General features: G+C 34.2%; 3 protein-coding genes and 1 non-coding gene across 4 annotated transcripts; all 4 read left to right on the top strand.

Annotated features, from left to right (window-relative positions):
• Nucleotides 1–385: 385 nt before the first annotated feature.
• Nucleotides 386–466, top strand: TRNAL-AAG (transfer RNA leucine (anticodon AAG)). Its single transcript has one exon. It is a non-coding gene; the product is annotated as a tRNA-Leu (tRNA).
• Nucleotides 467–39,180: 38,714 nt separating this feature from the next.
• LOC142613080 (hydroxymethylglutaryl-CoA synthase) lies at nucleotides 39,181–45,870 on the top strand. The gene is made up of 12 exons (XM_075785271.1): nucleotides 39,181–39,498; nucleotides 41,475–41,581; nucleotides 42,214–42,346; nucleotides 43,026–43,169; nucleotides 43,444–43,602; nucleotides 43,839–43,912; nucleotides 44,050–44,125; nucleotides 44,251–44,306; nucleotides 44,418–44,505; nucleotides 44,635–44,775; nucleotides 44,878–45,027; nucleotides 45,345–45,870. The coding sequence occupies exons 1-12, from the start codon at nucleotides 39,436–39,438 to the stop codon at nucleotides 45,558–45,560; spliced, it is 1,407 nt and encodes a 468-aa protein (XP_075641386.1). The 5' UTR covers nucleotides 39,181–39,435; the 3' UTR covers nucleotides 45,561–45,870.
• Nucleotides 45,871–50,634: 4,764 nt separating this feature from the next.
• LOC142612751 (transcription factor TCP19-like) lies at nucleotides 50,635–52,178 on the top strand. The gene has a single exon (XM_075784903.1). It carries the CDS (start codon nucleotides 50,790–50,792, stop codon nucleotides 51,963–51,965), a length of 1,176 nt encoding a protein of 391 aa, XP_075641018.1. The 5' UTR covers nucleotides 50,635–50,789; the 3' UTR covers nucleotides 51,966–52,178.
• Nucleotides 52,179–64,538: 12,360 nt separating this feature from the next.
• LOC142611541 (glutelin type-D 1-like) lies at nucleotides 64,539–67,601 on the top strand. The gene is made up of 3 exons (XM_075783603.1): nucleotides 64,539–64,734; nucleotides 65,817–66,537; nucleotides 67,448–67,601. Exons 1-3 carry the CDS (start codon nucleotides 64,539–64,541, stop codon nucleotides 67,599–67,601), a joined length of 1,071 nt encoding a protein of 356 aa, XP_075639718.1.
• Nucleotides 67,602–72,089: the final 4,488 nt, after the last annotated feature.

Below are 72,089 nucleotides of genomic sequence, written 5' to 3'. Positions count from 1 at the left end.
ATATTTTTAGCTGATTAAGCTCGGACTTTTAGATGATAGTTCTAACGTTCTTGTGACCACAGGAAAAGTTAAAAAATAAAAATTATAATTTCCAAATATAATGTTCATCTTCCATAGCTAGCTCGAAACACTTTTTTGCATGCATGCATGTACTTCAGAGTAGATTTGAATTAATTGGTAAAGCAGTTGGGCCACCATATATTCCTGCTTTTCATTGTTCTCTTAACATATTCTCTTTCGATAGAAACAGGTCCGACACGCTTGGATGTGTCCGAGTTCAAGCTCACACAATAGTCGATAGGCACAGCGGAAATGTTGAATATCATGACAGCAACAGAACACAGGAGAATAGATAGTACCAAAATGTGAAATAATATACAACGTGGTTGAGATGGCCGAGTTGGTCTAAGGCGCCAGATTAAGGTTCTGGTCCGAAAGGGCGTGGGTTCAAATCCCACTCTCAACACAATCCTTTTTCATTTTTTGTTTTTAATTTATATTCCTTCCTTCAATGTACTGTTGTATAGCTTTGTTCCCCACTCCCTCTTGTCTAATGTGAAATACAAACAAACGGTTATTGCAATGTCTGATTATAGTGGTTTTAATCTAGAAGATTAAACACCTTGAGTGGCCTTAATATATTCTAAGAAAAAAAAAATACACTTTTACAATTTACTGCTTATAACTTTGATCAATTATCTTTTTAGTTCATTATTAAGTTTTTTTGAGAAAAAGTTCATTATTAAGTTAATTGATCAATTTTTGTTTTATTCCACAATATTTAAAAAATTATCATTTTAGTTTATTAACTTTGACCAATTCTCATTTCAATCCTCTAAGTTTATAAATTTTAATTCTTTTTGGTATGCATAAATTAATAAAATAATCTCTAAAATTTTTTTTAATGTAAAAAAAAAAAAAAAAAGACACCATTTGAGAGAGTTTATGGAAACTTTTGTCTAAAATATTCATGTTATTAAGTTAATGGACTAAAATGAAAATTTTAAACTTAGTGGACTATAATAATAACCAATCAAAGTTTAAGGAGTAAATTAAAGAGTATTTTTGCCAATATTAATTTAACATAAGAATCATAACAATTGGAGCAAAAACAAAAGGAATATAATAAGTGCACAACCCCTCATTGTTATTGTGGGGAGTAAAAGAACCCAAGAGGGCATTTGGGCTCTAGCGAGGAGGGCCGATCTGTTCTTAAGCTAAGAATTTGTTAGTACTGCGAATCGGCCCATACGCCGAGGGTCCGAGAATACAGCCGAGGGTGAGTTCTCCTCAGACGGATCCAAGAGAACTCGGAGAGTCACTACGAAGGTCAAGGCAGAATTCTGGAAAGACTGTTGGTTAAAAGGGGGAAACCCTGAACCTTCTAGATGCACCAGTGTTAGAAAAATATCAATAGCAAAGGCTGCCACCTCCACATTAAAGACTCTGCACCTACCTCCTTGGCCGCATTAATGGGGAAGTACCGGCCTTGTCCGCTGCATTAATGGGGAAGTGACCCCTGAACAGTAGAACTGAAACTTCTAGTCACTATTCAAAAGCATCAGGAAAAGAAGTATTTAAAGGGGGTGAAGGCCGAAGAAAAGGGAGGCCATTCTGTAACTAAGAAAGAAATTAAGAATTGTAATCTTTAAGAAAGAAAGAAAAATAATATAGCAGTAGTCCTCGGCTCACGTCCGAGGAGGTCCATCTGCAATTATCATTCATTATTTACAAGTGTTTGCACACCAAAGCCTGTTATCAAGTTCTCAGTACCTTTAATCTAGATTTCAAGCCCACGCTCTACAAATTTTATTGTTTAAGGCTCATTGGGCCTGAGCCCATAATTTTCTTTGGGTCCAGGTGCAATTGTGCACTTACAATTGGCGCCGTCTGTGGGAATTTAGTCTAAAAGGAGCTGGGATACTATGGCAGGCCTAGGCTCACACCATGCAGAGTCTCAAGGATCACAACCGGAGGATCTTTTCGAGCGTCTTGAGCGTCGAAGGGATCGTGAGGGAAGTGTCCATACAAAATGCCCTAGGGCTAGCCATACTCATGGCGGGGGCAGTGCCACCCACGAGGATGGTGCTAAAGCCATGCAGAAGAAGACTAATCGTTTGAAAAGAAAACTGCGCCGCGCCAAACGTAAGCCTTCACCGTCCTCATCTAATCCTTCTTCAGTGGAGGTCCAGGGAGGTAGTTACAGCTCGAGGTCATGCTCACCCCCCAGCGCAATGTCCTTTTGTGAGGAGGACGACTCACCAGCTCGCAGCCACAAGAAACTTCCTTCTAGGGGCTTAGGGAACGATGCTATGAGTCGGGCGTTGCACCAACTCTCCAAATCTCCATTCTCACGGAGGATTGAGAAGGGGAGGCTCCCCAGGAGGTTCACCCAGCCCACCTTTACCATCTATAATGGCCGGACTGATCCGGTGGAGCATGTGAGTCACTTTAACCAGAGGATGGCGGTGCACTCTCATAACGAGACCCTGATGTGTAAAGTTTTTCCCTCTAGCTTAGGACCTGTTGCTATGAGGTGGTTCAACGGCCTTAAATCGGGGTCTGTAGGTTCGTTTGGGGAGCTTACTAGAGCATTCGCTTCGCAGTTTATTACATGTACCAGAGTGCCTCGGCCATTGGACTCGCTGTTATCCATAACCGTGAGGGAAGGGGAGACGTTGAAAGCATACTCCGACCGTTACTGGGAGATGTTTAACGAGATAGATGGTGATTTTGATGAGGTGGCGCTCAATACCTTTAAGGTAGATCTTCCTACTGATCACGATTTGAGGAAGTCCTTGACCAAAAAGTCTGTCCGCAACGTACGTCGCCTTATGGATCGTATTGATGAATACAAAAGGGTAGAGGAAGACCAGCAGCAAGGAAAGGGTAAGGAGAAGGTTATCCCGCAGGAGAGAAGGGATTTCAAGTCGGACAGATACCACAACAACAAGCCGAGGAGAGATTACATTGGGCAGTCCGGCTCGGCAGCACCTCAGGCCGTGAACACTATGTTCCGAGAATCAGTACACCAGTTGCTGGAGAAAGTTCGTAAGGGGCCCTTCTTCAGGTGGCCTAGTAAGATGGTAGGAGACCCCGCGAAGAGGAATCAGAACCTCTTTTGTCAGTACCATCAGGACGTGGGCCACACTACCGAGAATTGTCGGACCCTTTGGAACCACTTGGAGCAGCTTGTCAGTGAAAGAAAACTGAAGCAGCACTTGTGTCAACCTAGTGGGCAGGTCAGTCAATCCGGCTCAAACAATTAGAGGAATAATCCATCTCGGCCGGCATTGGGAACAATTAACGTTATCTTTGCTGCACCTGGCAGGACGAGCTCAGGTCCAACTAGGGTGATGGCAGTCTCCCATTCTCAGGCCGAAGAGGCAGGCTGCAGGCCGAAGAGGCAGGCTGCAGGCCGAAAAGGTTGAAGGTGACTTTACCCGTCTTGGGATTTTCAGAGGAGGATAAGGTTGGTACCATTCAACCCCATGACGATGCTCTTGTGGTCACTCTCAGGATAGGGAATTATGACGTGAAGAGGGTGATGATTGATCAGGGCAGTGGTGCAGATATCATGTACCCTGATTTATTCAAGGGGCTAAGATTGAAGCTGGAAGATCTTACTCCTTATAACTCGCCACTCATAAGCTTTGAAGGAAGGGTCGTTGTGCCGAGAGGACAGATTCATCTGCCCGTTCAATCCGGCTCAGAAACGGTTGAGGTGGATTTCATTGTGGTTGACGCGTACTCCCCATATACAGCCATCCTCGCCAGGCCATGGTTGCACGCTCTGGGAGCCGTCTCCTCTACCTTGCATGTTAAGGTTAAGTTCCCCTCTGGGGAATATGTTGAAGAGATCCTCGGCAGCCAGTCGGTGGCCAGGCAATGCATATCGACCGCAGTGCTTCATCAGACGGAGGCTGGGTCATCGGCTTTGCTCATCAAAGACTTATAGCAATTAACAGCTTCGGATGCGCCCGATGCGGTGACAGGAGAGGAGGCTCTTTGCGAGGAGTTAGAGAAGTTTTTGATAGCGGATGACCCAGAGAGGTTCTTCCAACTCGGCATACGTTTGCCACACCAGGAGAAGATGGAGTTGTTGGAATTTCTGAAAAGCAATATTGATGTTTTTGCGTGGGACCCTTATGAGGCTCCCGGCGTAGACCCGAGCTTCATTTGTCATCATTTAAACGTCAACCCTGCCATTGTTCTGAGAAGGCAGCCACCTCGGCGTTCTTCCAAAGAACATTCCGAGGCTGTGAAGGAAGAGGTACTCAAACTCAAGAGGGCTGGGGCTATTAAAGAAGTTTTATACTCCGAATGGTTAGCGCATACGGTTGTGGTTAAAAAGAAGAATGGAACATGGAGAGTATGTGTGGACTTCACAGATTTGAACAAGGCCTGCCCCAAGGATTCGTTCCCAATGCCGCGTATTGATCAACTTGTGGATGCCACTGTCGGACATCCTCGTATGAGTTTTTTGGATGCCTTCCAGGGTTACCATCAGATTCCATTGGCATTGGAGGATCAAGAGAAGACTGCTTTCATTACTCCAACAGGGAACTACCACTATAAGGTCATACCGTTTGGGTTGAAGAATGCTGGGGCTACCTACCAAAGAATGATGACTAGAATGTTCGAACAGCAACTAGGGAAGACCATTGAGGTATATGTGGATGATATGGTGGTAAAGAGTAAAACAATACCTTCACACGTCAAAGATCTGGCCGACACCTTCCAGGTACTAAGAAAGTACAAGTTGCGCCTTAACGCCTCAAAGTGCTCTTTTGGCATGGGATCTGAAAAGTTCTTGGGATATATGATTACTCATAGAGGCATAGAGGTAAACCCAGCGCAGGTCAAGGCTATTCAGAATTTGCAGCCGCCTCGGAACCCAAAAGAAATCCAGAAATTGACCGGAATGATTGCCGCACTGAGCAGATTTATCTCTCGGTCAGCTGACCGGTGCCATCCTTTCTTCCAGTTGTTGAATAAATGGAAGGGGTTTCAATGAACTGAGGACTGCGTGTTAGCCTTCCAACAGCTTAAGCAATATCTTTCTCTGCCACCCATTTTGTCTCGCCCCGAGGCGGACGAGGTTTTGTTTGCTTATCTAGCAGTGGTCGTCCATGCGGTCAGCCTGGTCCTTATAAAGGATGAAAGCGGGGTGCAAAGACCGGTCTACTACGTTAGTAAGTCTTTGAATGAGGCCAAGGTGCGCTATCTACTCTTGGAGAAAGCACTTCTGGCCATAGTTCACGCCACGCGTAAGCTTCCTCATTATTTCCAGTCTCATACTGTGGTGGTTCTGACCCAATTGCCTCTCAAGGCGGTGTTATGCGGCGGCGCCGATTACTCTGGTAGGGTGGCAAAATGGGGAACCATTTTGGGAGCCTTTGACGTTAAATACAGGCCTCGCACCTCCGTGAAGGGCCAGGTCCTTGCTGACTTGGTGGCAGAGTTTACCGAACCATTGCTAGAAGAAACTCTGAAAGAAGTACACATGGATAGAAAATCAGTTGGTTTGGTCACAGCCGCAGCACCTCTGACTTGGAAAGTGTATGTGGATGGGGCAGCTAATTAGAGAGGGTCTGGTGTTGGACTTATCCTGATGTCCCCTGAGGGAATTGTCTTCGAAAAATCTTTGAGATTGACGTTCTCGGCTACTAATAATGAGGCCGAGTACGAAGCAGTCTTGGTGGGCATGAAGATGGTACGTAGCATGGGTGGAAAGGAAGTCCATATGTTCTCAGACTCTCAGTTAGTGGTCGGCCAGGTCATGGGGACCATGGAGGCTAGGAACCCAAGAATGCAAGAATATTTGGCCCAAGTCAAGCGTCAGCAAGCTAAATTTGACTCCTTCATCTTAACTCACATTTCTAGGAATGGAAACACCCATGCAGACTCCTTGGCCACATTGGCAACGTCTTCGGCTCAGGGTTTGCCCAGGATTATCCTCGTGGAGGATTTGCTGGAACCCACTCTTACCGTTGTCAACGCAGCTCGCATTCATCTGATAAGGCCTGGACCTAGTTGGATTGACCCAGTTATATCTTTTCTTAAGAACGACATCCTTCCTGAGGACAAGTCTGAAGCAGATAAGATACGTCGAAAGGCGCCACGTTTCTGGTTGTCCGAGGACCAGAAACTGTATAAACGATCCTTCTCAGGACCGTACTTGTTGTGTGTGCACCCTGAATCAACGGAAGCACTTCTGGAGGAACTGCATGAAGGGATTTGTGGGAGCCACACCGGGGGAAGGTCCTTAGCCCACAGAGCTCTGACTCAGGGTTATTGGTAGCCCAATATGCAGAGGGAGGCTCAGGATTATGCTCGAAAATGTGATCAATGCCAGAGGTTTGCCCCTAATATTCATCAACCTGGTGGGGTTCTCAACCCTCTCTCCAGTCCTTGGCCTTTTGCACAATGGGGATTGGACATAGTGGGGCCATTTCCGAGGGCTGCAGGAAACAAAAGATGGCTACTCGTGGGGACAGACTATTTCACTAAATGGGTTGAGGCCGAGCCCTTAGCAAATATCAGAGACGTTGATTCCAAGAAGTTTGTCTGGAAAAACATCGTCACTAGATTCGGTATACCACACACACTTATCTCAGACAATGGCGTTCAATTCGACAGCAAGGCTTTTAGGAAATATTGTGGTGACATGGGCATCATAAATAGATACTCCACCCCAGCTTATCCTCAGGGAAATGGGCAAGCCGAGGCCGTTAACAAGGTCATAGTCAGTGGACTCAAGAAAAGGTTGGACGATGCGAAAGGCAGATGGGTAGAAGAGCTCCCACATGTTTTGTGGACGTATCAGACTACACCACGCAGGTCCACGGGAGAAACGCCATTCTCTATGACTTATGGAGCCGAGGCGGTGATACCTCTGGAATCTGGTTTTCCCACTCTGAAGACGAGTTCTTTTAGCCTAGAGAATAACGATGGCCTCCTGAAGAAAGGTCTTGATTTAGTTGAGGAACGGCGCGAGGCAGCTATGGTCCAAATGGCTTATTATCAACAGAAGCTTAAACGGGGGTATGATGCCCACGTGAAGCTAAGGCCACTCACGCCTGGGGATTTTGTACTAAGAAAAGTTGTGGGCACTTCTAAGAACCCAGCTTGGGGTAAGCTAGGACCAAACTGGGAAGGCCCCTATCGCATTGTTTCTGTAGCAGGCATAGGGTCCTATCAGCTAGCTGACCTAGATGAAAGAATTGTACCACGCCCATGGAATGTAAATAACCTTCGAAGGTATTACTATTAATAAAGCGTGTTTTTCTTGGTTAACAGTTCAAAGTTATAAATATCTCAGGGGTTTGCAGTTACTATTCATAAGTGTCAAACAGAAACTTGGTTAAGTATGGTCCTCGGACCACAAATCTTGTGGAAATTGATATCTTGTCATTTGTTAAACAGAACCTTAGTTATGCCGGGTCCTCGGACCTTCTACTTTGGGGAAATTAACATTTGAAGTTACTATTCTTAAGTGTCAAACAGAAACTTGGTTAAGTATGGTCCTCGGACCACAAACCTTGTGGAAATTGATATCTTGTCATTTTTTAAACAAAACCTTAGTTATGCCAGGTCCTCAAACCTTCTACTTTGGGGAAATTAACATTTGAAGTTACTATTCTTAAGTGTCAAACAGAAACTCGGTTAAGTATGGTCCTCGGACCACAAACCTTGTGAAAATTGATATCTTGTCATTTGTTAAACAGAACCTTAGTTATGTCGAGTCCTCGGACCTTCTACTTTGGGGAAATTAACATTTGAAGTTACTATTCTTAAGTGTCAAACAGAAACTTGGTTAAGTATGGTCCTCGGACCACAAACCTTGTGGAAATTGATATCTTGTCATTTGTTAAACAGAACCTTAGTTATGCCGGGTCCTCGGACTCTCTACTTTGGGGAAATTAACATTTGAAGTTACTATTCTTAAGTGTCAAACAGAAACTTGGTTAAGTATGGTCCTCGAACCACAAACCTTGTGGAAATTGATATCTTGTCATTTGTTAAACAGAACCTTAGTTATGTCGGGTCCTCGGACTTTCTACTTTGGGGAAATTAACATTTGAAGTTACTATTCTTAAGTGTCAAACAGAATTTTGGTTAAGTATGGTCCTCGGACCACAAACCTTGTGGAAATTAATATCTTCTCATTTGTTAAACAGCACCTTAGTCACTATTCTTATTCTTATCACACGCTTTGTGGAAATCAGTATCTTACCATTCATTGACTTAGACCTTAAGTTCTAAATCTTTAAGTGTTAAACAAATTTTTGTAAGGAATGGCCCTCGGACCTTACATCCTACTGAAAGTAATACCTCAGATTACAAAAGTTTAACCATCATATGAGTTTTTTTTAACTAAGGCATTGTTTAATATCCAAACTAAGTTAATCTCTGTCAGGTTCTTAAATATTCTACTTTGCAAGGCAAATATGTGCATGGTTGTTTGGAGGTTATAATTGTGCAACTCCTGGAGTTAGATTTGTTTATTCTGTTCTTCCTTTAATAATGTATTAGTGAGAACTTTCATGACAAGCACAAAAAGAATAGAGTAAAGCAAATACAACATGAGTGAAAGATGAATAAAATTGTTCTTCATTAATTATATACATCATAAAAAAAAAAGGGAGTACATGAAAGTCCTATGCTAGGCCCTAAGCTTGGGAAGGGGGGTCTTGGAGGGAGCTGCTGCCAGCCTCAGTGCTCTTCAATTCCAGCTCAAAGGAAGACAAAACTTGCTTCCCTTTGTCTGTTGAAGGAACGAGGGTCTCCACGTTTTGAAGTTGCTCCTTCTCGGCACCGCCATGCTCGTCCTTCTCTTTATGGGAACCTTCAGGTTCTGTAGGATCAGGAACGAGTTCTTGCACCACAGGAGGAACGGCAGGGGAAGCAGCAACAAGAGGGTCTTCTATTTCGGGCTTCCTCAGCTCGGAAGCTTGAGGAACCCCTGCTGCATTCATGGCCTCTCTCCATACCTGTTGATAGTACTCTCGGCACAAGGCCGCAAAGGCTTCTGTCAACTGTTCCTGCGTTGCATTTTCTCCCTCTTGATAGCTGGCCTTCTTCGCGGCCTCCAGTGCGTGCTTGTGGGCGCGAGCCTCCTCCTTCGCCAGCGTAAGCTCCTTCTCCAAGTCAGAGCATGCCCGTTGGGCTTGAGAGAGCTCGTCGTCCTTTTGGCGAAGAAGCTTACGTTGCCCCTCTACTTGGTTTTCCATCGTCTTTAAGCTGGCCTCGGCACCATCCTTCTCTCTTTTTAAATCTGCCAGCCGCGATGTGATCTTCCCATTCTCTGCTAGGACCTGGCTTAGAGACCTTTATGCCTCTTGCCTTAGCTCTTGCTCCATCCCAGCACGCTTTCGAGAATCCTCCACGAACTTCTCGGTCGTGAAAACTTCTTGGATGGCCTGCAAAAAATGTCAGGAGGTTAAATACTGTAAAGTGTTTACAAATGAATCTAGAGTACGAGTGTGGGGTGGAACTTACCAAAGCTAAATCCCTTTTTAATGAAGGAACAACTGAGGCTGGCCTATCTTCTCCAAGGTTTCCATGTCCTTGGGCAGCAGAAGAGGACGCTCCAACGCCTCGGCCAAGTGGCGGGCGTGGCCTTGTTGGATTGCCCTAATACTAGAGTGGCAGGGAATTGGTGTGCCGTCCAGTCTCAAGTCAGGAGACTAGGTAGCCGGTGCTCGGTGCACTTCGGCCACATCTCTGATCTCCCCACTCTCGACTAAGCGAGCCCGGCCTTTGCCCTTATCCAGCTTCTGCTGCTGGGCCGGCGCTGGCTGTTGTTTCAATTTCTTTTGCTTCTCACCACTAGCCCCCTCGGCTTCCACTTTCCTTTTCTTCTTTGGATCTTCGGCCGGAGGCTTGGGGTCGACTGGAGGAGGGGGTGGTGGCAAGGCTGGGGGAGCTTGGGACCCCCTCGTTTCCTTTTTGGCCACTCTCGCGCCTCTCGCGGTCATAAGGCCCTTAAGCTCGTCCATGTTTTCCTCAATGGAGCTATCTTCTGGACGCGCTATCACTAAGCCCGCGATCCCAGAGGTCTCGGTTGCTTCTTCTTCCTCGCCGGAAAGAACAACGAACGGGCTTCCACGAGGTCGTGGGGCGTCCTCGAGTTGAAACTGTTCTATCTCTTCGTCCAACGTGTTCGAAGAGGACACCTGCTCCTCTGGGACAACAGTTGCCTGAGAGTGCGTAGCAAGAGGGATCGCAGCAATTGGTTGTGAGTACAGTATGGTGTGGGGGTCGTCAGGAAGGTCGTGGTCAGCCAGGAAATGTGGTCTGGCTACGTGAATCCTCCTACGCCGCCGGTCACCGGCAATAATGGCGTTATCAATCTCCTGGAAGTCCGAGGAGATAGGGTCGTACCCTAGTATCAAATGAGCCGCCCTAAGTTGTAAGTCTGCACTTACGAACACTTCTGAGCGAAGCACTCTGTTCAAATCTGCAACATTGCAGTGATTCAAGCGGGGGCGCACGAGTTGTTTATCTGCAAAGAAAGACACTAAGGACAGACGAACATGATCAGACTTTTAAGACATGTGGTAAAGCAAAGTCAAATAGTTTATAAATGCAAATGACATTCTAAGATGCTTATATGGATTTATGGGGTGGGAAGTTAGATCCTAAGTCGCACCTGGATCTCCCCACTCAACCGGGCAGTGGGGGCCGTCGTGCCAATTGCCTGAGGCGATGAGGTAGTCATCCTTCATGCCTTTATTGGACTTGGGCAGACAGGAGATTAACCTAACTACGCTAGAGTGGGATTTGATGTAATAACCTACATTGGTTAGTTTATGGCACTCGTACATAAAAGCGACGTCGTGCCAGGTGAGGTTCAGACCCATCTGCTCGTTTAGAGCGTTGACGCTTCCTAAAACTCTAAAAACGTTGGGAGCGCATTGATCGGGGCACAACCGGTGGTTGCAGAGGTACTCCCTGGTTACGCTTTTCATTGGAAGGGTCATCCCACCTTCTACGAAAGCGACCATCGGAATGATGACCTCTCCGGTTTTCCTAGAACTAGCCACAGCTTCCGCCGGGCAGTATTTTAAACCTACGTCGCTGGGAATGTGATACTTAGCTCTAAAACCTTCCATCCCAGCGGCGGTATCAACTAGACACTTAAATTTTCCCATTAGAAAGGAACGAAAGACTAAGTTCTAAGAGGGGGAACGGTTAAAAGAGGAGCCGAGGACAGGATCTGAGGAGAATGGGTTAAGGAAAAAGAATAAGCACTTACAGATTTGAAGTTATGCGAATTTCCACGGATTTTTGCAGACAAAAGGTGATACTGATGTTTTGATGGGATTAGCCTCTGAAGAAATAAATGAAGGCGCAGGTTCCCAAAGCGTCACGACGTGCGGGAAGCGGCCTCGAAATTGCATTTGTCCCGCCCAAATTTTCACGGAGCAACAAGGGCCGTTAGATGCTCATCTCACCGTTGAACGTGGGGGACAAGGTGTAACTTACAGTAATAAATGCGCGCGTTTTTAAAAATAAAACTGCCAAGTGGCATCATCTAGAACACGAAGCGATCTCCACACGTGCAATTATTTACAAAACGTGTGGGGTAAGTTCTCGTTGGGTCAAAACCCTATCTTTCTCCTCGGATGTTGAAAAACAGAGTTTTGAGGGGCTATTGTGGGGAGTAAAAGAACCCAAGAGGGCATTTGGGCCTTTGGGCTCTAGCGAGGAGGGCTGATCTGTTCTTAAGCTAAGAATTTGTTAGTACTGCGAATCGGCCCATACGCCGAGGGTCCGAGGATACAGCCAAGGGTGAGTTCTCCTCGGACGGATCCAAGAGAACTCGGAGAGTCACTACGAAGGTCAAGGAAGAATTCTGGAAAGACTGTTGGTTAAAAGGGGGAAACCCTGAACCTTCTAGAGGCACCAGTGTTAGAAAAATATCAAGAGCAAAGGCTGTCACCTCCACATTAAAGACTCTGCACCTACCTCCCTGGCCGCATTAATGGGAAAGTACCGGCCTTGTCCGCTGCATTAATGGGGAAGTGACCCCTGAACAGTAGAATTGAAACTTCTAGTCACTATTCAAAAGCATTAGGAAAAGAAGTATTTAAAGGGGGGTGAAGGCCGAAGAAAAGGGAGGCCATTCTGTAACTAAGAAAGAAATTAAGAATTGTAATCTTTAAGAAAGAAAGAGAAATAATATAGCAGTAGTCCTCGGCTCACGTCCGAGGAGGTCCATCTACAATTATCATTCATTATTTACAAGTGTTTGCACATCAAAGCCTGTTATCAAGTTCTCAGTACCTTTAATCTAGATTTCAAGTCCACGCTCTACAAATTTTATTGTTTAAGGCTCATTGGGCCTGAGCCCATAATTTTCTTCGGGTCCAGGTGCAATTGTGCACTTACAGTTATTATTATAAGTTTCTAAATGGCGTGAAAGGATATAAGGTATTGGATATTTGAAGGAAAAATGTATTTTATGAAACAGTTTCATTAAGAGATCACATTCTCATAACATTCAAGACCCACAAATAGATTAAAACCACCTTTTTTTTTTTTAATATTTATATTCCTTCCTTCAGAATACTGTTGTATAGCTTTGTTCCCCACTCCCTCTTGTCTAATGTGAAATACAAACTGTTATTGCAATGCCTGATTATAGTGGTTTAAATCTAGAAGATTAAACACCTTGAGTGGCCTTAAATATATTCTAAGAAAAAATACACTTTACAATTTACTGCTTATAACTTTGTTCAATTATCTTTTTAGTTCATTATTAAGTTAATTGATCAATTTTTGTCTTATTCCACAATATTTAAAAAATTATCATTTTTGTTTATTAACTTTGACCAATTCTCATTTTAATCCTCTAAGTTTATAAATTTTAATTCTTTTTTGTTTGCATAAATTAATAAAATAATCTCTAAATTTTTTTTAATGTAAAAAATAAATATAAAAAAAAGACACCATTTAAGGGAGTTTATGGAAACTTTTGTCTAAAATGTTTGCGTTATTAAGTTAATGGACTAAAATGAAAATTTTAAACTTAGCGGACTATAATAATAACCAATCAAAGTTTAATGAGTAAATTAAAGTGTATTTTTGCCTATATTAATTTAACACGAGAATTATAACAAAAATAAAGGGAATATAACAAGTGCGCAACCCCTGATTGTTATTATTATAAGTTTTTAAATGGTGTGGAACAGTGGAAGGATATAAGGTATTGGATCTTTGAAGGGAAAATGTATTTCATGAAACAATTTCATCAAGAGATCACATTCTCACAACATTCGGGACCCACATATGTTGTGAAAGAGAAAAATCTCATCAAACCATCTAATAAGATACTATTTCGCATGGAAATTATAAATCTAAAAGATATCTCATGCATTAATTATTTTTCTCTCACAGATCTTTTTTTTTTTTTTTTTTGAGGAAACTCTCACAGATCTGACAACCGTGCCTATTTAGCTTCTAATTAGATTTATGCGGATGAATAAAGTTACTCTATTCTAGATTTGCATGGATCAAATTCTAGTGGGGTTCTTTCTACTTTTATTGGATAGTATATTGCCAATTACCACATTTCTCTTGAGATTATGCAACACAAGTGTATTTGACATGAAAATAACGTCTTATTTACACATTATTTGCTATTGTTTTAAGTTTCTATGTTCTGTGTAATCACGTGTAATGTATTCGATCGGGTCCTTCACCGTGTTACAAATCTTCCATTCAATGAAGAAAAATAAAAGTAAGAAAAGGAGTCGTGGCTCTAAAGATTAGCATGGAGTAAGCTTATGAGAATAGAATTAGTCGTGGCAAATGGGTTGGTTGTGTTATAAATGGGTTGGGTATGTAATTGGTAATTACTCATTTATACATTTATGACCCGTTTATATATAAACTAATTACCCATTACCGGCCCAACCCATTTAAATAGTAACCTACTCATTTAATTCAATATGACCTTTATGCCTCTAAAACTACTTGAATACCCTCTTGACCTCCAAAATACCCTAAAATACCTAAAATGACCCAAATATCCCTACACTTCCAGAATTACCAATATACCCTTGAACATCTAAAATAATCCCCAAAATCTCTTAAATGAACAAAATATCCATAAAACCTCTAAAATGACCAAAATACCCCCAATATCTCTAAAATCACCAAATATGCTCAAAATCACTAAAATGACTAAAATATCTCCAAAATCTCTAAAACGAGCAAAATATCCGTGAAACCTAAAAAAATTATCAAAATACCTCCGATATATCTAAAATCACCAAATATGCTGAAACCCTACTAAAATTACCAAAATATCTCCCAAATCTCTAAAATGAGCAAAATACCTATGAAACCTTTAAAATGATCAAATTACCCCCAAAATCTCTAAAATGAGAAGAAGAAAAAACCTAAAACCTCTAAAATGACCAAAATACCTCCAAAACCTAAAGATGACCAAAATACTCCTAAACCTAAAAAATGACCAAAATACTCCTAAACCTAAAAAAAAATGAGTGAAATACCCTCAAAACCTAAAACTAACCGAAATACCCCTGAAACCTAAAAAATGACCAAAATACCACTCAAAACTTGAAAATGACCAAAGTACACCTGAAATCTAAAAAAATCACCAAAATACCCCGTAAACCTAAAAACTACCAAAATACTCCCGAAACCTATAAAATGACCAAAATACCCCCTAAAATGACCAAAATACCTCCGAAACCTAAAAAATGACTAAAGATATTTTTATCATCTTTTAGGTTTTAGGTGTATTTCAGTAATTTTTAGATTTTGGGGCTATTTCGGTAAATTTTTAGGTTTCAGAGGTATTTTGGTAATTATTAGGTTTTGGGGGGTATTTCGGTAATTTTTTTTAGTTTTATGGTATTTTGGTCATTTTTTAGGTTCCGCAGGTATTTCGATCATTTTTTAGGTTTAGGGGGTATTTTGGTCATTTTTAGGATTCAAGGATATTTCAGTCATTTTTTACGTTTTAAGGATATTTTGGTAATTTTTAAGTTTTGAGGGTATTTTGGTCATGTATTTAGTCATTTTTAGGTTTAGGGGGTATTTTAGTAATTTTTAGGTTTCAGGAGTATTTTGGTCATTTTATAAGTTTTAGAGGTATTTTGGTTATCTTTTAGGTTTAAGGGGTATTTTGGTAATTTTTAGGTTTTGGGGGTATTTTGGTCATTTTATAGTTTCAGGAGTATTTTGATCATTTTTTTTAGGTTTAAGGTGTATTTTTGTAATTTTTAGGCTTTAGGGGTATTTTGGTCATTTTCTAAGTTTCGGGAGTATTTTAGTAATTTTAAGGTTTCGGGGGTATCTTGGTCATTTTTTAGGTTTCATGGGGTATTTTGCTTATTTTTTAAGTTTCAGGGGTATTTCAATCATTTTATAGAGATTTAGATTTTTTGTTGTTTATTTAAATTTTAGATGGGTTTTAGTGGATTTATCCATTAAAATTCATATAATTAAATAACCTAATGGTCTTTACCCATTTAACCCAAATATTCAAATGAGTTGGGTTAAGACTTATCCGAATTAGGTGGGTAATGGGTGGCTTCATAAATATGGATAAAAACTGTCACCCCTAAATAGAATATAGTGGCCACTGGCTATGGTACTACACAATGAAAGGATATTTTTTTTTTATATAATTAGATAATTGGGGTGGAGGGATTGGAACCCTAGACATTTCTTTTGAAAACACACATATATTTGCAAAAAAATGACAACATTTTATTTGCTATTTTTTTCATTTTCTAAGTTTTGTGTTTTTGTTAATTTTAGTAATCAAACTCTAAGTAGTAAAAATGTTGAGAATATAATGGAATTGAAAAATATTGCCGTGAATAAATTTGAGAATAGTGAATGAAAATATAACTGGTTCAAAATTATTGATGTTATATTTGTATATATAATTTGTGAAAATTTTTTTATACAAAATAAAAATTCTACTCTAGCCTAATCTAAGTGTATATGTGTGTCTTGGGGACTTGAACTCCGGCCCTATCCCCCACACCCCACAAGCACTTACATTTGTGGAGTGACCATTACGCCAAGGGTACGTCGTAGTATTTGTGAAATTTCAAACATCTAAAAGTGTTTGATTTCATTGAACGTGACATTTCGAATAATAACGTGGATTGGATAGCATTTTTTTTAGAGAAAAATTTAAATTTCTAAATATATTTTTTAAATTAATATTTTTCATTATTTTTTAATTAAAGAAAAAAAATCAAACTGTGTCATTTGTACTCAATAACGGCACAATTCTAATGGAAAGAAACAAGAGTATTAAATTGAACAAAGTTAAATTTGGATGACTGAAATAAGAATATAGAGTTAAATTAAATCTTAAGTAAAGTTAGAGCCTTAGAGGGTACAATCTTCTTCTTTTTTTGCTGAATAAGTACTTTAAAAAAAATGATTTGAAGATAAACATGAGAATGATTTTTTTAAAAGAAAAAAAACAACAACAAACGTATGGTTGCTTTGAAGAAGTGAGTTAGTGGGCAAGTGATCCTATTTTATAAGACATGTTTTAGGTGAGAGTTAAAAATATATTTTTACAATGCTATCTTCAAGTTTTTCCCCTACTTAAATGTAGGTTGTAGGGGTATTTTGGAATAAAAAAAAAATCTGGTCCAAATAGAAGAAACCCCTTAAATAATAGTATAGATGAATAAAGTAAAAAATTATTATACTATACCCAAAAAAGAAAAAGAAAAAAAGACCCTTATCACATGGGCAAACAAATAAATATTTGAAGTAAAAATAAAAACTTTCAAAAGGGTTAATTAATTGGTGCCTTCATAGAATCTTACCTCTGTGTTGCAAAATAAATAGGAAGTGCAACAGCAACACCCTATAAAAGAGAACTGAAAAAGTAAGACAAAATTACATATCTTATTTATTTTGTAATTAGTCACAAATACCCTAATAATAATAAGAATATAGAGTTAAATTAAATCTTAAGTAAAGTTAGAGCCTTAGAGGATACAATCTTCTTCTTTTTTTGCTGAATAAGTACTTTATTGCTCAACCCGAAGAAGGAGAGAAACAAAAGAACTGGGTCAAATTTCATCTCTATCCAAAGCCAAAATTGAAGAAGGCCAAATTGAAATAGAAACTGGCCAAGTCCAACTTACAAGAGCTGCCCAATGGGCCAAAAGATGGACAGAGATATTATCCTCTCGACAAACAAAAGAAAATTTTACATTTTTAGAGGGTACAATCTATAATTCAACTTGAAACTTTTGTTATATAGCGAGGGATTCTGTAGATTTGTAAGCTTTTTTATTAGCTCACAATGTTTGTTATTGGGCTTTTGACTGCAAAAGATTTGGGCCTATTCCCATCTCTATTCTTCCTTGCTAGGTCTTTAAACATTAGATTAGACATGGCTCTGGCCCATCGTGTGTTTCATTGTCACTAAATCAATTATTTAGGATTAAAACAATCATGTCCCATCAGAAATATAAAGGTTCACGTCCCATCCAAACATTTGCCGTCAAAGCCTATTTATATAGCAGCAATATTGACAAATGATCCAAGCGTTGTACTATACCGATTTAAGAATTGATAAATCATGTTTAACCTTTTCTTTTCTTTTTCAATTGTCAAGTGGGGTGAGGGATACCAAACTAAAAACAAGATTCCTAGCCTAAATTGGTATTATACATTTATAAATTAGTCATGGTTTCAATTTTTTGAGGTTTACCAAAAAATATATATTTATGATATAAATTTGGGATTAACATTTATAAACATCATACACTTATTCTTTTAACATCCCAACAAATAAAATAATAAAATCTCCTACCTACCTCCTTGAATCCTTGATTTAGAAAAAAGATCATAGAAATAGTCCACAACGTTGGTCTTGTCCTGGGTTAAGCTTTGTTGACTTTTACACGGCTCAAAAGTTAAAACTTAAAAGCATTAAACAAACCTTTTTAAATAATTAAACAAATCTCATAATAAAATATGTTATTTGCTGTATAGTTGTCAAAAAATTAAAAATTAAATGGGGTTGCCCCTTTTTCAAGTAACCCTTAAAATGTTTGTAGTTGGATTCTTTTAAGTTTGTTTGGAATCTATTTATTTTGCTGAAATTAAAAAAATTTTGCTGAAAGTACTGTAAATAAAAGTAAAAGTCAGCTAAAATAGTATAGTGTGACTTATGAATAGTATCAAAAAGTGCAGTAAGACCTATGAATAGTAGCAAAAATAATCTGAATAGTAAAATAAATTGACAAAAATAATTTGCCAAAAATAATCTTAGTTTTGCTATTTCTCCGGATTTTTAAAATTTTTACATACATTCAAAACTTAAGAAGTTAGGCAAAGCTTGTAGCCCCCATTGGACCAAATTTTATAATTTGGCAATGCCAATAATGACAGCCTAGTTTAGGCGGAGATGACAATGGACTGCAAATGTGTTTGTTTTGCATTCAACCATAGCTTCGACTCCGGTTTCAAAAAATTGAATGAAGTCTGGGATCAATATAATTTGGAACACATTTATGTTTAACTGGTTGCTAACTCGTGCTATGCACGAGAATCTACATATTTGTAAGGTAGACTAAAATAATTTTATCAAATCTTAAATTGATTAAGAAACTACATCATTGCATGATTTGCTTTTATATTACTTCAATTTGTGTTACAATTTAATGAAGAAGTCATTACTTGAATGTACAATGGCTTACAAAAAATTTGTCAGAAAATTTCAAATACTACAAAAAAAATAACTCAAAAATTCAGATATTAAAACTTCTAAAAGACCAAAAAATATTAAAAAATTAGATGATTCATTGTTTAGAAATTATTGAATATATATATATATATATATATATATATATGACTAAAAATAGAGAAATATAAAAGAAAGATGGGTTACATTCAAAAGAATAATTTCAATTATTGCAAGTTTTTTTACTAACAGCTAAAAAAGTTTTGTAATTTATGTATGAAAATTACTTTTTAAAGAAGTTGTAGTAGAATTGTTATATTATCCAAAGAAGTTGAACTTTATCAATAGTTGATGATTTTTATATTTATCCAAATAAAGCCACGTTTAGGATAATCTTAATATAGGATTTATTCAAGTTTTTTATTTTTTTTTATCAACGTTTGAGTTTAAATTAGACTTGTTAAAGAGATAGAGTTTCACTCATTATTAAGTTTGAATTAAACAAAATTAATTTTGTTTAAAAAATAATAATGATGAGTTTGAATTTAAGTTGAACTTGTTAAAGAGATAGAGTTTTACTCTTTCTTAAGTTTGGACTAAACAAAAATAATTTTTTTTTAAAATGATTAAAAAAATGATGAGTTTGAGTTTAAGTTTAAGTTGGACTTTTTAGAGAGATAGAGTTTCACTCATTGTTAAGTTTGGACTAAACAAAAATAATTATATTTAAATAAAATGATAATTTTATTTAAATATTGTGCTGACATGAAAAATTGTGGGAGCTTCAAATGCTTCGGTCATATATATATATATGATAGTCATCTAATCATTTCCTTTATAAAAAAATAAGACCAAATTAATTTAGCTGAAAATGCAGCAAAATAATTTAAAAAATAACAAAGTTAGGGTTGTAGATTAAGATCTCACTAACAAAATTAACAATGACACAAATTTTAAAAATCAAAGGCTTCGGTTTTATATATATTTAAATAAAATGATAATTTTATTTTAAATATTGTGCTGACGTGAAAAATTGTTAGAGCTTCAAATGCTTCGGTTATATATATATATATATATGATAGTCATCTAATCATTTCCTTTATAAAAAAATAAGACCAAATTAATTTAGCTGAAAATGCAGCAAAATAATTTAAAAAATAACAAAGTTAGGGTTGTAGATTAAGATCTCACTAACAAAATTAACAATGACACAAATTTTAAAAATCAAACCGTTGAATTGCAAGTTTTTTATGTTCTTAACACAGTTAAATTTAGTGTCAAAAAATATGATATTTACTATTTGACTCATAGACTTATTTTTTATGCATAACTTTATATTACAAAAACTTGAAATTTAAATTTTTAATTAATGACATGACTATTAATTTTAATCTTTTAAAAATTTTGCAAGTACGAAAGATATTAAAAGAAAAAATAATATAATTGTGAATTTGTCAAAATTTACATCTAATAAAAGAACATTAAGTGAAATTGTAATTTTATGTTACAACCAAATTTGTTGCCAAATTTTATCTATTAAAAAATTTAAGTCAAAATGTTGTCAAGCTAATAATTTTTTAGTTGAAATGTCTATTTTGAATTTTGGCCGGTAATGAATGCATAAGAAAAATTTTAGAGACGAATTTAAAGTTTTTTTTTTTTTTGAATATCGTGGTTCAATGAATTTAAGTTTTATTTTTATTTTTATGGAACAATGATTTTTTAAGTTGTAGTAGCTAAATCTTTCCCATTTATTATTAATTAATTTAGTGGATTCTCAACAAAAAAAAAATTATTAATTTAATACGACACGTTTGTGGCCTTTTTATTTTGTTTTTGTTTTTCTCTGAGTAGCATATTTTTAATGTGCTGCCAGGACACTTGTCAATCTTGTCGCTTTTTTTTTTTTTTTTTTTTTTTTGAGAAAGGCAACAAAAAAGAAGTCAATCTTGTCGATGGGCAGGCAGCCTTGGACATATGGATGAATCCAAAGTCCAGTCCAACCAGTATATGCTTGACCTGGATGGCATATCGCATAATGCAAATCACCACGTGAAAGTTCAGGACTCAGGACCTTGTGGATACGTGGTAATGGGCCATTTCCTGGCTAGGTGGGGGGAAATTAAAATAATACTCTACTAATTTAGTTTTTTCTTTTCTTTTCTTTTAGTAAAAAGAAAAATGATTTCTCATTTTTTGACCAATTTTTTTTTTTTGACAAAAAAATGAAAATTTATAAATACTCTCTGAGCATGAAGAAATAATGCTCTTTTTTCTTTTTCATGAATGTGAGAGAAGAAATTATTATTTTCTATAATATTAAAGTATCTAAAAATTACTTATAAAATTCCTTCAACTAATAGTAAGATGGATTAAACCCATATTTTTATACTTTTTATTTTACACCTGGACTTTATTATCCTGACAAATTGTACTTGTGCTTGCTTACGGACAGTAGATCTATTCAGCAAAAAATAAAAATAAAAATAAAAAAGACAGACAACAGATCTAGCATTGAAACTTGTTACTTTTATTTTTTATGCTTATCGAATTCATTACTGATTAACACTTTGCCAATATTGCTTTTATTAAGTACTATTATTATTATCTCAAAAAAAAAGTACTATTATTATGATTCTCAAAAAAAAAGAAAAAAGAAAAAGAGCACTGTTATTATTGTCGATATAGATTATAGAATCAATGAATATAAGATAAACTGATTTTTACTTGTTTTTGTTGCCATGCGTTATGTTCGACACGAATATTAAAATTTATAATTTTTTGGTGGATTTACAGTTCTAAAAACTCAGCAAGTTGGATGTTGGCTACTGAAACAAGGAAAAAGAAAATTGTCTCCTCTGCTTTTTCCACAAACTTGGCCAATCGGTTGGAAAGAATTTTGGTCAATTATAGTGGAAGCTTTGTTGAGTTTTAATGGTATGGCACTAAAAAATATGATATAGTTTTATTTATTAACTTTATAGGGTGTAAAACCATTACAGTTCCTATAAAAAAAAAAAAAAAAAAAAAAAAAAACCATTACAGTTAACCTTTTTAGTTTTATGGGATTTGCTAACGAGTATCTTTAAGATAATAGTTAACAATTTATTTTAAGGAAGTTGACACAATTTTTGTGAAAAATGAAAAAAATTATCAAAATATTAATTGCTTTCATTTTTTTTTTTTCATAAAAACTTTAAATAGATTGTTAACCATTAGAAAATTATGGTGTTCTCCCAGAATACTATAAATGCGTACTCCCTCCTCTCATATAAATAGTTGGTCCTAGTAATTCATGGTGGAATCTACCATTTATGTGAGAGGTGAAAGTATGCATTTATGATACTCCTGGAGTACCTAATAATTTTCTATTAACCATTACCCTAAAGGCATCCATTAACATTTCTTTAATTTTATTTATCATTTAAGTGATATTTTTAATTCTGTCATCAATTCATACCAATTTTTTTATTAAATAAATCTCACAATAAAACATCATTAAGGAGCACCTACGATGCCCATTTTTATTTCCCATAAAATATTAGTAAAATTTAATAATGATGTGCTTTGGATTTGGGTTTGTCTAAACGTTGAAACTTGAAATCTTGCAGCTAATTTCAAGCTGAATTGCCGCACGGATAACTTTGTCATCATGCAAATTCTATTATATTCGTGCTTCCACCTTAAGGCCTTAATTACCAATTTTATATCTTAAACCTACTTGTAAAATTGCCTAACTGGTCAGATTTTGGAGGCCAAAATAATTCAAAGTAGATTATTTATTATCTTGGGTAGTTGGGTGACAGGCCCCATGAGTCATTTCTTTCATTGTGGTTATACTAGAGAGAGCACCACCAAATTATTTCTCTAAACTCTTAAAGTCAACTCAAATTGGGTATGCTTAGCAGAAGATTAATGAAACGAATAAGTCACCCTTGATACAAGCCTCCTTTGTTTACCCTTCAAGCGTCATATCAGTACTATATCACACTCATGCGAAGGCCAAGTTTTCAAGTCTCATACTTGAAGCATTATTATATAGGTAATACCAGAAGAAACAATTTCTTTTTCGTATTAAAAAAAAAAAAGAGAGCAATTCATCTTATAAATAAAAGTCAGATGGCCTAAAGTTTTTTCTCATTCGAGTACGTAAGAGCAATTACATCAGTCTATTTATAATCTTTTTAAATAGAAAAAAAATATTAATTTTACACATTCTAACACAAAAAACACTCACATCAGTCTTTATAAAAATATGCAAATATACACCATGGCCGTGTAAATGAACAGTAACCGTGTATATATGCACGGTTATTGCTCATCGTGTAAATGACTTTTTTTTTTTTCTTTCTCTCCTCTCTCTACCTCTGACTTACCTCACTCTCATTTTCTCATTTCCTTTCTCACCGATCAACTGTCTCTCATTTCATCAGACTCTCTCAGATCAACTCTCTCGCTGGCCCACACCGCCGACCCAAGCCCCATCGTCGATCTGTTGGTTGCTGGGTTTTTTTTTTTCCCCCATCGCCAATCTGTTGGTTGCTAGTTATTTTTCTATTGTGGTGGGCTATTTCTGTTGGGTTATTCTTTGGGTTATGTGGGTTCCGATTAGTTGCTGGTGTCGATCTTGTGTGGGTTCCGATTGTTCCAATGGTGGCTGTGTGGTTGTTTGGGTTGTGTTAGGTCTGTGAGAGATGACCATGTGTGGGTTGTGTTGGATCTGTGAGAGAGATGACATTGTTAAAAAAATGAATATTTTATTTGAATAAATGTGTATAATAGACAAACTGATGTGGATGTTTTGTAAAAATAGGTGTATAAAATAGAAAAAAGTAGGTTTTAGATGTGCAAAATGAAAAAAAATTCCACATATTGATGTGGATGCTCTAAGATGTGATTTACATGTTGCTTTCATATGAAATTACATAATTTGATACTTTTCTCAATAAAATATCCAATAACTTTTGTTCATTAATTCGGTTAAAAACAACTATTTTTATGTATTGAAAAAAATGTGTGGCTTCTGTCCAGTGTCCTGTGATATTGGACCCATTATGATTATGACATGTGTCTATTTTTAAAAATGACATGATTGCAACCGGTCCAATGAGTGCACTAGACCGGAACCACACCTTTGAGAAAAATGACGAGAAACGGGAATCTAACAATTGACTTTGATAACAAATATTAAATAACAAGAATAAGTACCTCCTACTTCCTATCCGAGTCTTTAGTTGCAGCAATTATTCATGACATCCTCTTTATGTACCGGGCCACTTCCAATATGTGGATCTTGTAGGCTCGTACGCCTATTGGATCCACATTTCACACTAATAAAAGAGGTTCATTCATAGAGTGAATGCAATAGAGACAAATATATACACCTTGACGGTACAAATAATGTACACCAACAATTGAAAAGCGGGAATGGATGGTTGTCTTTATAAATGGGAATAAATAATGTCATTAAATTACAAGAGTCTTGACGGCATGCCGTTTATTTTAATTGTGATAAGAAAAAATAAATATATAGATATAAGAAAAGGCCAATAAAAACCATAGGCAACAACTTGAACAAAATATAATTGAAAAAAAAAAAAACACTTTTATGATTAAGATTTAAGAAAAATTAACAACCATAGAATATTGTGCTTATTAATTAAAAGATGGCAGTAAATATCTTTATAGATTTTCAAGATATGCATCATGCTTGCAAGTTTGGACTTGAGACTCTCCGTGTTTTACCAGCCAAGTCAGCCGCCTTGGATTTGCGTCAAAGTCATTGCTAGCTCTAAGTTCTGAATGATAAGTCTGAACTGCAAATGTGAAACAATTCCATGAGTCTAAAAATCCTCCCTGCCCAATTTTTTTAGCTCTCTGATGAGGAAGTCAATCTGTCTATATTTTATGATCAACAATGGTATGCCATCATAGGCTTCTATTTAATATATATTTGCTAACTTTAATGTTTTCGTGACTTGAACATAGTTGAAAAAGAGGAATCTTGAATTTAGTCCTGAAAGCAACGTTGTAAGAGTCACAAAATTGGAGTGTTATAGACGAAGAAAATTCCAAATTTTGGTTTTTTTTTTGAGAAGGCCAAATTTTGGTATTAGGTAAGTTAAAAGATTACATCGTGGATTTAATCCTTACGAAAACAACATTAATGCAAGAGTAACAGGATTGAAGTGTCAATGTGTTAGTAGAAGAAAAAATTCTTAATTTTTTGGAATTATGTAAGTTATAAGGATACACATATGTAACCTATCTATAATATATATATAATTAAAAAAAAGTTTGGTTTATTGTTGTTGTTGACATTATAATATTTTGCTATATAAACTTTTGAGACCTCATAATTTACATGTCATTATCTTATTATATTTTTTTTAATTAGTTTTTTTTATATATTTAAAATAGACTAGCTAACCATTGACGAAGGGATTAGCAATTAAAACGAATCCCTAACATTAAGGATGTGGATCCAATTTTTTAAATGTTAAATAGTAGAATCAAAAAGATCATAAATTTCAAGGATGTAATTTGTATTTCAATCTTACAACTACCAAAGAAGAAGGATGCAATTTGCCCAAACAAAAAGACCAAACGTTACTTTTACGCCTAAAGTTTGTCATGTTTTCACATATGTCCCTTAAATTATAAAAGTAGCAATCAAATATTTAAGTTAAGTAGGATAAATGATTCAATTTGGTCAACACCCTAATTTCAAAATTGTGCCTTGTGACAGGATATACATTTATAATGATAAATTTTTTTTTAAAAAATGTCTATGTGACTTAAGAATTAACGTGCCAATAATTTTTGTGAAGATGAAAATTTGAACTTGCCCTCACGAGTGCACAATTCGACCCATCTAAATCAGGTGGGAATGAGAATTTTTTCTTCAGAACTGTACCAGACTCGTTCTTTTTTTCTTTTTCTTTTTTTAATAATTATGTATAGTGTATAGATAAATATTTTATATTTGTTTTTGTTTTTTTGATGAACGAAAAGGGGGCAGAGGCAATCATGTGTGACTCACTCCTTTAAACGTGACCATAAGGACACTTCTCGGTAGGAAATGCTGGATAGAGTTATGAGTGTTCCCACCGCCTGTCGCGGTACCTACCAAGATTTGAACAAGAGATCATTGCACATACGCGTAAGATCTTTACCGCTAGCCACCCTCTTAGGGTGTTTGTTTTTTGTTTTTGTTTTTAAAAGGCTCGTGTATTATTTAGCCTTAAGACGTTGTTTTTTATAATGTCATTTATTGTTATACATACTTTGATGTCGTCCCAAATCTGCCCCTTGCCAGACCTAAGTTCAAGTGGATTACAAGTGTCACAAATTGACATGACATTGACGTGGAATAAAATGCTGGCATAAATAGTTTCCACTGAAGGAATCTGAATCTAGTAAAGGACTCTCCATTTTATATGAGTTCTATTAATACGTGCCCTTAGAAGATTCATTAACAAAATTCATTTTATATTTATCTACTGAGAAAATGTTAGGAAAATATATAAAAAGGAAAAAAATAGAAGCAACTATTTTCTGAACTTTTGAAGCTTTAACAACCAAATTGAAAAATAGAAAAAACTTTAAGAATTAAATTCAATTATTTTTAAAAAATATTTATTGCTACTTTTTCTTAAAATTATAACGGTTGCTTTAATTAAGGGTGCGTTTGGTTCAGCTTTAAGGAGCTGTACTTTTTGAAAAAGTGGGGTTTTAAAAAGTGTGGTATGAAACTGAATTTTTTTTAAAAAGTTGAGTGTTTAGTAAAAGCGGTTAAAAAATATTTTTTGCAAAAGTTTAGTATTTGGCTAGTACTTATAAAAGTAGCGGTTTGAGCTGTAAATTATCAAAAATGACAATTTATATGGGAGTTTTTTTATACTTAAATCAACTACTTAATCATATTTGCTAAAAAAAAACACTACTTAATAATAATAATAATAATAATAATAATAATAATAATAATATCATTATTATTATTATTGTTGGTGTTATTTTAATAATGTTTGTGTTTAGATTTTTTAGCATCATAATTATTTTTTATTACTATTAATAACTTCTTATTAATATTAATTAAATCTAAAAAACTTTCATCACAAAATGATCACGTAAAAAGATGATAACATACATACTAATAATCCAAGATTAAATTATACTATATAAAAATGTAAAAAGTGATAAAAATTAAATTTTTAATAAAATATGTGGGCAATTTCGTAATTCACTCACATATCCAATGGTAATATTAATAAAAGTGGCTGTGGCTTTTGCAAAAGCCAGACCCGGCGGTCCACACGTCAAAGCCAACCCCTTTGTATTTCAAAACGCTGCTTTTCCTTCAACGCACTTTTTCAATACTTTACCATAGGCAATGTTTAAATAAAAAAAAAAATTATTACTGTTTACTTTAAAATTACTGTTTATAGGATGATTGCACTGTTAAGGCTGAGCTGGAAAAAAAAAAAAAAAAAATCTGAAACGCAAAACACAGACGTGAGACATGCAAAACAAATGGACCCTAGTCTCCCTTCTAAAGTCTAAAAAAGTTGATAGAAACTCTCACGTGGTTAGGTGATTAAATATCAAGATCTCACAAGCAAAATATCTAATACTTAAGTTTTGACAAATAAAATCTCATCTGAATGCAATGAAAAGACCTGAGGAAATTTTTGCATGTAACAATGTCTAAAATCTTTGGAGCCAAAATTTGAGATGTTCCTAACATTTTCGATCTCGTGCTTTTTTCATATATGTCTTTCAGACTTTCACCTGAAACAAACATAGTCTTAACAAAGAGAATCAACAACACAATTACATCCCTTCTAACCCGGCTAAATGCTCAGGAATCAAATTTATGATCAAGCTCTGCAGTATTGCTTGCTTGAGCTTGACAGTGTAGAAAACTAGAAATAGACCACTCGACATTAGATAAGCTAGAATTCAGAGTATCAAAACAAGTTTTAGGGTATCCTCCCCCGATAATCATATGTAAAACTACTAATAGTTTTTTGTTTTTTTTTTGGTAAACGAAACTACTAATAGTTGCCATCATATGTTTGTTCATAAATCATAGTCACATCTGCTTTATGACGGGTGGAAGTACTATTAAGTTATCAACTACACTCACATATGCAAGCCAATAAATCACAACACTAATAAATTCAGGGTATTCAATTCACAGTATATATATAAAATAAAATAAAATAAAGATTTTATAATATTCTAAGTTCTAACTACTTGACAGTTGACACTTACACGGTTGACCCACCTACCACTAAATGGGTTTTACGCTTTCAGGCACTCATCCAACGGTGGTGGATCAGTAAACCAAAACCTGGTTTGCCAGCAGCTAGTTGCTACAACTACACGCTTTTTGCGAGCCCTATGCAGTATTGACCAATTCTAATAGGGAAAGCAATGAAGCAGTCAAATTTGGTTGTCTTAATTTTTTATTTATTTATTTTATGGATGCTTGTCCTAAATCTTAAATCTTAAATCTTAATAAAACACAATTTGCGTATTGCACAGAAATAAAATAAGGTACGAATATAATCATGTTAGGTGAGATAAAACATGCATAGAAATTCGTATATAATTTGACAAGTCCCCTAGATCTGAGATTCCATTAATTAGTTCTCCGTATAATGATTTTGCTTTTTTATTATTAAAGTAACCTCGGTTTCCTACCTAAATTAAAGGCCTAAAGCTAGAAATTTTTTTTTTTGGGGGTAAAAAAAAGCTAAAAGTTTGCATCATTGAGTAATACTACAGTCACAAACTATTTTATAATATTTTTACAAATTGATAATGTGACCAACCTTTTATTGGTTTTCATCTAAACCTACAATTAGAATGTGTTTAGATTCAACTTATATTGTGGCTGCGTTTTCAGCATTGCGTTTTCTCTTTTCTTTTTCTTTCTTTTTTTTCGTTTCTGTTGCTGAGGGACAAAGTGCGCAGTGCGCGTACTTTTTTAACAATTTTTTATTAAAAATAGGTCTCGCAGTACTATTCACACATTTAAAAATTATTTTGCTACAGTGTTTTCGGTTTTCAGTTTTCAACAATAAGTCATATTTTTAACGAACCCTCAATATCATTTTTTCATTTACCAATAATCACTCACCACATCAATAGTTTGTAAAATATTTTGTAAAATAGTTTGTATTTCTAGCATTACTCTTGAAAATTATGATACAGCGTTGGTAGTGATATGTGTGCTACCAGTTTTTTTTTTTTTTTGAGCAAACGTGTGCTACCAGATTTACTACCTTCGACTCACAAATTAATGTATCACCGACATTAAAAATCAATTCAAGTACTTATTTACGAAGCAGTTGAAGCTTATCAAATGCATTCAGACCTCAATTGTCTCATATGGACCACATTCACATTGCTACTACTCACAATTAACCACATAGAAAAATTATGACATAAATTGTACTATTTTATATTTCTAGCATTACTTATAATTTGTCACCTACCACTATATATGATTATGAGCTCTGCTTAGAACATTGCATCACATGTGCCAAATTTTTGGAATTCGGCATACCAAACACTAAAACTAACTCTTGAGGCGTGTTAAATACCAATTTTTTTTTTGGGCATTTTCTATGGTACAGTTCTATCAATGGCACCATATATCATATGTTATATTTTTTGTGTATTTTTTAATCAATTTTTTCTCTTCTCTAGTAAAATATCTTTACTTTTATTTCTCACAGCTACTCATCCTCTCACTCTCAGATTCTCTCTCTCTCTCTCTCTCTCTTTCTCTCTCTCTCAACCGTTCATCCTCTCATTGTCATATTATTTATCTCACCCCTTGAATATTGACTGAATTCCTCTAATAAAGAAAGAATAAAAGAACTAATTAAAAATAATATAGAAAAAATATTAAATAAGGTGGTAAAAGAATAGAACATGTGATGCAAAGTGTATTGAAAAATGGTATGTTAAAATAAGAAAAAAAAAGTTAACTTTTTTATATGTCAAAATGTTTTTTTTTTTTTTTTTTTTACAATACTTGATGCTAATGCTCTTAGCACTAGGTGTGCTAAATACTAAATTTTTAGTATTTAGCACACCAAACATCAAAAACACCCTTACATTAGAGCACTCGCATCCCAAATCTTCAAACTATTCTATTTTACCATCTCAAAATCTATTTTATCATTTACACAATACTATTTTACATACATCCAGCATTCCAACTTTTATTTTCCTATTCTACTCATTAAAATAATATATCTACACAATAAAGTATATTTTTTCCTTTTTTTTCCAATTTTCTCCTCCACACGCGTATGTACCTTCCCTCAACCTCTAACACCGCACCTCCACCATGCCCACCACGTTACCATTGCCTATTGCCCACTAAAATCCCACCGGAACAAAAACCCATATTAAAAAAAATAAAAAACCGGCATCACAATAGAAGAAGAAAAAAAAAAAAACCGGCATCACAATAGAAGAAAAAAAAAAACACAAAACCCAGAAAACGCGGAACTAGAACCCAAAACCCAAAAAACGCAAAACCCAGAACCCAAATACCAATTCTCCATTCTTCAAAAGATTTAGAATTTCTCTACTTTTCTCAATTTCACATTCAAATTATCAAAATTCCCTTATTACTGTTCTTCAACCTCAAATCTTAAATGCGCAAAACCAAAATGGCAACACAAGCCACCGATCCCACTCCCAAATCAAACACTCGATCTTCTCGTACCCCACAAACTCAAACCCAATCTCCTCCAACCCAAGGTACAATCTCACAACGCCGTGACTTTGCAAAAAAAAAAAAAAAAACACCACCATTGTGACCTTGTCACGCCGAGATCCACCACAAATAGGCCACCACTACACACCGAGAGAAACAGGGAATGGGAGATAGAGAGACAGAGTGGGAGTGAGGGAGAAAGGACTGAAGGAGGAGAGAGGACTGAAAAACATAGAAAATAGAGAGAGAGAGAGAGAGAGAGGCAGATGGAATAAAAAACTATTATTTTGTTTTAAAATTAAGTTACAGTGCAATTCTTGTAATAGTTGGTTTTACAAGTTCAGATGAAGCTTGCTTTTTGTGTGAAAATGGAAAAATTTGCCAACATATTGCATATAGCAGTGCCAGTGCGAATGCTCTATAGACCTCTCAGATGCTAAAAAACTTAGCATTTGCCACAATACACTTTTAAATAGAAGTGTAACGAGCACCGAAATGTGGCCATTAATGATAGTTTATTGTGGGGTTTATCTAATAAAAAATTGATATAAATTAATGAAATGATTAAAAATAGTGCTAAAATAACGAGTGAAACTCAAAAAGTTTATTTTATTGGCTCTACAGCCTATAAAATTAGTAAAAAAAAATTGACAAAAAGTTAGTTTTATTAACCTTAAAGTAGTTTCTTAGCAGGCACCATAGTATGCCCCGCCCGTTAACACTACCCTTATTATTTATTTATTTTCTTCCTTTTCTCTCTTGTTTCACATGTCATGTCTCAGAAGTCTCAGTTTTGTGGTTGAAACTTTTTTTTGTTTCCTTTTTTCATCGTCAGGTGCTCTATACTTTGTGTCTGAGTGTTTTTTTTTTTTTTTTTAATAAAAGGTTGATATTATTTTAGGTTATTTTAATGTTGATTTGATAGAGGAAGAGATGTGAGTTGTAAGTGAATTGTAAAATAATAATATCTTAAAATATAAAAAGTAACTTTTTGATGTTTCAAAATAACAGTTTTTAAAATGCTTGATGTAAGCACTCTTATACTTCTAAAATTAAATACGAAAATGTTAAAAGTATTACAAATTTCAGAGTTTCACATTACCTGTGGAAGCACGTGGTGATATCCTTATAAGAGGCGACCTCCCTTTAATGTGATGGTGATTTTTCCCACTATCGTGCGTTTTGGAGAAAAATAAATCCTTGTGATTTGATGAAATCAAAGATAAACTATATTTACACACTTTTATCACTCACAACTCACCACAAGTCATGGCACAAATTATATCATTTTCTGGGTCCCTAATATTACTCCGCAAATTATAAGCTTGCTGCATTCCGACCTGAAGATCTGTCGTTGCCATTCTGACAGATGCGTTTAGTTTTAATGCCCTATCAAAAAAATGAGATCTACAGTCTGTCACCATGGCTGTCAACATTTTTTTTTTTAAGCCTCTTTGCCACCATTTAATATCGATTTTTTGTTTTGTTTTTTTGGAATCCATTTAACATTGATATTGTATATTGTCCTTCTATAGATAGACTGTAGCCGTTCGTGAGTCGTGACACCACCAAACTTGAAATTAGTCGATTATTAATATAAATGTTTATTTTTTAGAAGAATCAAAATGTTTAAATTTATATCTATATTACATAATTATTTGTGAGAATTTTTTTTTTGGAATTTTGATTAATATGGAAATAATATAGAGTGAAGTTTCGGCTTTAAAATGTATTGTGTATTTTGAATCAAACAAAAGAGAAAATGTTGTTTTTTTCCTTAAAAAAAATAATGAGTCACTATTGTGACTAAATTGATCATTTTGAGATATAGCGCATATATGACTAATACTTTTTTTCTTAACACTCTGTTTGTTTCAGCAATGACGTTTTCTAGAAACGAGTCATTTTCTAAGAAGTATTTTCTATAAAACTATCTTATTTTCTAATGTTTGGTAGCAACTTTAAATGAGTTGAAAAACAACCTCCTAACTTCCCTTATTCAGCTTGCTGTGAGATATAGTTGTTTTCCAAAAAAATTTAATGGAAAACAATCTCTAAAAATAAGCCATACTTTTTAAGTTGACCAAAGGTAGTTTTCCTTTGACTCATCTTTTTTTATGCTACCAAACACTAGAAAATATGGAAAACTATCTTTACACAAATTTTCATTGAAACAAACGGAGCGTAAGTTATTACAAATGATATTAGAATCGGCCAGCAAACTTGGTAAACCTGTGCGAGTTCAAAGACACTACCCCACAAAGTAGACTTTAATGAGAAAGTTGGAGATTTAAGTGGAGGAGATTGTGATATCCCATATTGATTGGATTTTGACAATACTTGTTTTTTTTTTTTTTTTGAGAGGAAACGATGGTAGATTTTATTAATTAAGAAACAAGATATACAATGGGGAAGACAAAGAGGGACATATGACCCCCTATTTCTCATTTGCATCACTAGCATATACTAGAGTAGCACGATTACATCGTAAACAAAGAAAGAAAAGAAAAAAAGAAACAACGAAAAAAGTTCAAAATCCAAACTAGTGTAAGAAAAACGAAACTTCTCTTGATTGCCCAAAAAACCTGAAAAACTGCCAAACAACGTCTTCCTGATATACATGGACATCAAAATGATGAGTTTTATTTATTTATTTATTTATTTAAACCATCTTAGAAGTGTCTTCATGCCCGGCATGGTTGCCTTGCAACCTTCATCAATCCCATAGTTGACACAACACCTTGTTCATTCTCCACAATTTTATGTTTCTTCTCTCCCTTAACACCCGTAGCCTCCCTATTTAAATTTTCTGTTTGCTTCCTTTTGTGCCCAAGTTCCATGTCAACAATTGAAGAATTATTAAGAATCTAAGGTCTTGTGGTAAGCCTCTTCCAATTCTTCATTGTTTTCGGGCTTCCAATTATAGACTTCTCCATAGACTCAACTTTTTTTGGGCTATGCAAAGATTGATTCACACTTTTATCTTGATTACCACTTCTTTTGAGACAGCCTTTACTAATATTCTTGTTTCCATGCACGTTACCACAACCAACCTTAAAACCTATTTCTAATCCCTCAAAATCCAGTGGAGATTTTTGCTCAACTTGTTTCCCCATTAAGCCACAATTGAGGGTGACAGTATCCTTATCCATGACTACCACCTCAATCAAGTCAGAGGAAATCACACTATTATCTGGCACGCAGTCCGTTGGAGTCGCTTTTGAATTTGAAAAATCTGAATCGGTTTGGATGGCATGATCAATCTTCGTAATCAACTCGTCAAAAACAATAACATGATTCTTCACAGTCAAGATTGCATCCTTCTCGACTGTAATACCACCATCTGTCGGAACACCATCGAAGCTACCACCTTCAGGTAGATTGCCCGACTGCATTGAAGACCTACGTCCACTTCCACTTCCAATTGTTGTAACACCTTGCTCGTTTACCTTCCATTGTGAAGAAACCTGATCCCCCTGATCAGCTTGAGCTTCATCATTCCGCCACCCCGGGCTACATCTTGCTTTATTTGCATTACCATGATTTCTATGATACCCCGCTTTCAACCACTCCCCATAAGGAAGACACCCTTGTTTTCGGTCCCTTGGAACAAAGCACTCCTGTACCTCATGACCAATCCGACCACATTGATAGCAAAGCCCAACTAAACGTTCATACTTGAAACCAATACAAACCTTATCTCCTTTAAGACTGGCGTCAACTCCTCCTTGACGTAATGATTTATCCAACGGCAACTCCACCCTTACTCTGATAAAGCGAGCTTGGTTAGATGAAAATGCCTTCAAATCAACTTCCAGTACTTCTCCCAGACCACTACCAATATCCCTTCCCACCTCTTCCAATAACAAATCAAAAGGTAAACCCCACACCTGAACCCACATCGGCATTGAAGAGAATCTAACCAAATTGGCTGTCATACCTCGCTCCCATCTTTGTAAAGCTAGAGGGTGGTCCTCAAAACTCCATAGACCATTTGCTAGCACCCATTTCAACAGACTCTCCATTGTAAACTTGAATTGAAAAAGATCATCCTCCACATCAACAATGCGTAAATCCGAGCTCATCCTCCACACAGATGGTAGCAGACCATTGGCTGCACGCTGGTTGAAATCTTGTGCTATGAGAAACCTCCCCAACAAATTGAGGGAACATTCTTCTAGCATCCTTTCCCTTTGTGAAACCCCAACCTTAATGATTTCTCCCTTATCCTCCGTCAAAGTTATACTTTGCATCTTGTCTATAAAATCCTGAATCCATCATGTGAATAGAAAAACACTAAATAGACCCCATTGAAACTCTAAAAAAAATTGTAGACAGACACTGAGAATTAAGTAGTCCTCACCCAGAATGTGAGAAGAAAAGTCTCTCCCTAGAGAGAAAAATACTCACCTAGCGTGAGAAGGAAAAAGGTTCCAATGCAAATACTTGGTTGATATGGACAAATACTTGGTTGATATGGACTTTATTTACAAACTATAAAGAGTCTTAATTGTAACTAGATTAATTCTTTTAAGGTATAACATGCATGTGACTAGCGTTTTTTCTTGGATCGTTACACTTAGGGGTGTTCATGGGTCGGGTTGAGTCGGTGAAGGAAAATATTATTAACCAATTCACCAGTGGCGGATTAAGAAAATTCCAATCTGCCGTCAACCCATCAATCTATTAATACGGTAGCTTGGTTGAAAATCTTGACAGTTTCAACTCGACGGGTTGAGCGGGTTAGGCGGGTTCCCAAATTCAATTGACTAAATGAATTTATTTCAATTAAATTGAATAATTTTTTTCTCTCTCAAATAAACTAAGGAAATAAATAATTGCAATTTTCATTAAAAAATAATTACAAATACTACATAACTATTTTTAGAATGACAGAAATTTTATCACAATGAAAAAAAAAAAAAAAACTCAAAATCTAAAATTAAATGTGCATATAGAGCAAGAATAATAACAAGATTTTAGAGAGAACAACTGTAGTTATTTATTTTATCACAATGAAAAAAAAATCAAAATCTAAAATTAAATGTGCATATAGAGCAAGAATAATAACAACATTTTAGAGAGTACAATTGTAGTTAATTATTTATTTATTAAGCAGAAATGATAGTAGATTTTATTAATGAAAGACCACATTGTACAATGGGGAAGAGAAAAGATGGGCATTATTCTAGCCAAACAATGATCTTTTCTTCCTCTTTTGCAGCACTAGCCAAAGGTAAGACAAAATTAAAAAACAAAAAGAAATAGAAAGAGATGAGAGAAATAAAGTGGGCAAGTCTGGTTGTGGCGGGTTAGAAATATTTCAATCCCTTATTCAACCCGATCTGCTAAATTATCTATCCAACCTGCCCAACCTGACCTGCATCACTCAATGAACCTACATAAGTTGGGTTGGGTTGGGTTAGGCAGATTGCTCGGTAGATGTTGTTATACCATTTTTTTTTGGCTTGTTGTTTGAATTAGAAGATAATGCACATGATTCCCACCGTTGGGCAATGGGAGATCTTTATCTTCCTGTAGCATCGTTCATTCTTCTTCTCCTTATTATCCTTTTTTCTTTCTTTCTTTCTTTTGTAGATGATGAATGAATTGATCTACCAAAAAATCTACTACATTTTGGGGTGCCCCTTTTTGCTCCAAACTGCTTAATCTATTACTTAGGGTTGTAAATGACTAAGCTATTAACGAACAACTCAAGCTCGGTTTGAGAAAAAAAAAAAAAAAACTTGTTTTGTTTGTTTGCTTATGAAAGAAACCAAGCTTAAGGCCAAATTTAGACTTGACTATCAAATAAGTCAAGTTCAAACATAATAACATGTTTGTGAATAAACTCATGAACATAATGCTCGATTTAATTATATATAATATTATGTTTTTATATGTATACTTATATAGACTTAAGATTTGATTGTATAGGTTTGTAAATAAATTCATACGATATCAAATTATTATTTGTAGTTTATCGATAATATAAATAGTCAATTCGTAATAAAATTTGATAGATTTGTGAAGAGGTAACAAATTTTAGCCATTATTTTATTATATATGAGAAAAGAATAAGTTTATCCAGTAGCTTGAGCTTGTTCAACAAGAAAATAAATCAAACTTGAATATGTAATTTTGTTTGATGATGAATAAACTCGACTCGTATTTGAAATAGAATTAATTCAATAAGCTTGAACTTTTAATACTTGGTTTGACTTGGCTTGTTTATGGTCATACAATCACTAAACATCTTTTTGTGTCTGTGAGAATTTGGGTATTTTTTTCCCCTTCATATTTTTTTTTCCTTGTGTTCATATAGCACCGTCTCTCTCTATCTCTCTCTCTCTCTCATGCTTTAACATCATTAGATTTGGTGAGATGACACGTTCTAAACATTTTAAATTAGGAGACATATTGCAAGCTATATATTTATTTGAGTAGATCCTAGCCCTGAAATGGACTCTCTCTATTGCACAAAAAAATAATGAAAATCCAAAATTTCCAATTTCCACATAACGCTTAAACTCCAAAATCATTTGCAACCAAGCATAATTTTTTTTTTGGAAGGAATAAAGAATAAATACTAGCATCTCCAAACGAAAGGCATTAAAGATTCATTAGTCTACCTAGCAATAAAATTATATTCTTATTTATTTCAACAAGCACTTTGGTTAGAATTGAAGACCAAAAAATGCCCCGCTTTACCTGACTCGCCTTGCCCTGCATCATCTTGAAGAGGTGATGAGGCGAGACAAGTTTTGCTCTCCTCATCTTGAATTTATATATGCAAAATTTATTTAATATATTTAAAAATTCATACATATAATTTAATTTGCAAAAAAAAAAAAAAAATCCTAGTAATAATTTGGGTGCTATTTCCCTTTGTTATTTTATCTTAATCTCATTAATGATCCAACCTACCCCGTTGTCATCCTTGCCTTTAATGAATCTAGTTATAAAGGATAAAAAAAGGCAATTGTATCTATACTATTATTTAAGGGGTTTCTCCTATTTGAATTCTTCATTTTTTAGTTCAAAAATGCCCCCTACAGTCCTATGTTTAAGTAGAGACAAAACTAAATGACAATCCAGTAAAAATGCAACTCTAACTCCCACTAAAACATTGCCTAAAAAATAGGATCACTTTCCTATTAATTTTTTTTTGAAAGAGAGTTTCAACCTATCTCTCCTATTAATTTTTAAATTGATTTATTCACTTATAAATTATATTTTTAAAATAAAAATTATATATATACAAAATAATTAAATATAGTTTTTTTTTACAAAATAGGACCACTAAAAAAAAAAAAAACCTCATCGCACGCGCAAAGTGCGTGTGATGAGGCTAGTAATAATAATGATAATAAAATTTTCTATAAATAGAATCCAAACCTACACACCCAACTTAGTGAGAGAATCTAGGTTCTAAACCAATCATGTTCCTCAAAAAAAAAAAAAAAAAAAAGTTCTAAACCAATCTCCGCCAGCAACCCTAAACCCATCACCACTAACAACCCTTTACCCATAAACTGAGACCTACCACAGATGAAGCCACCATTTGTGTGAGAGAGATTTTTAGGAGAGTGATTAAATAAAAAAAACAAAAAAATAACTTAGGGTCTATTTGGTAGTAGGATTTTTATTTTTATTTTCAAAACAATATGAAAAAAGTTTTCAAAAATTGAAACTGAAACTAGTTTTTAGATAATACTTTTTACATTATAAGTGTTTGACTTCAACTTTTAAGAACATTTTTCAAAATACTACAAATAAAATATCAATTTTTGGGAGACCATTTTTACTTTTGAGATTTTTTTTAGAAATTGTTTTTATGAAAAGTAATGTGTGGATTACTTTTTAATTTTTTTAATAATGATTAGGGAATAGAGTTCATGTACCTTTTATTATTATTATTATTTGATAATAATAAGCTTTAAATTTGAAACATCATAAATTTTTTGTATGCTAATGTTAAACTCCTTAATTTAAGAGAAAAAAAAGTTTAAACAAATATGTGAGGTTTACTATTTTTAGTTTACTTACAACTATGCCATTAAAAACATTTTTTATATATTGAAAATATCTTCTTAACTTATTTGAATAGAAAAAATAGAAAACAATTTTGTGACAGCTGTATTTAGAGAATATTTATATGAGATGCACTCTTTATGGTTTTCAAAAAAAAAAAAAAAAAATTGTGTTTAAATGCTCAAATAGGTCCTCATAGTGAATGCTATAATGACCATCTAAATTTGAACGACATTGTAGCATTTTGGGAAAAAAAAATTGAATTAATAAAAAAAAAACCGATGTGGAAGCGATTTTTGTGTATTTGGTTCTCTATTTTGTATTTTTGAATAACCGGTGGCTGCACGCTCTAACACATGACAGAACAAAGTCAAGTTTTAGAATTGTTGTTATTAACCGATTGTTAGTTTTTGAAAATAAAAGTGTGCTAACTAATAGGGAAATCGAGAGCATCCGTTACAAACAATGATGACAACAGGCTGTCGATTTAGCTACACCTACAAACACCCACCCAAAAAAAAAAAAACTGGTGGATTCCCAATTTCAAACCCACATATAATGGCATGTTCTGTAAATAAACGGAACACAGAGGTGAAAATAGGAGTTTGAGCATAGAGACTCATATGTTTTGGCACGAAGCTCACGAAGCTTGCATCATATAGAGACTTTTTTTTTTTGGTTTTTCACTCGTGGGCTCTGAGAGAGAGAGAGAGAGAGAGAGAGAGGTCCTATATAAACCGGAGCAGCTACATGTGAACCTCACCTTCCCATTTTCTCTGCGATTTTGAAGCGCTTCCTTTCTCTCTCCTAAACTCTTCCCTTTTCCTAACGAATCTAGCGAGAGAGAGAGAGAGAGAAGAGAGAGGCGAATTTTACTGTTCTGATCTTCTTAGTTTTATTGAGAATCAAATCGTTTCAAAGTTTGCTTGTGAAGTGAAAGGCAAAAATGGCAAAGAATGTTGGAATTCTCGCCATGGATATCTACTTCCCTCCTACCTGTATTCAGCAGGTGACTCACTGTCTTTCCTCTCTCACTCTTTCTCTCTAATTTCTGTGTTTGGATGCTGAGAAAATGTCGGCGATTTTTTGATCCTCAAGTTTGGTAAAAATCACATAAATTGACCTCAGCTAATTGAATAGTTCAATAATAAGTTCGGCTTTCTTTTTTAATTTTTTTTAGGTATTATTATTACTACTTTACTTTCCCGTGAAGAATCAAACAGAATCTTGTTTTCCTCTATGTGAAGCTTTTATTTCAGATATATGCTGACATTTTTGTGTTTATTGCTTTCAAAGTTGGCTCAAGATATGTGATATTATATATATATATATATATATATATAAGCATGTGAGTTATTATTGTGATTTAACATTAGTGGTCTAAATTATAATTCTGCTTCCTTTTATGGTGTTCTGATTTCTGAAGTGTGTGTAAATTCATAATAAGGTTTGGTGAGTTGGTCAAAATTGTGTCTTATTTGAATAAAAAAAAAAAGTTGGTCAAAATTGTGATCTAATGGTGGTGGTCAACCACAGCCACAGCATGCTTAGGAAGATAGTGTTGACTCTCAAATCTCAATTCTTTTGAGAGTGGCTATTTGTCATGGATTACATGGCCGATATTTTGAACCTGGGATGTCTCTGTTGGAAACACCGGGAAGTGTTAGGTGAGCTAAAAGCTGTCTTTGGCTACATGGCCTGTTATGGGGTGTCATGATTTTGGAACTTTTTGCTAGTTGTAGAATGGAAATAGTTATAGTAATGGTAGTTTTTTTTGTTTTTGTTTTTTTTTGTTTGTGTTTTGAAATGGATTTAGAGATTGACTGGTACCCATTAGTAGATAATCTGGAAATCTTTTTCAAGGGGGCTGAAGATTTCAGAAGTGTTAAGTGTTATATCTATAAGCTATGAATGGATGACCATCACCTCATATGAAATCATTCGCAAATTGATGTTTTCTAGTCGATATGAGTGCTCTAACATACTGTGGGATATTTCTTTAGGTTTTTTGATCTATTTCTCCTTCTTTGACACACTCTCTCAATGAAACTAATAGCTTGTTAATTCATATTATTACTTAAAAGTATTGATATCTTTTGGCATTTGTTTTTTAAAAATATTTTAATCTAAAAATGAGCATAACATGTACTTAAAAATATTCATTTAAATATTAATTAATTAAAGTCTCCATGTCATATTTTATAGTATATTTTCAAGAATTTTCCCATCACTCTTTATATTATTGATACATATATCCTGTGTGTGTATTAATGCTTCATAGCCTATCTTTTTATTTTTTTTCTTTCCCTTTTTATAATTTCTAGTTGACTTTCAAAATCAATGATAGAAATGGGGATTGTGAATAGTTTAAAAAATTAATATAAATTTTAATGCAAGATATATATGATTGCAAACTCTGCATATATTAATATTAATTAATAGAAAATTTCTGAAGTAAAATATAACTGAGAAACTCTAATTAACTTAAAATAGAGCTTTAATATAAAAAGGGCTATCTTTGAATTATAAAGAGCTAATAAACAATTAATGGAGATAAGGATGACAAACTATCCAATAACAATGAAGATTTTTTTATACATGGCCGTACTGGGTACCATAATTTGAGATGGGATTTGAGGCAGGTAGAATTCTGATGTATGTTGCTTGGAAAAAAAAATTCATGATTTTTTAATGATTTTTTTTTTTTTTCAAGATAAAAGGAATAACCAAGAAAGTACTAGGCTACTAGCATAGCATGCTCATTGAAATCAGTAATTAATGGTTCCTAAAACAATATTAATTTTCCTGGTAATAAGGGTGGTCCCATGGTTCTTTTCTGGAATAAGCTATATAGTCCAGTTAGCTTTTTTCAAGTGAACATAATTCTTGCTTGCATTTTATTTACCTGTATGTGTGTTCTTGTAAAAAAACTATTAGAATTGCATCACCTGCTGAATGTATCTTTTCTTTCTATATGGGAAATAGGAAGTATTGGAGGCTCATGATGGTGCAAGTAAAGGGAAATACACTATTGGACTCGGGCAAGATTGCATGGCATTTTGTACTGAGGTGGAAGATGTCATCTCAATGAGGTTGCGATTCTACATTCAACCATCACTGTTTTTCTGCACCTAATGTTACTTTTCATGTTGTCATTGCTTTGAGTCAGAATTAAGTTAAAACATAATTATCATCTAGTGGTGTTCTAGGAAATTTAAAGAACATCATGACAATTGAAAGGGAGCCTCATACAAATATAGGAAAGTTCTTAGTCCAAAATGAAAGCCTACATTGAGAACTGAATCCTGTTAGTTCAATTTCAATTAAGGAATGAAAAGACTATTAAATTGGTGAGGAATCATACCAAGTGGATCTTCTATTGGATCGCAATTGACCTTCAGAGGGAGAAAAAAAAAAGAAAAAAGAAATTGAACGAATTGCATTATGACATGATGTACTGTCCTTTTCATTAAAAAAAAAAAAAAAATCATTTATCTATTTACATGTGTGTTAGCCCTGTATTAGTTTATGTTTTATGCTTATCACGGTAGACGTGACCATTAGGAGGGCCCATATTGATTTCTTCTTTTTACATTGACAGTTACTTTCGTATGTCCATGCTTTAAACACTCAATTGAGCTTCAACTTTAAGTTTAATAAGAATAATACTCATTCTGATAGCATCTTCAGGAAGTTTTACATTTGTTGGCTCTTCAATTTTCAGTTTGACAGTGGTTACCTCCCTCCTTGAGAAATATGGGGTTGATCCCAAACAAATTGGTCGTCTGGAAGTAGGCAGTGAGACTGTAATAGACAAGAGCAAGTCCATTAAGACCTTCCTGATGGGAATCTTTGAGGTAGACCTCTGAACCTTTTAAATACAAGATGCTCTTATGATTTGAATTAATTGCTTATTTATGGTGATGAAATGTGTGACCATATGTTGGTTCTTTGGAATCTAATCCAAATCGAGTAAATATAGTGGATATACCTATCAAAAAAAGAAGAGTAAATATTGTGGATACTAAAACCTCAGTTGAGGTAGAACCGTAGAAGCTATACAAGTGATTCATACAATTCATATGGGCTCAGAATTATGTTGCATTGGTTCTGGAATTGCTTATTTGTTTGTAAGTAGTTTGAACAAAAGCCTGGTTCCAACCCACTTACTAATTGGCTAAGCAAGGGGATTGCAGTAGAATCACACTTACCTTGTTGCAACCCTCTTCAATTTTAGAAGCCTAGATTTTACTTGTTGACTCAATACTGGTTTTCATGTAGAGCAACAGGTTAAAATTGCCTCCAGCTAGACTGGGTTCTTTTGTATCTGGTTTGGATTCCAAATCATGATTCTTATCTTCTTCCTTTTTAAGCAATGAAACTTTTTGGGTTTTTCTTTCTATTTAGATCCTTGATATTGCTCTGCTGTGATTGTTCTTAGGATAGGATTCATTTATTTAGTATTTCAAATCCTATCAGTTCTTATGATTCCTTTCTTCGAAGAATTTAATTGACTGCCCTACTTGGAATGAACAGAAATGTGGAAATACCGACATTGAAGGCGTTGACTCAACTAATGCATGCTATGGAGGAACTGCAGCTTTATTCAACTGTGTCAATTGGGTTGAGAGCAGTTCATGGGATGGACGCTATGGACTTGTTGTGTGCACTGACAGTGCGGTATGACAATTTCCTTTGGATATTATATTTTGCCTTTGAGTATGGTCCAGGCCTGCAGGGACAGATTTGCTTTATTTCTCACATGAAATAATTTATGTATTATGAATACACAAAATTGAAGAATTTTGAATTTGGAGATGTATTCCTGTTTTTTATTTAAGTACTTGAAATCAGTCAAATTCACATAAATGATTTTTTTGGGGGGATAAATTAGGACTCATCATTTTATGAAGTCTAGCGTACGCCATTTACTGATTGTATTTTCCTTTATCAGGTCTACGCAGAAGGGCCAGCCCGACCTACTGGGGGTGCAGCAGCTATCGCCATCCTAATAGGACCTGATGCTCCTATTTCTTTTGAAAGCAAAGTTAGGGGGTCTCATATGGCTCATGTCTATGATTTTTACAAGCCAAACCTTGCTAGTGAATATCCTGTAATTTTTCCCAAATTCCATTTTACATGGCATTTTTTACATATACTGTTGCAATTGGCATTATATTTTTCCAATTTGACGATTTTTTAACATTTCGATTTTCTTGATTGAACTATTTCTTTAGCTTTTGGTTATGAATTTGGCCTGTCATTTGCATGGTATTCAATCAAGAAAATTCATTATCTGGTGAATCAAGTTGCTTGTGGAATGACTCCCATTGATTAATATCATTGCAGGTTGTTGATGGCAAGCTTTCTCAAACATGCTATCTCATAGCTCTTGATTCTTGCTACAAACAAATGTGTAACAAGTAAGATTCTATGGAAGTCTTTAGAGCTTTTAATTCTGTTCTAATTGAGTTCTAGAGAAAAAAAAAACTATGTTCTTATAGAGCTTTTGGTGATAAATGTGTGCCATGTAAATGCCTTACTGTTTTGCATTCTGTAGGTATGAGAAACTTGAAGGAAAACAATTTTCTCTTTCTGATGCTGACTATTTTGTTTTTCATTCTCCATATAACAAGGTATATTATGTTGTCAATTATAATTCTGCAGCCAATTTATTTTTTGGAATCATAATTGAAATTCTAAAATGATTAAATCAATAGCTTATTTATCTAATTCAATTTTTTGCTTTGAACAACTGCAGCTTGTACAAAAAAGTTTTGCTCGTTTGTTGTATGATGACTTCTTGGGAAATGCCAGGTTATTGTTTGTTTTCTTCTTCCCTCTAGGAATTATGACATGTAGTTTTCAGAAGTTTTATCTACACTGTGTATGTACTTGGGGATTAATAATATCTGCTTCTATTTGCAGCTCCATCGATGAGGCTGCCAAAGAAAAGCTGGCACCATTTTCGACCTTATCTGGTGACGAAAGCTACCAGAGCCGGGATCTTGAAAAGGTACTCTAGAACTTTGAGAATGATTATTATTAAAAGATTGTTTTCTATTTGCCTACTTCCTTAAGATAATTTTGGATTACATCGTTCTTAAGATTGGACCCTCTTCCTAATGATCATGTTGATCTACAGGTAACCCAGCAACTTGCAAAGTCACTATATGATGCAAAGGTGCAGCCAACCACTTTGATACCAAAGCAAGTTGGCAACATGTACACTGCATCTCTCTATGCAGCTTTTGCATCCCTTCTTCACAATAAGAATAGTGCATTGGTAATTTTCTAACTGCTTACTAAACTAACAATTTGGTTTCTTCCCTTCAAATGTTCATACTTCATGGTTATTATTAATATTATATTATCTCATGGCTTGCAGGTGGGCAAGCGAGTGATACTGTTCTCATATGGAAGTGGCTCAAGTGCTACAATGTTTTCATTGCAACTCCATGAAGGTCAACATCCCTTTAGCTTGTCAAACATTGCCAATGTGATGGATGTTGCAAGGAAGTTGAAATCAAGGCATGAGGTATTTCTTGTATTCTTCTTTTCTGATGCTATTAATTTCCAGGTGTCTTTGTTTGATGTTTTAAAAAAAAAAAAAAAATTTATTTATTTATTTATTTTAGAGATTTATTTTTAAGTGTGCTAAACTTTTGACTCACTTTATTTCTTGGCATTAGCCTATGATTAAAAGGCCATACAGTTTAATGCTAAAATTCCATGTCTCTAAAGGAGAAATAATTTTGTGCAAAGAATAATTGGTGGATAGTCAACCCATAACAGGGGGAAAAAAAGCCTTGGAATAATTTTGTGTATTTTAACATTGGTGCGGTTTTCATGCAGTTCCCACCAGAAAAATTTGTTGAAACTATGCACCTAATGGAGCAAAGGTATGGAGCCAAGGACTTTGTGACAAGCCAGGACATTAGCCTTTTATCTCCAGGCACATACTATCTCACTGAAGTTGACTCCAAATATCGGAGATTCTATGCAAAGAAGGCTGGGGACTATACAACTGGCACCCCCTGTGAGAATGGTTCTCTTGTTAATGGTCTGTGAGATGAACATAATACAGCATGCAATGCCAGGAAGTGGCTTTTGTGTTCCTAATTCTTAGTTGTTATGTGTTCTTTACTTCTTAGTTGTTAGAAGTAAGAAGAATATCATTCCATAAGTTTGTATTCTAAAGAAATTAGTGTGTTGAGTAGTAAGTGTTGTAAGGTTAATTTATTTTTCCTCTTCCTTTCCCCATTTTCATTGAAGGTTATCTCAATAATCATTACCTTCATTCAAACCAAAATGCCTTCTCCCTGGATAATGAAAATTTAACAAATGCTGAAGATGATAATTATCTTTTCACCTTCTCAAATTGGTGTACCTATATGTGCTGCTTGCTTGTGTTGTTTTCACGACTCTTCTCTTTTGAAGAGAAAATGTTGTAAGTGCAATCAATTATAACAGGTTTATGCAAAATAGGGGAAAAGAGAAGTTGTTCTTTTTGTTAAAGCAGGTCTTAACAGTGCAACTCACAATCTGCCAATCTGGTCTACTGGGCTTTCTTTTACAACAAGTTGGGTCCTATTCCCTTTTTTGACGTCCCGGACTTGGTAGAAATGATAAAAGGCCCATCCCTATTTTGCTTCCTTTTTGTGTGAAATAAAATAATTATTTAGCCAAGAAAAAAGGGGAGCACAATTACAATGGTTAGGTGGTACAAAAGTTCAATAATATTTTTTTTTTGAGAATCGTTCAATAATATTTATATTCAAATCTCAAAAGAGTCTTTTATCATATATACCATATAAAAGAAAAAAGAAAAAAGCACATAGCATGGAATATGGAGATTTTTCCCTTCCTACAACACACGAGGACAAGATTCCAACGTCAAACCGAAGTGGACCAACAATAAAGGGTTTACAAGTAAAAAAACAACAAAGGGTTTAGAGTCCTAAAAGTTAAAAAGCATAAGAAGGGTTTCCAAATCCAAACCCTTTATTATCAATTAACAAAGAAACTCGGTAATTTCGCAAATTCCTTAACGCTACTACTAGAATTCAAATTCAATGATGGGCGATTCGAAAGGAATTCAATAATGGGTCATGGGTGGGGGCCCAATTGAAGCCACAAAGAGATAAGGATTTAAATCTTGTAAACTACTTTACACCGATTGATTAAGAATCTACCTTAAGTGCTTTTATGATTCTGTTCTTTTATAAGTGTCTACGTACATGAGATCAAAAAAAAAAAAAAAGTGTCTACGTACAATATGAATATATGATGAATGAATTTTATATATATATATAATCTGGCAGAACCAGTTCTGGAAGTGGCCTCCTAAAAGTGAGAGTAATCCACTTTTGTTTGGAGTTGGAGGTATTAGCCAGTTGTTTTTAGGTAATCTGCTCCTAAAATATGTATGATCTAGTTTTCAAACACCAGAAGAAAGGAAAGGTTAAGCTGGAGAAAGCTTGCAGAAGCCAAATTGATCCAAATTCTGCATGAATTATTAGTACCGGATTTAAATCCAGTTTGTGGTTCAGTGTCATGGTCAAATATCACTCTCTCCAAATATCCCAACACTAGTTTTAGGATTTTAACTTTAAGCTAATTGGAACTTAAAAAAAAAAATTATTATTACTATTTATAAATGAAAAGTTTCTTAAGAATTTCATTGAATAAAATCAGGCCATCACATCACGGTGGATAACGTCCAGTAAAGCAACAGGAGCCTCTCTAACCAAACAGTTTTACATGCTCAAAATTACACGCCATTTTGGCTAACATATGAACTTTTAGGCTTTACATTTTAAGCCTTTCATTAACTTCTCCATCTCAATTAATTAATTAATTAGCACAAAAAAAGTATAGGATTTAACTGTTCATCTCTATCCAGTTTATTATTATTATTATTATTATTTGGTTTGAGAAAGAACTGTTCATCCAAGTTAAGCAGTAATACATGAATTATTCCACCAAACTTTAAACATTTCAACATTTTATTTTTGCTAAATAACATATCTACATAGAGTTGAGTTTATGGTAATTCTATGTTACAACTTACAGGTCTTGAAGACTTGAAGTCTTGCCATTTAGGCTATGTGTCATACTACCCCTATCTCAAATTAGAGAAATTATACGGTTTTCATGATGGACCACGTCACTTGTCTACAATAAGAACCTCATAATTTCTCCTCAAATTGATGGTCTTGTTTAGAAAACCCAATTTTTAAGAGAGCATCATTTATTGTGTTGTCTCTTAATTAAAAAAAAAAAAGAAGTTTTCAAAACTATCCTTAGACAACGTTTTCAAAAAAATTTATTGTTTAAAGTGCTTGTATTTGGTAGGGGCATAATAGGAAGCTCAATAAATTAATGACTTGGGTATTTTTGGTAGATTGTAATAGGCTCTGTAATGTAATAGTTATTCTTATGATTTAACTATTCAATAGTTTGATTATGTTTTAATTACATGGAATAATCATTTCTTATGAATAGCTATTATTTAAAATGAAGAATAACTATTCATTTCTAAAAGGGATGTAATAGCTATTCCTTAGCAAGTGTATTAATTTCTATATTTTAAATAAACAAGTTTTCCATATGCACATAACAATTATGGAAATAAAAAATTATAAAAAATAACTAATCTCTCTTTCAATTTAAAAAATATTATTTTTTAGGAAATATAATTATATGAGGAAGATGTTTTCTGAAATATATATTAAATTTGATTTAAAATACTTTCATTTTATTATCTTTAAGTTTCTATTATTATGTTGTTATCAAACAAATGAATAGTAATAATCATTAATCATTACAATACAGCATTTTGTATTCCTTGTAATATCTATATCTATTCCTATGTAATTACTGTTATAGTCTACTAAATGTGCTCTTAATTTTAGAAATGGAACAAAATTTTTGGACATCTTAAAATAAAATACAGGACCAAAAATTTGTAATGAAGGAAGTATGATCGAAAATAACTAAGGTTTATTATTACTTTCCAGACTTTTTATTATTATTTATTTTTTAAGTTAAGGGAGGAGAATTTGAATTCTAGACGCATTTGTCGAAATATGAGTTGAGTTAAAAAAAAAAAAAAAAAACTGAATTGCATTGAAGGAATTTAAATTTTACCTATTTAGATCATTCTCATTAAGAATGCTAAGTACTATAAATGCTAAATTTTAATATCAAGTTTGTAAAAAGTACCAAAAAGTAAGCTACAACAAATATGTTAAACTTAAAAAAAAAAATGCTTATTGTAGCTCCAATCTTAAAAAAAATATGATGATGTGAAGAAAATCAGTAGGTTGGATGTTTCGGACTTGAAAGGACCACTCGCTCTCTCAATGGCCTGAAAAAGAAAGAGAAGCTATCAAAGGTGACTAGGGCTGCCGGTTAAGAACCCTCCGATGGCGAAGTTAGTTTTCTTTCTACCTTTTTGGAATTCCAATTTTTTGGGAGAAGTAAAAACGTACCTTTTATTGGCCTGAATAGGTATAGTGTCTTGGGGACAATTATTGAAATTGTAACCTCCTCTGGATTTGAGGAGATTGGGGGGTTCTTGGATAACTCCCATAACCATTTAGGAGTTATATTTTCTCATACAACGGTCACTAGAAGTTATCTGTGTATTACGGAGTGGTGAAATGTATTTAGTAATTCCCAAGTGTAAAATTCTCGTCCAGGGGTCCTCGTGTGGACGAATCCCTTCAGGACGGGGATGTGCGCTTTCCTTGGACGAGTGATGTGGGTTTGTCTTCGTCCATGGACGGCCATGGCGTTAGCCCCGTCTTGGTGCTTTCTTCTGGACGGTTGCTGGTGTGGATGACCATGGACGATCTGGAGTATCTTCATTCCTCATCAAAATATATTATTATTTTAATGCTTGTGGTGGAAAAAGTGGTTTGTGTAGTTGTTTTTTATTATTTTAATGAGCAGTTTATATTATTTTAAACGAAATGGTAAAAAAATAGAACCTTTAATATTTGGTGTATTATAAAATGAGTTATTAAAATTGATAAAATGACTTTTTAAAATACTAAATGCTAAAGATTTTAAAAGCTTTGATGAAAATGCTCTTATAGGAGTCTTCTAGCTAGTGCACAGTGTAAGAGCATCATTTTAGTCAAAAGTTTAGTCAACATTTTATATTTATATATAATTTTGGCTATTCATTTTCCAAATATATCTCCTACTTTCCTATGTTATTAAAATATATTTTTTTAATAAGTTGTTGTTGCTGTTGCTGTTATTTTAACTACAGAAGCTTCAAAAGGTTAAATTATTCCTAAGATGATTTCCTAGATAAATTTTGTTGGTTTAGCTATCCATCAAATGAAGTGGAGATTCAAACAAGAAATTTAATTAATACAAATGTGAGAGGAAACATCACAGAGAAATTCTTTTTTGAAAGAGTTCCAGTGAAATTTGTAGATGTAAAAGTTTTACAGTCAGTTTTTGGTGGTTTAGTTATTTATTTATTTGGAAATTGAAATGAGAAATTCCACCAAAAAGATGTGAGATTGCACACCTTGAAAGTCTTTCACAAACTCATGATTGCTAAACTTTCTCTCACACATGAAAATCTTTTAATTTACCATGAGCTCCAGCTCATTTACTCCTAATAATTGAGGGAATGTCAGTCAACATGAAGAAATTGGAGTTCATGTGTTTGGTAAGAGAAATCAAATTCATTACTTCCTCATGTCCACAAATTACTATAGTTAAAAAAAAACATTAAAGCAAAATTTATGTAAAAAAAAGCAGGCAGAAAGGAGAAGAAGAAGAAGAAGAAGAAGAAGGAGATTAGAAGAATAGGAAGGTATTCCTTTTGGTTTAGGGTTAGTGGGTGGACCACCATAGATAGGTGGTGGGAACCAATGAAATCCATTTATTAAGCCAGAAAGACAAACCCTTTTCCAGCCCAATTCTGACACTACACTGTCACCCTATTGGTTGAGACTTGACCCCACCTTTGTCCACTGATTGGGACCGATCACAACCCCTATGGGTCATCAAGTAGGTCCCAACACGTGGCACCCCCATTACTTCTCTGATCTTCAAATCTCCACCGTCCTAATATTTCTCCCAAAGATCGTATCATTTCTCATAAATAAAATTATATTATTCAACCAAGTCTTCATAATTTTTCTCCTTTTGTAACTCTTATTATTCATTCTTATCGTTCTTCAATTTCATTTCTGTTCTGTTATATTACCGTTTCAATAAACACTTACTCCCTCACTCTCTCTCTCTCTCAAAGGCTTCTGAATTCTCAAAATGGCGTCGTATCAAGAACACGAGGTTGATCAAGACGACGACGGAGTAGGAGGCACCTCCGATCTCAGCTCCGGCAGTGGGCCCCACCAGGAAAACAACCCTAACGCCTACGAAACGCCGGCGTTTCAAGGCTTGCCGTTGAAAGAGGAGCCTTTCGACTCGGACCCACCGTCCGACCCGGACCACCCGGCTTCTTCTCAACCACTCGGGATGGTCCCCATGGCTAAGCCGATTCCGATGCCGATTCCGGTTTCCACGGCGGCAAGACGTTCTTCCACCAAAGACCGTCACACGAAGGTTGAGGGACGTGGCCGGAGGATCCGAATACCCGCCACCTGCGCCGCCCGGATCTTCCAACTTACCCGAGAACTCGGCCATAAATCCGACGGCGAAACCGTCCGGTGGCTCTTAGAACACGCCGAACACGCCATCATCGATGCAACCGGCACCGGAACGGTCCCCGCCATCGCCGTCTCCGTCGAAGGGACCCTCAAAATCCCAACAACCACTCGCGACTCCTCCACCGCCGCCGCCGCGAAGAAACGTAAACGACCGTCGAATAGCGAATTCGTGGACTTAGAAAACGACGGCGTCGTTTCGAATCTGTCAACTCTGGCACCAGTTCAACCCGCCACACCAACGGTCCCACCACAGGGCTTAGTCCCGGTTTGGGCCGTTGGAAATACGGGTATGATGGTCCCCGCCAATGCTTTCTGGATGATCCCACAACCCGGAACCGCCTCCACCTCCAATCCGAACCCGCAAATATGGACCTTTTCACCCCCCGTGACGCCAGTATTCAACGTGTCCACCGCAAGGCCAATTTCGTCATTTATTGCAAATAGTAGTAGTCAGAATCAGAATCAGAATAACAACGTGAATGTGAACATGAATATTGCAAGTGGGGTTGAGATTCGAGCTCCGTCTCCTGCGGTTTGTAACAGCACAGTGAGTACAAGTATGGTTGGGGCTAAGGTGGCGAAAAAGTCGTCGTCGACTATGGCGGCGAGTGTGACCAGCAAAGCTCAGATGCTTAGGGATTTTTCGCTGGAGATTTATGATAAGCAAGAGTTACAGTTGATGGGTCGACATGGGAATCACCAAACTCAAGCTTCTGCTGCTGCTGCTGCTGCTGCTGCTGCTTCTTCTTCTTCTTCTTCTTCTTCAAAGCCATGAAAAAAGAGAAACAGTGTCAAATTTTGGGGTGCTATTCCCACTGCAACATAGTAATAAAAGAATCAATGAATGAAACAGAGTTTTAATGTTTATGATTTACTGTGATTTTCGGCCAGTTTTTACACTTCCGCCATGAACAACTCTTCTTTTAGCTTTCTTGTTTTATTTTAGGTTAGAGAACATGTACTAACAACCACGTCGTACAAGTTGTACCATGATTATTGTTCAATGTTTGGATATAAAAGTCCACGTATATAGTTTTTCTTGTGTTCACCAACCTTGAATATATTTTTTCCAATCAAAATAATAGAAGTAGTAAAAAATATTTGTGGCTATAACATTGTTGGAAATTTTTATTGTTAAACATTCTTTCTGTAATGTGAACTCGAAATTGGGCTTCTCATGTTAATGAAAGTTGCTTTGTGAGGGGTGGGTAATTTTACAACTTAGTGGGTATTTTATATTAGAAAAAATCATAAATTTACTACTAATTTATCGTAAAAAATTTATAAAGTGTATGGCCTGTTTGAATTTGAATTTTTTTTTTTAGAGTATTTCAATTTATGATGTTCATTTATGATATTAACTCTTTATCATAAAACTAAAATACCAATCAATTTTTAGTATATGCAAAAGAGAGGTGCTACGTCTACAACATTTTTACAACATTTTTACAACAAATTATAGGTGGTTAGTTGTTATTGGTTCAAATTTGAACCTAACACTAAGATTACTTTTTTGCCCCAACAATAACAACCAGTAACATCCTGCCACTTAGGATTTGTTGTAAAAATGTTGTGGACATATCATTTTTCTATGCAAAATTTGAAATCTAAATATTTTATTCAACTATTAAAGACTTTATTGATTAGTGTGTCTTCAACAACACAAATAAATAATTATCTAATTTTTTGTCTTTTGTTTTGTTTTATTTATTTTTAATTGATGGCACACTAGTTTATAAGGTTTAAATAGTGAGATTTATCTTATCCATGTATATTAGTTTTATTTAATTAATGGTTTCATCGTAGGAAGTTTGGTAAGAAGCCCTATTGCGTTTGATTGTTTTTGTTTTTATTTTCATATATTTTTTTAGAGAAGAAGCCCTTCAACTAACATATGATTTGGAGGGGAAAAAGAATGATCATAATGAAATTAATTTTAATGTAATTTTATGACTTTAAATGGGATGGCCCACAAAAGTATGATAATGGTTATCCTATTTCATTTCTTTGTAATCACTCTATCTTCCTAAAAATGGGAGTAACATGCATTCCTTATCTAGAAAAGACAATAACACAAATTTTCCCATTCCATTACTTATTTTAAAAACTCCAAAAAACACACTTAAAAAAGTCCATCATATTCTTTTGAAAACGTGGTGTAGGGGTACTTTACTCATAACATATTTTAAAACATGAGGGGCATAATAAATTTAGAGCGCCTTTGATAAAAAATTTCTAGTAATATTGTTTAAGTTTTGTGAAAATACGTATAGATGAAAAAGTGTGTAAAAATACCTGTTGTGGTGTTTAAACAACAACAATTTTTGTTGTTTAAACACCGTTACCAAACAGGGCCTTAGTTGCTCACCAAGTAAGCCATGAGGGGATTATTGAATGGGTAGAGGAATTCACAAGTCTGCCATTAGTTTTCTTTTATTTATTTTTTTTAAAACCCACTTTTTTTTCTAAAAAAAATATAAGTACTAATGTACTATACCTTAAAAAAAAAAAAAGGGCAAAATGAAAAATTGATCTTCTAAGTTTCTTCAGATTTCATTTCAGTTCACTAATTTTGCTTTTATTTATTTCAGTTTTCTAACTTTCAAATTTATTCAATTAAGGCGTTTTTATCAACTTTTATTATATGTTGTGGTTAATTTTTTAATTTTATAAATTTTTCTTCAAAAATTTTAAATTAAAGAAATTCAATTAATCATTGAAAAATATTTTTCAGATTTTTATTTTAAAAAACTTTTAACAAAAGTTAACGGAAATGTGTTAATTGAATAAATCTGAAATTTAGAGGATTGAAATAAACAAAAGCAAAGTTCAAATATTGAAATTAAATCTGAAAAAAATTAGAGGGTCAATTTTTCATTTTAGCTAAAAAAAATTTAAACAAAATAAACCTATAAAGATGTTATGTTTCTAATATATATATAAAACTCAAAAAAAAAAAAAAAAAACTATGAATATCACAAACTATAAGTGAAGTCAAGCACTCACGTAACACGTTGTTAGTGGAGATGGGAGACCGTACTGAAAGGCCTGGCCGTACGCACGTGTGATAAAATATACACGTGAGAGTTCGTTGGGGGTTGGGATTGGGGAGGGTCCACCTCCAAATGGTGGGTCAACAAGAACCCCAATGGAAGTTGCGACGATCCCGTAGACTCACCTTCCCTACGCACTTTTATAGGATGTGAGCAACCCACATCCTCTGTCACTGTCACCCTACAAAACCCTCTCAGCTTTTCGAAGAGCATTTTTACTTCAAAATTCCATTCCAACGTCCACCATTCACGATTGTTTGTGCTAAAATTCCTAATTATTTTAGCATGAAGCGTTTTTTTTTTTTTTGAGGAGTTTTAGTATGAAAATCTAATTTTTCTATTAGTGTAATTCTAGTATAAAAGAAAATAAAAAGTTAATGAATGCCTTAAAGGCATTAGTTTAAGAATTTTTTTTTTAAATTTTTTATAAAAAAGAATAAATTTAATTGTTTGGACAATTTTTATACTTTCAATAAAAGTGGTATTAATATTTTTCTAAAATAGTTTATTAACAATTTTTTTAAGGGTATCAGTTGATAGGAGTTTAAAAGAAAAAAAATTCATAACTTTTTGTCAAGGTAGACAGTGACAATTATCATGATAGTTTATGCAAAAATTCCCAATTATTTTGGTATGAAAATCTAATTTTTTATTAGTGTAATTTTAGTATAAAAGAGAAGCCACAACTTTTCTCATGGCAAATTGTGACGCCTATTTGTCATTTTGATATGATGAATTCATTACTTTTTTTTTTTCCCCACTATTCATAGTCTTTCATGTGAATGGTCGTGATAAAAGTTGTGATTTTTTATTTTTATTTTTTTTCCTGTAGTTCTAAAATTTTTGTTTTACTTAACCACTTTTTAAAACTCCGACAACATATATTTTTTAAACTCTATATTATTAAAACGTCAATTTTTATTTTATTTTTTAAATTGTTTTTCTTTTCTCACACATTTCTTTCATTTAAGAAATTAAAAAAAATTGAAATGCACAACATTAGTGCTTGTATATATTTGCAAAAATATTATAATAAAAGAGAAATATTATGTTTACAATATTTTCATAATATTTTGACAATAAATCTTGAGTAATAAGTTATTATTGACAGTTGTGGGTAAATAAAAAAGTAATTTAAGTCGTAAATTCAAATTATAATCAATAAAAACCTTGTGAATTATAATTTATTTTAAAAATTTAGTAAAAACAATGTTGAAATAACACTTCTCATAGCAAAAATTCATTTTGCTCAATTGATGCGTGTGTGTGATTTTTAGAATTAGTTGAACAAAATTTGGGGCCATGTACTTCTTTACATAATAAGAGCATTTACAGTAAAACATCTAAAAAATTTAGTTTTTAACAACTCAAAACACTACTTTATCTATTTTAACAATTTACTTTATAAGACACCCTATAGCAAATGTTTTATATTAGCATTCAACACATTAAAATAATATAAACAATACAATAAAATAATATATATAACATAATAACCAACAATCATAATCATCAATATATTAAAATACTTTTTTTAACACTATATATTAAAATATTATTTTTTGTTTTAAGTTTTGAGTTATAGTGGACTGCTATCTATTGCCACCCACTGGAGCTCAAAGTTAAATTTTTTTAACTTTAGCTGCAGCCAAAGTTTTGAAGAATTGAGGCTTGTTTGGTAGATTAATTTGAGTAAAATTTAGGTATTTTTATATATATGTGGGTGAAAATATATGTTAAAATATGTATAAATCTATTTAAAATATGAAAATATATGTTATAACTAAACAGGTTGGTTTCTAAAATCTCACTGAGGATGCTCTAATACGAGTAATTAGTAAGTGATGGGGATGCTATGAAATATGGATGCACCGGTGAGTTAGAGCGCGTGGCTAGGCAAGAAGGTGGGGTCCATGATCCGTGGAGTGTGGGGGCCACAGTCGAAGCTGTCATGGATGAAAGGTAACGCGTGCACCGAGGGGTTCGTGGGGGGTGGGGTCCAATCTAAATCAAATTCAATCCTAATCCAAACCAGTTGGGTTTGTTTGGGGGGCTCGATATTTGTGTGGACCCAGACTTGCACTGCTTGTTTGGTTTTTTAAATGGTGGGTCCACCACCTTGGGTTTTGGTTTTGGACGAATAGCACAAGATATGGGGTTCCACCACACCACATGGTCGTGAACCACATTTTTTGATGGGCCCCTCCTCATACCATCTATGATCTATCATAGAGGCTTGGACGGCTCTTCTTTAATGTGGTCCACCTCTTTTTTCATCTTTTTGGGTCACTGTGGTCCACCTCATTGTATCGGGGTATGGGACCATGTTTACTCTTACTCATACAAAAACCACAGATCTCTTCCTCAATCCTAACCGTTCATCCTTCTACTTTTTTTTTTTTGAATGTTAAGATAAAAAAAGGAAAAGACTCAAGGAAGATTAAAAATAATATTACTATTACAAGTAGTAAAAAAAAAGAGTTATTTAAGAAAGTAATAGATAGCACTATTCCAGATGGCAGATAGAATAGAATAAAAAATATTATTGTTATTTCCTTCATCATTAATTGTGTAACCTTTTTGTAACCGAACATTTATAATCTTTTATTATTGTACTTAGATTTAGGATTTAATTTTCTTGATGTGTCTTGTAAAATATGAATGCTTGAAATATGAGACTGAAGTTAATTTTTTTTTTTAATGTTAATTGAATAGAGAATTTAATAATGAATTTTGGTTTTTTTAAAGATGAAAGATCCCTTTCCAATTTTTTGTAATTGGCCCTAGATTGGTTGAGTTTCAATTAATGATTGAAGAATTAAGAAAATGGATTCAGAACAAAGAAAAAGAAAAAGAAAAAGAAATTGGGTAAAATTGTAATTTTAATTCCTAAAATATGTATAAGACTATAAGAGTTCAATTCCATCCCTAAAATGTCAATTACGTTAATTTACAGCAAAAATAAAGCTTTAGTAAGATTGATTTTATCAATTTAATTCTTTAAATTTTGAAAATGGTTCAATATTATCCTTATTTCCACTTCCCTTCCCAAAATTAAAGAATTATTGTGAAATTGCTTTATATTGTTTAGCTTGTAGTTGTATCTCAAAAAAAGAAGTTGTTTAGCTTGTCGTTAATACTGATTAATATTAGTACAAGACTAGAGAGTTCGTAGAGTACAATTTGTATGATTTAATTAATTAACTTCAACGGAGAATAAGAGTAATATTAAATATTTTCAAAATTTTATGGACTAAACAAAATAGATCACATAATCGATTGTTTATAAATGAAATTTAAGTCTTACATATAGTTCATGGATCATAATTACTATTTCATGATCAATTCTTGACCTTTTCATCGCGATGAAACGGTTCTAGATGTTGTTCAATCAACATGAGGCATGGGCGGTTCACCTTAGTTAGATTTGATAGGTTTTACTATTTAAAAGATGATTTATTATTTTATGTAACATTTGCTTGTAACATCTCTCTGACATAGAAATGAAGAGCGAATAACTTATCATCACATAAAGAATATAACAATTGCACGTAATATCGCCTCAATACGAAGTCATAATAAGAAAATACAATTAGAAAGTTGCCCTAATAACTATTTATTTATTTTTATATATACACACAGTCCAACATTAACTAGTCACCGCATGAATCCCTTTAGTTACATACTTTTTGTCTACCTTGAAAAGCAAATAAAATTGTCGCATTTAAAAGAAGGCGATAAATTTTGATTGGAGGGCATTAGGTTGATATGGACATGCATATCTTTAGTGTAAATGCCACTTAGTGTTGTTGAACTTTTAACAAGTTGATGTGCTCTTTAGAAAGTTGGAACGGAAACTTTGGATTAAATTTCACTTTCACTCTGGTGGGGAAGGTTATATCTACTATCTAGTATTCAATTGTAAAGCCTAGTCGTTAGACAAATAAAAGACAAGAATGCACCACGTTCATTAATTAAGAAAATTTCCAAAGCTTCATCCATGGGTTGGGAACAATCTATACGCTAAAAAAGGCAAATTTGGATAGGGACGGGCTTGCATGAGTATTATTGGGTATATATACAACCTATTGTTAATAAATGGAAGAGAGGGGAAAGTCATTTTGGTCTCTTGTGACTAAAAAAATCTTACATATTGCACAAAGTGAATAGGCAGTCTTACCACTAATTTTCAAAGAGACTAACTCTACACTCAAATTCTTAACAAACATGGACAGCAATGACTTTGAGTAATCTAGTTTTTCTCTCATATTTCACTTTTGTATTTTATAACTCAACTGTATATATATGAGAAGGTAAACTATGATGTGTGATAGTGTCTTTTAGGAACATAGGCATGTAAATGCCTGAAGAACATCCCTAATTAATAACCACATGGAATAGTCATTCTTAAGGCAATGAGAAATTCATACATAAACTCATATGTGTTCTTTAGTTTTTTCGTGAATAAATTTCTTCACTAACTGACAATGGGTAGAATTAAAAAAAAAAAAAAATCCATATCAAAATTCTAACCTGTACTTTTTGTATCCAAACATTAATTCTAACCACCAAAAAATAAAATAAATAAATTCTAGAGGCTTAAAAGTTAAAGGCATGGTTTTCAAACCTAGACAATTCAAAGAATCGAGAGAGGAAGAGGTTTAAGATTTTTAAGGTCGGACCAAGGTTTAGCCGACGTCGAATCATGATAGTATTAAAATGGTAAACATTAACAAAATTTTACTAAAAATATGTCTGAAAAAAAAATTAAACATTTGTATAAGGTTGTACAGTAGACATAGTGAAGATAAGCACAAGGATTCATCAACCGAAGATGGCATCTTGACCCTCCACATGAATGTCATTGAGCTACAACAGAACAAACTTTAGTAAGGGAAGCAATGCCTTTGGCTAGTGCCAACAGTGTGGGTGCCATTGGAGGAGAAATGGTATGTAGTCTAGCATGGACACCGAGCACTACCCTGAGAGAGAAATCAGCTCCTTTCGGTCAGGTGCTACTAAACACTCCTAATTGGCTAGTACAAGCTTGGACCATTGCCTAGGACACCTGTAACCTCCTTAGCCCTCATAGTTTCTCTCTCTTCCCTTTTGGTTGTCCTTTGCCAAAGTACAAAGCCGTCCTTCATCCCACTACCTTGGCAGACACAATTTTCTCTCTCATCCAGTTGAAGGATAGCACAAAAAATAGCTATCCTAGGGTTTGTGGTGGGTAATGAGGTTGGGAGATCTGTCCTTGTACAACCAACATTCTTCGTACTATAAGAGAAGAATGTTGCTAAGCATGGAGAGATAAAAAATGTGGGTAGGAAAAGAGGGTAGAAAAAGGGTAGTAGTGAGAAATCATGAGGTTGTGCAAGAACACTGTGTAACATCCCGTTTTTCCTCATAAACATTACATAATTTCTCAAGGATAAGGACACCAAATCCTTCATTCCACTGTAGTTTTTCACTTCTAGGGTTTTCCACGTACATGCTTTGTCTCTCTTTGCTCACTTCATCTTGCTTTTTTTTTTGTTTTGTTTTTTTCCCTTTTCTGTCTTTGTTATAAAAATGTCATTTTTAACTCATCACAAGAATGACATCCAAATGTATAGTTAGGGATTAGATCACAGGCATCTACATTCTTCTCAGACCTAACTTGCACGTACGAAGGTTAATAGAAAATAATAAATCATAAATAAGTGTAAAAAAAATTGTGTTTATTTCAAAATTAAAAAAAAAGTCTAAAATAAAATCATTTTAACATAAATTTATAAATTGTATATTCACATGTGAAAAACATAAATTTTGAACTACTAATAAAATTATCAAATAATAATAGATTAAGAGAGAGGTAATATGATAAATTGAAAAACTATAATCTAAACTCGAAAAAAATAAAATATGGAATCCAACATGGACACATCATAAGAGCTCATCATAGTGGTTAGCGTGTAAGTATAGTCTCCTTAAAAGGAGGGGATCCCGACATGAGAGTATGAACCATAAATTTTACTTAAAAACTCAAATTTTTACCTGGTTCAAGGTTAACCTGGTCGGACCCACTGGTCCGGTCCAAGTTTGACACCCTTGGTTAAAAGTTCTTATAAGGAAAGAAAGCTTGAATTCTTATTCAACAATATGCAAATTAGGGTGACATGCACATTAGATATCTGTAAAAACTTTGATATCTTTTCTAATGGCAAAGAGCAATTATCATGTAATAGACACCATTAAATTCAAATTTTATCTAGTAGTGAGCAAATGGTGAGTGATGGAGAAAATGTAATGAGTTGATTTGAAAGCAAATTTTTAGTTGTTTATTATTCATAATTGAACACTTTATTACTTCGTTTAAAAAAGAAAAATTGTATCAGAAGTTATGGTAGTAAAAGAACTATTGAAACATGTACATTGATCATAAAATGCGGTTTCCCATGACATCAAATAATAGGTAATTGGCATCCACATTGTGACTTCAACCATAATGTAAGAAGGAACAATCTTATTAATCTAGTAACCGCTAGCTGGTCCTTACTCTAGCAATATTGCCAAACATAGGCACACCTAAGGTTGATACAACTATATATCCATTTAATTGGGCAGGAATCACCACCGACGGAGCAAGGAATTTTGGGACTAAGGCAATGTTTAAATTGAGGTCTATTATATATTCAAATTGAATTAAATAAAATATATTTTTTACACAAAATCTATTATTCTAATTTGTTTAGATGCAAAAAATTTTAATTTTTTAAAAATTATTTCTTGTTCATATGTGAGTTGTTCATCTAAATTTTTTTATTGATTTTTTTAATTCATTTTTGAGATTTTCACATTTTTTTAAATTATTATATTGTGTTCATTACTAGTAGCAAATTATCATGGAGAACCCTTTTGAGACTTGATTAATTTTTCACAAAACTTTTTATATCTTTTTAACAACTAGTGTGTGTATATATATAAAGCTACAAAGAACATGCGAATTGGCATGTTAATTTAAGAATACTATGAAATTATTATAATATTTTGTTGTGTTTATTTCTTTACTATTTTTTTATTGGCTAATATTTAGGGCCTAATTAATACTCTTGTAGGTATTTGGTTAAAATTTGGGAGTCTTGTTCCACTTGGGGGCCTTAAGAAATTGCCTAATTGACCTAAAGATAGGGCTGGGAACCACATCTAATTATTTAAAACTACATAACTTTTTATCACAACAATAACAACAATACTAAGGTGCATAACATGTGCTTTTCATAGATCATGACAAATAATTAACCAGTTCTTCGAAAATGATTCATTTTGATTAAGGAGTAATTGTCTGAAAGCTCTTTTATCAGCATTACAAATATGGCAGGCAGAATATTCAGCACCACTTTGATAATGATAATAATCGTGATACAATGTTTGGTAATGACAATCTAGCGTGTTACTATGTTCTAGAGTACTCTCAGCAGCAAAAAAAAGTTCATAGACCAAAAAATTGTAAAATTTGCATGACAAGCTAGTGTGTCGTCTCCGGAGAAACACGATTTCACCTCTCTCTCTCTTTTGTTGAGAGAATTTCAACTTATGGCGTTTGCTCTTGATGGTACTCTTTATCATCAGACCAAGACACCAATCGGTTTTTGGTGTAGGCGAGGATTGAACTCCAGTTTTCTTATTCAACTATCAGAGACTTTACCAATTGAGTTAACTAGAATTCACACGATTCACTTCTCTTTAGTTACCTATCATTCCAACTATAATTGTAAGAGCATTTACATCCGGTTTTTAAACAAAATCTCATTTTACCATGTTAAAAGCTACTTTATTATTTATACTATGTTATTTTACAACATATCTAACGTCCCAAATTCTATTTTTTCCTAGTTTATTTAAATATTCTTATTTTTTTTTTATACTATTTCTCTCTCTCTCTCTTCCTTTTTCTCTCTTTCTCCCTCTACCTCTAGGCATCGGCTACAATAGGCAAAAAAATAAACATAGAAACCCAGAAACAACCATGTGACCACACCAAAAACCACCACACCGGCCACAAACCAAAAGAACCCAGAAAAAAACACACACCACAGCCACAATAGCCCACATTAGCCACCATAATCACAATAGCCACCACCACCACGCCACCCACCAACACACTGCCACCCCTACATATCCTAGCACCACCCACCTGACCATCAAACCAAAACCAAAACCACGTAAAAAAAACCCACCGAACCATCAGTTCAAACCAAACCAAAACCCCACATATCCTAGCAAACCCAGTTAAAAGAAATCACCATCGGAGCCATTAACAGAGCCTCCATAGGGGCGACCAACGGAGCCACACACAACACCCAAACCCAGAAGAACCACCATCAAATAACCAAGAGAAACCGACCAATCTCCACCACAACCCCACCTGACCCACAACTTCAAACCCATCGCTTGACACACGACCCACACAGCCCACCGTTCGAAACCTATGCCAACATGCTACCACCTGACCCATGATACACCGATCCACCGATCCAAACCCATCACCTGACCCATGACCCACACAGCCTACTGATCCAAACCCACCCCACCACGCTACCACCTGACCCACAATACATCAATCCTTTGATCCAAACCCATCATCTGACCCACAACTCCATGCCCACCACTTGACCCACAACCCACATAGCCCACTAATCCAAACCCATGCCACCATGATCTTCAATCTCCTTGATCCAAAATCCAACCTTCACCTTTGATCTTTGCCATGTTATGACCATGTCGACTGCCATGATGTGACCACTCCGAATCCAACCCAGCTTTAGTGGAAGCTTTGAATGAGAGAGAGAGATGTGAGGAGGGAGGAGCTCTATGTGAGAGAGAGAGAGAGAGAGAGAACAAAACGTGAAAAGCACCACCGATCCAAACCCACCCCACCACGCCACCACCTGACCCACGATACATCAATCCATCGATCCAAACCCATCATCTGACCCACCACTTGACCCACAACCCACATAGCCCACTAATCCAAACCCATGCCACCATGATCTTCGATCTCCTCGATCCAAAATCCAACCTTCACCTCCGATCTTCGCCATGTTGTGACCATGCCGACCGCTATGACGTGACCACTCTGAATCCAACCCAACTTTAGTGCAAGCTCTGAGAGAGAGAGAGAGAGAGAGAGAGAGAGAAGACAAAAGGTGAAAAGCAATAAAATATAATTTTTTTGGTTTACAATTGTGCTATTGTGCCATCATACATTTAGGACGGCATTGTAGCACAATTGCAAATTTTTTTTTTTTTTTACAATTGCAAGATTTTGCAAGATCGGGTAATGGGTTATTTTTGTGCCTTGATGCTAAAATATACCAACATATGGCATATCAAAGGCCGAATGTGAATGCTCTAATAATAACTATACTTACATGCACTTAATTTTGAACTGAAATCGGGAATTAGAGACAATTTCAAGTAGGAATATGTGTGTAATAACAACTATTCTCATTTAGCTATTCTATCATTTTTTTAATATATATAAAAAAGTAATATTTTTTAAAATTTTTTTTGGAGTTTGGATATGTTTCCTTTAAATATTAATATTTCAAAATATTTATTTTTAACCTCAAAGTTTCCAAAAACATTTCATTTAAACCTTCTTAGAGTTTTGGATAAATTAAATGTAAATCTCAAAATTTGAAGTGAATTTCATTTAAACCAACAAATCATGTGATGTTTAAGGGCCTTAACATAAAAAAACGTGGTACAATAATACAAGGGTTAAATGAAACATTTTAAAAATTTTTGGGATTTGAACAAAATATTTTGAAAGTTTTTTTAAAAGAAACATTTCCAAAAACTGTAAGATTTAAAAAGTAATTTATCCTAAAAAATCTCAATTAGCCTAGTGTTTTCTTAAATTTGATTAGATTCACAGTGACGCTTTTTATGCTTTCACCACAAACTATTTCAAAAATCTTTTTTGGTTACAACTTTAACATGTCCAATTGTGATTGATTACTAATAATTTATCCATGGATTCACAATTTTTTCTACACCAGTTAGACTCTGTCACATTTCAATTATGACAAAGAAATTGCTAAATAGTTTGTGGTCATAAATTTTTACATAACAAACCAAGTAGGAAAATCAGTTTGTAATTTGCTTAAATACGTTTATTCTTCTCTTTTTGAAGCAATACTTAACTGCAAAAACTCTCCCGCCACTATAAATAGCTGATAGTCCCTTTTAACACGCAGCAAGACAACTAGGAATATTTGTTTTAAAGAGAAAAGAGTAAAAGAAAAACAATGGAGGTTGATCTATCTCCAAAGTTGGCAAAGAAGGTGTACGGAGACAATGGAGGGTCGTACCATGCTTGGTCTCCATCTGAGCTTCCCATGCTTCGTGAAGGGAATATTGGTGCTGCTAAGTTGGCCCTTGAGAAGAATGGTTTTGCTCTTCCTCGTTATTCTGATTCTTCCAAGGTTGCTTATGTACTCCAAGGTTGCTTTTATATATATATAATCGTTTTCTGTTTTTGTAATTTTTTGCGTCTTTGCTTGTCTACGTTTGTGGGTTTTAAGTTTTATTGTTTGATCAATTTTATGTTGCATACTTGCATGTTCTATTGTTGTTATGGTTAGATACATAGATTTATTGGTGTACTGAATTAAATTTTTTTAATAAATGGGTTCTTTGTTGGGAATAGAATTTGTAGAATAAAATTTGAATGGAATTTATTTTTTAAGTTTTCTTTATTTTTTCTTAACTGAGCAGGTTTTGATTGTGGATTTTGTAGGTATCTTTTAGCGCATCATGAGATATTTTGAATTGTGTTAAATGAATCGATTAACCTAAAATTTGGGGCATATAGTTTAATAGTAGAAAGCCCAAAATTGTTCTGGTATTAACGTATTGTGTTAAGTTACAACTCACTACCTCCATCATGGGCTAGGTGGACTCAAATCATATCATGACAATTTTGGTCAGTCTTTTGATGGACGATTGCTTGATTTTATTTTATTTTATTATGATTTTCTGTTTTCATTATGCTCTTGATTGCTTCATCTTTTGTCATGTTCAGAAATTTTATTCTAAACTTCACCCAACTTTTTGGGTGCTTTTACTTGAGAATGGTTTTATAATTTTTAGGCATTTAAATGTTGGTAAGAACAATGACTTATGGATTAAAAGAGTAGTATTGTGCTATTGTCCACATGTAGCAGAAGAGTAAGCAATAACACATATTGTCTACAATTTGTTTTACAGAGTAATGAGAGTATGATCCAAATTCTGTCAACCATTCATTGTGTAGTATATGTAATATGTTAACTTAGTCCTCATTGGTTTTCTGTAGGAAATGGTGTAGCTGGAATCAGGGACGTAGCTATGCTTGGACCAAGGGGGGCAATGGCCCCCCCTTGGCCAAGTGAAAAAAAGAAAAATATAAAATATATAAAGCATGGTTTTGAATTTTCATGCTCCATTTTTGTTCAATACTTCCCTGCTTTCACAAAAAAAAAAAAAAAAAATTTTTTAAGCATTTGGGTTTGAGTGTATCTCGCCCCCCTCACTCGAAATCCTAGCTCCGTCCCTGGCTGGAATTGTGCTTCCTGAATCAGAAGAGAAAGTTCTTGCAATTAAGAAGGGTGATGCCATTGCCCTTCCTTTTGGTGCGGTTACATGGTGGTACAACAAAGAGGACACTGAGTTAGTTGTTCTTTTCTTGGGAGACACTTCAAAAGCACACAGAGCTGGTGAGTTTACTGATTTTTTCTTGGCGGGTTCCAATGGGATCTTCACTGGGTTCTCTACTGAAGTTGTGAGCCGAGCGTGTGACTTAGATGAGAATGCTGTGAAGGCCTTTGTTGGAAACCAATCAAGCAATGGAAATGTCAAGCTTGATGAAAACTTTGAAATGCCTGAGCCAAAGAAGGAACATCGATTTGGTATGGCATTCAATTGTGAGGAGGCTCCATTAGACGTGGACATTAAGAAAGGTGGAAGGGTTGTGCTATTGAACACTACTGTTCTTCCTATGCTCGGTGAAGCTGGGCTTGGGGGTGACCTTGTTAGGTTGGATGGAAGTGCCATGTGCTCTCCTGGATATTCTTGTGACTCGGCATTGCAGATGACTTATATTGTTAGGGGTAGTGGCCATGTCCAGGTTGTTGGCGTTGATGGCCGTAGGGTCTTGGAATCAACTCTTAAGGCGGGTAATTTGTTCATCGTGCCAAGGTTTTTTGTTGTATCAACGATTGCCTCTCCTGAGGGTATGGATTGGTTCACTGTCATCACCAGCCCCAAGTAAGACTTTTTCCACACTCTTCTCTTAGGCACATTGTCACATTTGTGTTAAGCTACTACTTGTTTTTAGCCTTTAGACCTCCTGGTTATTTAATTTGCTAGTGTTGGAGACAATCAATTCTGTATAAATATAAAGAACTCAGCAGCAGGTCCGGGTCTAGCTCTGGTACAGGCAAGCTCTAGTACGGTCGCCTTAGGCCTTATGCCTCAAGTAAAAGAAAGGCCCAAATTTTAACTAACAGGGTTATTTTATTTATTTATTGTAATAGTATTAATTATGCCCGAATACTATCTAACAAATAAAATAATGTTTTTTATCAAATGAAAAACAAAAAAAAAGAAGGAGAAAGAAATGTTATGTCTCAAATATTTTTTATAATACTTTCACAACAAATTCTAAGTGACAGATTGTTATTGACTGTTTTTAGTGTGTAAAAAAGTAATTTTAGTGGTGGGCTCAAATTAGAATCAATAACAAATTAACACCTAGGATTTGTTGTAAAAATATCGTGAATATAACACTTCTAAATAAAGAAAAAAAAAGCAATACACAAAAAATTTCACAATAGTTAAGTTGTTAAACTTTTACTAGTTTTCATCTAAATTCACTACTAACAATTTTTTTTTTTTACCACTATCAATTTACCATATCTACCGGTATGAAAACTTTTATCAAATTTTTTGTGTCGGTAGACTTTCTAAAACTTTTTTTAATGAGGTTTATGTTAATTAGGAATTTTGCATACAAAAATAGAGAAAAAGATGTCTATTCAATTTTTAGGCCTCCAAATACATTGAGTCACCTTCTGCTCAACAGTAAAAGCAATTTAATATTAAATTGTGTATGACTCATACGACTCATTTGTAGTGAAGTTTTTTTGACTCATATGACTTTGTTTTTCTGTAGGAGTCCGACATTTACCCAATTAGCTGGAAGGACTTCTGTATGGAAGGCTCTATCTCCTTCGGTGCTCCAGGCTTCATTCGATGTGGATGCCGATACGGAGAAGCTTTTCCGCTCAAAGAGGACCTCTGATGCCATTTTCTTCCCTCCACCGAATTGATAAAAAAACTAGCTTTATCTTGCTATTTAAAAAACTAGCTTTATCTTGCTATTTTCTTAGTCATCTCAATAAAAAATTTTATAGTTAGATTGCATTTTATTATTATATTCTTCATGCTTTCCGAATTTCAAAAAGATCAAAAATTAATAATTATATCATTAATCAAATATTTAAATTTTAAGCTTTTGTAGTTTTAAATGATGCATAAAAAATATGTTTATGAATCGAATAATTATTAACATCCAATTTGAATAAAATTTGACATACTTGTTAAAAATATAAAAAAGAAAATGCAATTTAATGTTTAGATTTTTAAAATATATCTTAATTTTTTTAATAGAAGTATGAAGGGATTCACTAATTTGTCCTTTCATTTCACTCTAGTCACCAAATAATTCGCATATAGCGTTGAGCTACCAAATTTTTAGTTGTGAATTAAACTTTTTCGATTTGACAAGAAATGAATTGATGAATATACTTTTGAGGGTGTGAAAGTCATCATGTGTGTGATAATTTTATTTGTTTACTATTATTATTATTATTATCATCATCATCATTATTTTGTCTTGAATAAACCAAAAGAGGATCAACCACCATCTCTGATTCTCTACGTTATTGAGCTGAAACAGTCTCAAGTACAAAGGAAGGTGCGGATTTTCCAGATATACTACAACTGAACACTCATGGGCAGAGGAGTTAGATTCTCTAATGATAACTGAGAAGCACTCCAAAAGGAGAAGGGTCACAAAAGAGACAACAGTTCATCACAAATTACTAGTGACGCTTGCTTAAAGAGGAGAGAAGATGATCAATAACGTGCAGGGCATCTCATTCAAGAATAACAAGCCATGAAGTGGTCAATAACAAGCAATGCTATTTGGTTAAGTAATTTTTAAATATGGGTTATTAAGCAAAAAAGCCCGACATTGGACACATCATTACATCTTTTTTAGATTTGTAGCAAAACCATAAAAGGAATCCATTTCAATTATGGATATTCTCCACATCTGCTACATGGAGTGGTCCACGATCACCTTAATCTTCTATATATTTAGGGGAGTAATATTAAAGATTATTAGCAATAGGGGTGGCGCCAATTAAATAAATTATTTATTATATATATATATATATATATATATATATATATATATATATAGCAATTTAAAATTTTTTATTTTTCTACTATTAAAAAAAAATTTGGGAACACCCTCACTTTTTTATGCCAATAAAATTAAAATTTTCTCCATAATTTGTTTTACATTTAGTGGATGAATGATTGCTTAGTTGTGTACATTGAAAGAGATATAATTTGTAGCATTGATAATGAAACTATCATGCAACAATTTCAAAATATGAAAACTCATAGAAGACAATTGTAAACTTTATATATTTGCGTGTTTTTTTTTATTGTTGTTGTTGTCAATATATGAAATTCTTTTTTTATTAGATTGTATAATTTATGCTTCTTAAAGAATACCCTGAAAAAAGTTCCTAGAGCCGCCACTAATTAGCATGCATTTTCAACCACTTTTTTTAAAACCTACCTACTTGAATGTTTAATACAATTTAAGTCAAATAATTTGTGTTGCTAAATTATATATTAATTTAAATTTGTTCTTGAATTATTAATTATTTCAATTTATTCTTTAAAAATTATAATGATATATTTCCATTTCACTAAAGATTTTTTTGTTGTTGGTTTAAATAGCTACATTTCCTTTTCATATGAGGTGAATCTCACAAGTGAGGAACCGAAAGGTCCCAACCCATGTGAGATATCCATGTTACACCAAATACCACCTCTTAGACTAGCGGAATTTGAGGAGGCAACTGTCTCTGTCTTTTGTCCACCAAAAATAAAAAATAAAAAATATAATCTATACATATATTATTTATATCTATATAATAACTAATAGCCGAAACATTTGACTTGTTGTTGACCGTGTTTCATTACGCCACGTGACTATATAAATTTATGCCATATGCCTACATTTAAAGACTGAACAATTGTGTCTTTTCGTTTTGCAGAATAAGACACTGAACAATTATGTCTTTTGGGATTTTAAATAACTAACCACAACCAAAACAAACAATTTGTTACACTATATCATACAAATTTTTTTTCCCTTGGTACATATAAATTTAACCGAATTGCAAAAAAACTGTGATTTGCAAGCAGTTTCTCTTTTCCAACCGCACACCTCTGTCTTTGAAAAAAATCGCTGACAATTTCAACCCCAATACAGCAAGTGATCGTAGACTAATCCATTTTTCTCTTCGTTTTTATCTCAGACTCTAAGCCACACCCTTCGCTTCTCTCCTTCATTCATTCATTCTAGTCCTAATTTTCGACTATATAGGAATTTCTCTTTAAAACTCAAAGACCCAAAAATGTGTAAACCCTACACAAAAGCCTTTGAAGTCTGAACGCCACAAAGATTTAGAAAACAAACACAGCCTCTTCAACAAACAAGTCTTCTTCAGTGGCTTTGTTGCCCTTTCTTTCTCCTTCGCTTCTTTCTATAAGTTGGGTTCTTTAAATTTTGGCTTTATTAAATGTTTGGTTCATTAAACTTTGGCTTAAGGAGTTGGGGGAGGAATAGGAATGCTACAATATATGTTATTAACTTCTGTGAATTCATTTTCTTTTTTTTATTATATCTTTATTTTCTTTTTTGGTTCAATCTAGCACTCTCATTGAATGCCGGGTAAACAAGTTCCATTCACGATATGGATAACATGCAGCCTTTCTTTATTTTACTTTTTTTTTTCCTTTTTTTTTTTCAAGAGAAAAGTCTGCCAAAGTTTCATTCATAGATTAACCACTATTACATAGAAAGGGTGGGACTTATGCTATGACCACGCCCGAGTAAGTACACATTCAAGCCACAAAATGTTTGAAAGAGGAAGACCCTTAATTTCAAATGTCAAAAATATTATTTAAACTCTTGGCTTAATTGGGTTTGACTGTTTCTTGCGAAGTATTGAAATTCGAAGTTATTATTGGTTGATTTGTGTTGTTTTATAGTGATAGGCCACAAATGTATTGACCCCTTGTGATAAATTAACCAATTAATTAGCCAAGTGAATTAATTAAGTTCAATTACATACAATGAGCGTGGCAGTGCAAACAAATCACCAAATAACTAAATGTACAGCGGAAATTAAATAACACGATGGTTTGTTTATGAATGAGGAAAGCCTACACGAAAAAAACCCCACTAGGTGATTTTAAGGTCACCACTCCTAAGAATCCACTATTATCAAAACAAGTAGTTACAAGTAAAGGAATCCCAGTACCTTATACCAACCTACAATTGAACCTTTACCCCAATACCCAATTGGACTTGTTCTGTAGTGACAATCTCTCCTTGTATTGCATGGCTCCCAATACGTGACTAACCAATAAATGCGCGGATTCCAGTACGCGACTTGATCACCAACTTGAGAAGGATGTTGGCTGTAAAGTTCTTTTGTTCATCAACTGATGAAGATCACGAAGTTGCTTGGTCACAAAACCTTATGGTGTACAAACACAATAACTTCTTCAAGAACTAGGGCAAACTAGGTTTTCTAGTCACACTTGAGAAATTATGCTCTTGTGCAATTGTGCTCTCGGCTGTGCAACCTGATACGGCCCTTAAAATAATTCTTATATATGTTTAGGGTTGTGAGAAAATAAAGCCCAAACACATACTCACCGATTGGATGAAAAACAGTCCTGAAAAATTGAGTTATATAAACCTCGATAGATAGCCATCTATCGAGCTAGCTGTCGAGCCACGGACTTCAGTAGCTTTTAAACCTCGATAAATACTAGTTGTCAAGATTTAAAATCCAGCACTTTCTCACTTGATTCTTGGACAAACTTGCTTGGTTTTAATTCTTGAACTTGAAACCTTGTTTCTTGAAGTATTAAACACATCTTAGATCTATTTAAATACAAGTAAAGTGAGTTTTGTCAAAGGACTAGCCAATACATAAAATGTTGACATATGTTCCTAACATCCAATCACATATGTCCTAACAATCTCCCCCTTTGGCAATCCGTGACAAAACCACAACAAACAAATGAATATATGAGAGAAGTCATAAATCACTCAACTTATATTCACGTGTTAAGTACAATGAAATCTATCCTAACACAAACTCTTGAAAAACTTTGCAAGAAGAGAGTTTATGGCAAGGAAGACTTTGACAACTTGTATTTCTGAAACACTTAAACAAAACTCATTAAAGCATTTTTGTGTGAAACATAAATAAAAGATTCTATACAATAAATAAGAAACATGTGTATAAATAGAGAAACGAAACAACACATGTAGAGACAAGTACAATGTATGTCAAATGGTCACAAGACCCATGTACAAGAACAATATATCTAAAATAGAAAGAAAAGAAAAAGATACATCAAAATTCTCACTACATCCCTCAAAAAAATGAACACTCAATGACACTCCCCCTATCTCCTAAACTATCCCTTCCCCT

The sequence above is a fragment of the Castanea sativa genome, chromosome 10, assembly GCF_040712315.1.
Source record: "Castanea sativa cultivar Marrone di Chiusa Pesio chromosome 10, ASM4071231v1".
NCBI lineage: Eukaryota > Viridiplantae > Streptophyta > Magnoliopsida > Fagales > Fagaceae > Castanea > Castanea sativa.
Note: the sequence above shows the minus strand (reverse complement) of the source record. Positions and strands in the feature narration are given on the sequence as shown.

What these genes read in the sequence shown, in the direction of transcription:
- LOC142613080 (XM_075785271.1), top strand. Translation starts at nt 39,436, where the DNA reads ATGGCAAAGAATGTTGGAATTCTCGCCATGGATATCTACTTCCCTCCT. An exon ending in CTCCTACCTGTATTCAGCAG is followed by an intron (nt 39,499 to 41,474) that starts GTGACTCACTGT and finishes TATGGGAAATAG; the next exon opens with GAAGTATTGGAGGCTCATGA. An exon ending in AGAGCCGGGATCTTGAAAAG is followed by an intron (nt 44,506 to 44,634) that starts GTACTCTAGAAC and finishes GTTGATCTACAG; the next exon opens with GTAACCCAGCAACTTGCAAA.
- LOC142612751 (XM_075784903.1), top strand. Translation starts at nt 50,790, where the DNA reads ATGGCGTCGTATCAAGAACACGAGGTTGATCAAGACGACGACGGAGTA.
- LOC142611541 (XM_075783603.1), top strand. Translation starts at nt 64,539, where the DNA reads ATGGAGGTTGATCTATCTCCAAAGTTGGCAAAGAAGGTGTACGGAGAC. An exon ending in GGTTGCTTATGTACTCCAAG is followed by an intron (nt 64,735 to 65,816) that starts GTTGCTTTTATA and finishes TCGAAATCCTAG; the next exon opens with CTCCGTCCCTGGCTGGAATT. An exon ending in ACTGTCATCACCAGCCCCAA is followed by an intron (nt 66,538 to 67,447) that starts GTAAGACTTTTT and finishes TTTCTGTAGGAG; the next exon opens with TCCGACATTTACCCAATTAG.